Source organism: Cavia porcellus, unplaced genomic scaffold, assembly GCF_034190915.1.
Source record: "Cavia porcellus strain 051 isolate PalLab524CR breed Dunkin Hartley unplaced genomic scaffold, mCavPor4.1 scaffold_28, whole genome shotgun sequence".
NCBI lineage: Eukaryota > Metazoa > Chordata > Mammalia > Rodentia > Caviidae > Cavia > Cavia porcellus.
In genome coordinates this window covers 36,423,041-36,485,059 of record NW_026947511.1, presented here as the reverse complement: position 1 = coordinate 36,485,059, position 62,019 = coordinate 36,423,041, and the positions used below count along the sequence as shown (strand labels likewise).

General features: G+C 50.0%; 2 protein-coding genes across 3 annotated transcripts; both read right to left on the bottom strand.

Annotated features, from left to right (window-relative positions):
• Positions 1–2,089: 2,089 nt before the first annotated feature.
• LOC100726492 (tubulin alpha-1A chain-like) lies at positions 2,090–3,765 on the bottom strand. The gene has a single exon (XM_013157054.3). The coding sequence runs from the start codon at positions 3,650–3,652 to the stop codon at positions 2,324–2,326; it is 1,329 nt and encodes a 442-aa protein (XP_013012508.2). The 5' UTR covers positions 3,653–3,765; the 3' UTR covers positions 2,090–2,323.
• A 5,351-nt stretch (positions 3,766–9,116) lies between these two features.
• Anxa11 (annexin A11) lies at positions 9,117–46,782 on the bottom strand. 2 transcript variants are annotated; one of them, XM_063238765.1, is made up of 15 exons: positions 46,579–46,782; positions 22,417–22,479; positions 20,973–21,085; positions 19,293–19,667; positions 18,148–18,235; positions 17,860–17,954; positions 17,094–17,207; positions 15,936–16,026; positions 15,500–15,579; positions 15,319–15,375; positions 14,027–14,120; positions 12,723–12,818; positions 11,689–11,747; positions 11,411–11,533; positions 9,117–9,849 (listed from the first exon to the last, which is right to left on the bottom strand). In XM_063238765.1, exons 2-15 carry the CDS (start codon positions 22,469–22,471, stop codon positions 9,790–9,792), a joined length of 1,500 nt encoding a protein of 499 aa, XP_063094835.1. In that variant the 5' UTR covers positions 22,472–22,479; positions 46,579–46,782; the 3' UTR covers positions 9,117–9,789. The 2 variants fall into 2 exon arrangements, with proteins under 2 accessions (XP_063094835.1, XP_063094834.1); XM_063238764.1 differs by lacking the exon at positions 46,579–46,782 and adding an exon at positions 37,790–37,852.
• Positions 46,783–62,019: the final 15,237 nt, after the last annotated feature.

Sequence of the window (62,019 nt, the reverse complement as noted above, 5' to 3'; positions counted from 1 at the left end):
GAACCTTGGCCAATACAGCTTTTCTTCCATGCACTGAATGTGTCATCTATTGCTTTCTGATTGCCATGTTTTTTTGTGGGGAAAAATGACCATCAATCTTCATGAAAATCCCCTGGACAGAAGAAATTATTTCTCTACTTTTAAGATTCTCCTGGTCCTTGTCTTTTTTGGTTATACTGTGCCTTAATGTGGATCCATCTGATTTTATCCTATTTATTGAGTCTTGGCTCTGAATATTAATGTCTTGCATCACATTTGCAAGTTTTCATTGTTTTTTTTCAAAATATTTTTGATATCTTCTTTTTCCTCTCCTGTGATTTCCATTCTATATACACTGGTAAACTTGACAGTGACCCATCTGTCTCTTGGGCTTAGTTTTTAATTTTTTTTCCTTTCTGTTCCATAGACTGTATACTCTCAACTGATCTATCTTAAAGTTTGCTGATTCTTTGTTCTTTCTTCTAAAAACTTCTATTGAACCCCGCTAGTGAATTTTTCATTTGTTATTATGCTTGTCAGCTGTTCAGTTCTAACTTCAATCCTTTTTATAATTTGTCTTTTTATTGATAATCTCCATTTGGTTCTACTGGATTTCTTCAGGTCTTCATGGCTTCCTTCAGTTCTTCATGGCTTTCTTCAGCTGAGTTTCTTTTTACAACTGATTTGACACAAGCATGAAAAGCTAGTAATGTAACCCCATAAGATCGTAAAATTTTGTATGACATGATTTTTAGCAATAGTTTTCACGCCTGAATCGCTGGTGCCCAAGCACAGACTACATCGATGACAATGGAACGCTGTGTGGGGAAGGTCACAGTGCAGGGTCAACTCTGTAACCAAAGCCTGCCTGTGTTGGATGTTATGTGTATTTGTACAACTCAGGAAGTAAAGGCTGCAGTTACCAATAGTAGTATCTCAACTTACACGTGCGTGTGTGTGCATGTTATGGCAGGCCTCTGTTGTTGCAAACAGATATGTTTTCTTACATAATTATTAAAATAATTACTGTATTATTTTGTACAGTGGTTTAATGTTAAAATATTGAAAAAGGAAGTTAGGCATGAAGGCACAAGTCTGTAATCCTAGGTCTGGGGGACTAAGGCAGGAGGGTGACAAATTTGGGTCCATCAAGGGCAATTTGGGAAGACCATGTACGTGCGTGTGTGTGTGTGTGTGTGTGTGTGTGTGTGTGTGTGTGTGTGTAAGAATAAAGGCTAAATTATAATAAAGAATAAATTAACTATATTAGATATTTTACATGTGACCCAAGATAATTCCTTATCACTTAATATGGCCCAAGCAAGCCAAAAGGTTGGATACCCATGATTTAAAGTTTTCATCTAGTAAATCCAATATTTGAGATATCCTTGGTTTCCATTTATAGATTTATTTTTTCCTGCATATGAGCCATACTTTCTTCTCTCTCCATGCCTAAAAAAATTTTTTTGCTGAAAACCAGATTATTTATTATAATACTGGGCCTTAAGCCCTTAATGCTGAGCTTTTTCTCCAGCCCTTTTTTATGTAAATGTCTTGTTAATTTTGAGACAGGGTCTTCCTAATTTGCCCAGGCTAGACTTGAACTTGCAATCCTTCTGCAATTTTAACCTTCCACATTGCTGGGATTATAGGAATACACTACCTTAGCTGGCTAAAAGCTGGACATTTTGTACACTATTATGTGGCAACTTGGGAAATCACATTCTTGTGACTGTTTATTGTATTTGTGGTAGTTTATTTAGTGACTTTTTAAAGAAAATTTGAAGTTGATAGAAAAAGTTTTTTGACACAGGATCTTGCTATGTAGTTCAGGCTAGTCTTGAATGGACTATGCACCCCAGGGTGGTCTTGAACTTACAGATAAACCCCTGCCTCAGCCTCCTAAGTTCTAACATTACAGGCATGCACAACCCTGCCCAGTTTAAGTTTATATTCTTTGTTAAGAGTGGCCACTAAATTATCTCTTTTGTTAGCTTCATAGTAAGTGATTGAACAAATTTTCCTAACACCTAGAACAACCACCAACAACACTCTCAAGACCTTACAGATATGTTGTATGTGTGTTAGAGCACACTTTTCTGCCAGGCTCTTTCTTTTTTAATTTAAGACAGGGAATACTTTACTCAAAACCCATCAAAGAAATGGACAATTTGGGTCTGTGACAAATCATTTATGTTTTAAAGCATAGGTCAGTAATTATATGAGAGCATACACTGCTACCTATGAATTAACTGATCAGACCACAATTTTTCAATGTTTAGAACAGAATAAGCTTCCCTGTAAAAGCAGCACCTTTGTGACATTTTTAGTACTCCTCGCCTTCTTACTTGCCCTCTCCTTCACCAGAATCTACACCAACCTCCTCATAATCCTTCTCAAGGGCAGCCATGTCCTCCCGGGCCTCAGAAAACTCCCCCTCCTCCATCCCCTCACCCTCGTACCAGTGAACAAAGGCACGCTTGGCATACATCAGATCAAACTTGTGGTCCAGGGGAGCCCAGGCCTCAGCGATGGCTGTGGTGTTGCTCAGCATGCACACAGCCCGCTGCACCTTGGCCAGGTCTTCACCAGGAACCACAGTAGGAGGCTGGTAATTAATGCCAACTTTGAAGCCAGTGGGGCACCAGTCCACAAACTGGATGGTACGCTTGGTCTTGATGGTGGCAATGGCAGCACTGACATCTTTGGGGACCACATCACTATGGTACAACAGGCAACAAGCCATGTATTTACCATGGCGAGGGTCACATTTCACCATCTGGTTGGCTGGCTCAAAGCAGGCATTGGTTATCTCTGCTACAGAGAGCTGTTCATGGTAGGCTTTCTCAGCAGAGATGACAGAGGCATATGTGGCCAGAGGGAAGTGGATGCAGGGGTAGGGCACCAGGTTGGTCTGGAATTCTGTCAGATCAACATTCAGGGCTCCATCAAATCTGAGGGAAGCAGTGATGGAAGACACAATTTGACCTATCAGCCTATTCAGGTTAGTGTAGGTGGGGCGCTCAATATCAAGGTTTCTACGACAGATGTCATAGATGGCCTCGTTGTCTACCATGAAGGCACAACCAGATTGCTCCAGGGTGGTGTGGGTGGTGAGGATGGAGTTGTAGGGCTCTACAACAGCTGTGGAGACCTGGGGGGCTGGGTAAATGGAGAACTCGAGCTTGGACTTCTTGCTGTAGTCAACGGAGAGGCGCTCCACCAGCAGGGAGGTAAACCCAGAGCCAGCGCCCCCACCAAAGCTGTGGAAAACCAGGAAGCCCTGCAGACCTGTGCACTGGTCAGCCAGTTTCCAAATTCGATCCAAGACGAGATCAATGATCTCCTTGCCAATGGTGTAGTGCCCACGGGCATAGTTACTGGCAGCATCTTCCTTGCCTGTGATGAGCTGCTCAGGGTGGAACAGCTGGTGGTAGGTACCAGTATGCACTTCATCAATGACTGTGGGTTCCAGGTCTACAAACACTGCCCTGGGCACATGTTTGCCAGCACCAGTCTCACTGAAGAAGGTGTTAAAGGAGTCATCTCCTCCCCCAATGGTCTTGTCACTTGGCATCTGGCCATCGGGCTGTTCCAGGCAGTAGAGCCCCCAGCAGGTGGTGCCAATCTGGACACCAGCCTGGCCAGCGTGGATGGAGATGCACTCACGCATGGTTGTTGCTTCGCAGATGCCAATCGGATAGAGACAAGAGGAGAGGTTGCTGCTTCTTACAGCACTACTCTTAGGCGGTCGATGTAAGAGAACCTGCCTCTGCCAGGCTCTTTCAAACTCTGCCTTAGCCTTCACTTCCTGCTTATGCAGAAAGTAAAGCTCAGCCACAGGTGACAGGTTAGGACCCTCTCAGTATTCCCAGAAACATATGGGAGCTCTTCAAAGCCTTCATTCCCTAAAGTACCCCATTCCCCAGTCTTTCCTATCCACACTTTTCAATTTGTTTTGTATGCCCAGATGATGTTATTTTCCGCCAGGCAGAAGCAGTTAACAGTGGACTTGAAATATCCCCTCCCCAACTTACCAACTTCAGCCTGGGAGACTTCCAAATTTGACCAAACAAAAGTACATCATCTGAGATGAGTATAACCAACAGATAAAAAGTAACATAAAATAGTTCTCAAGGACAATGTCCACTATGTTCCTCCAGCACAAGAAGTTACAGGGAAATCAGGATTTTGTTTTTGCTGCTGCTGCCAAACCAGAGACAGAGAGATACCCCTGGGATAAGCAAGAGTTCAGCAAAATTCTCTCCCAGGATTTAGCTCTTAGGCATTTGGTTACTCTAAACTTTCAATTATTTTCTGGGTGTCAATAAAGCTGACCCTGACCATTTTTGCTGGCTTATATGCTCCTGCTGTAGAGGAGCAGATTTTGGGAGTTCTCTGGCACCACATTTTGACCCCATTAAAATTTATGAAGCTCTAAAAAAAATTATGAAGCTCTGAGTGTTCTGCTCATTTTACAAAAGCCCAAGAACGGACATTACTTCTCCAGGATCACAAGACAAATCTTTGGCTGAGCTGACAACAGAATAGAGACCCTTGATGCCCAGTGGAGTCCTTTCTGCTTTAGGACAGCAGCTATGGAAGAAGGAACCAGGCTCAGAGTGAACACTGTAGTATGCCAAGGGGCAGGTTCTTAATGAGCAGGAGCTATAGGTAAGAGTCCATAGTACAGCTGGGGGGCTTGACTCTTATACATAGAGGACCCTGCATGGATTACTGCCGTTTTACCTGGTGGGGAACTGAGTAATGATACCCATGTCTCTTAGAGAAGCACAAGGTCCCAGGTTTGATGATGGGATGAGAATGTAAGCCTAGCTGCTGGGGATAATGTATTTAATTTGATGTCTGATTCCAGGTTAGACACCATGCACTATCAGCGGAGGTGGAAAGAGCCAATTGAAGAAATAAAGTCTCATGTCTGAAAGCTAGGACGCTGGATTACAAGTGACAGTCTCCCATTCTCCACACCTCTTAGAATCTGTGAGGCCAGAACCCAGGACTTGCTCCTTAACAAGCTCCTGACAATCCTGATGCACACTAGGGCTTACCAACCACCTCAGGACTGCCTACTCACCCAAAGATGAGTGTGCCAGGGTGCCTCTTTTACATTCTGCACCTAAGACAAATGCTCCACTTCTCACCCTCTTCTGAGCAGTGCTCTTTTCAGTGAACACAGCTGCTGAAAATGCACTCTGGGATGAATGCATCCAATACCCCAATCTCTGCTATTTCAAATGTGAGACATGTGTACCACAGACATGGCTTAGACATCTTCACAAGACAGAAAGATGATGTGTAGGGTTGCATGTCTTCCTCTCCATCTTTTTGTCCTACCACAGTCAACAATGTTGATGCTAATCTCCCAGGAATCTTGGAAGGCAGTAGCTGCCTTTTTGCCCACAGAAAAAGCACCATTAATTTACAGTCTTCTCGCCCATTGTTATGAAGGGCCATGTTATGGCTTGTACCTAAAATGACCCCCGAAGCCTTGTGTTTGGAAGGTGACTGGATTATGGGGGTTCATTGTTATCTATGGGGCTTCCTTGTTATCTGGGGAGAGGGTAATCTGGATAGAGGAGAAAGATTACAGGAGGCCTGGTCTAGAAGGGTGTATCTCCCTCAAAATGGCCCTCCATCATGCCATCCTGCTTTGAAGCCAGTTGACCGGACTAAAATATGAGCCAAAATAAACTTCTCCTACTTTAAGTTGCAAGTTGGTAGATATTTTGTCCCAGTAATGAGAAAGTCAGTAAGACAGATTTTGTTACCAGACAAGTGGGGTCATCACTACCACTGTACCTGATCATGTGGTTTAGAAGTTTTTAGAACTGGTTTGTGGGATGAATTTGGAAAAGTTTGAAGATGCTGGTTGGAGAAATAGCCCTTTACAGTTTAGAATATTGTAAACCAAGGTTGATGAGAAATTCTGATCAGAACTCAGAAGCCCAGAATGCTGCTAAAAAGAAAAAGGAAATAAAAAACAAGATGGAAAAGATCAGGCTTGGAAAGTCCTACTGGGAATAACTTTTTGGCAGTTGGACTCCAGACCATGTGTGTTTGCTGTCAGATTTGTCTATAGTTTGTCCTTGGGGTTCTATGGGAGAATGAGATTAAGGGTGGCAAATTAATACAGCAGAGGAAATTTCAAAGCAGCCCAATATTGAGGCTGTAGCATAGGTAGTGTTGGGGCTTTATAGCAGATTTATACTGAAAATCAAGAGTCAAAAGCACATTTTAAAAGTTTTTGGGGCCTGGCATGGTGGCACATGCCTGTAATCTCAGCACTCAGGAGGCTGAGGCAGAAGGATCACTGATTCTGAGGTCAGCCTGGGTAGCAGAGTGAGTTCAAGGCCAGCCTGAACTTCATAACAAGACCTTGTCTCCCCAAAAAAACATTTTTGGTTTCACCAGAAAAGAAATGCCTATGAAGTAGGAGCAAGGAGTCCCTGATTGCTGAAAAGATTAGTATTAAAAAGTAGGTAAGTACTTTGCATCAGGACATTAGGAAGGATGACTTGAGAGGGCATCACAGGAAACAGCAAGGCTCAAAATTGCAAAAGAATAACATCCTGCTTTGAGAAGAGTCCCAGGACATCCTGCTTGAAAAGAGCTGCCCAAAAAAATTGTTTTGTGATTGGATTCACAGTGTTCATCCATCCAGGTACTCAAAAGTCTCTGCAGCAATGGCTCAAGAGGGCCCAGCTACCGCTTGAGCTGGTCACAGGCTTCGGTGTCATCCATGTGATGCTTGTTTTACAGATGTGCAGAATGCACGATCTGTGGCTTCCACCCACATTTCAGAAGGCCTGGAGAGCCTGGGAGGGTGTCCCTTAGAGGGCAGTGTCTGAAACTGAGAGTGAGGCTGCAAGTACAATGGAGATCTCAGGAAGTTGGAGACAGGAGGATTATGGAATGACTGAGGAAATCTGCAAGAAGCAAGCAAAGGCAGGTCACAGAGAAGCCATGAAGACTACAATGACTGCAATGCTGTAGCAATGAAACCCTCTAATCTATTTGCAGTTCTTATCCTGCCACAATTTTCGGACAAAGAGCTACAAGATTTAATGTTTGCCCTGTTGGGCTTTAGTGTCTTGTTTTGGTCCCACTCATTTTTATGCTATTTCTCCCTTTTGGAATGGGAATGTTTAGCCTATGCTACTGTGTGTCAGCAGTGTTTCCCTTTAACTTTTATAGGGACTCACAGCTAAGAATTTTCTTTACATCTTAAAGGAGGCTTTGGGTTTGGACTTCTCAGCAGTGCTGGCACTGTTAGGACTTTGGCAATAGTTAGAGATGGACTATTTTGCACAAAGAAAGATGCAGGAGTCTTTTGGAGGTCAGAAGTGGAATGCTATTATTTAGATCTAAGATAGCCCCCAGCGCCTCATGTGTTTGGAGTGACCAGACTATGTGGGCAGTATAACTGACTTGCATTTGGGAGGTGGGGTCAGAGAAGGCAGTTATTGGGATCATGGCCTGGGTTTCCCTCCTTTCTCCAGCCTCTCCCTTCACTCTGCTTCCTTCACCATGCTGTGAGCAGCTGTCCCCAGCAAGGTCCCTCTGCCATGCTGTCCTGCACTGGAGTCCACCAACTATGGTCTGAAACATGAAGCAACACAAACCTCTCCTTTAAGTTCTCGGTGTTGAGTGGCTAAGACAGTTTGTGTCCCTTGGGAATGGTCAAGAGGGCAATCAGAGGTGCTGGAAGGCAGGGAGAGCCAACACCGGGGACAACACAGATGGCCTGTTCTTAGACCAGAGATCTCAAACTCAAGGGTCTGCAGGGGCCACAATGATAACAAGGCCTGTTATGCAAGTGGTGGCCCCCTGGGCAGTGGTGAAACCAAGCCTAAAGGAGGACTGAAGCTGGCTCCAGCTGAGCAGAAATGCAGGCCCAATGAAAATCAATCTCTCTAGCTCGCTCTGTGTGTGTGTGTGTGTGTGTGTGTGTGTGTGTGTGTGTGTGTGTGTGTATGTGTGTGTATTGAAGACAAACAAGAATTACAGATTTTAAAACATTAAAGCTCCCAATGCTTACATGTTGGCAACAAATTCAAATTCCTGAACATTCTCTGGGGGACCAACATAAATGCATCTACAATCTCAATACTGTTGGCTGGGCACCAAGCTGAGAACTCAGATGTATAAATGACAGGAAAAGCAATGTCACAGGATAATCACAATCAGAGCACATGAGCTCAAGGCCCTATCACAGCTCAGGAGGCAGCAGGGTCAGCCTGAGATCAGGACAGGTTGTAATATGCCTGGAAGTCCACCCCACCATGCAAGTCCCAGCTGGTACTCCAGGGGCAAAGGCCTGCCCCCGCAGGGGACCAACAAGGAGGGGACCTTAGCTTGAGCTCTGGCTCCAGAGGTCCGAGGCATGGATACTGAGGAAGAGACCCATCCCAGCACCCATCCCAGTCACAGCTCAGGAAGGTAGCTCCAGTTGTTCGGGACTAATGCCCAGCACCTGAGTGCTCCATGGAGACTTCAGGCTGCCAGTCCCCTTCTCACTGCTTAGGGCTGGTGACGTGTCAGGCAATGTCCCCAAGCAGATGTCTACCCTGTACATAGGATCCTGCCTAGCTTCTTGCCAGGGCCCAGCAGGCTCAATCCAGCCAAGTCTCTCTGAATTCTCCTGTTTTCTTGACTCTTCAACACAGGTCAGGAAGGAAGAGGGTAAAGGCTTGCACTGCGCCCAGCTCTGTGCTTCTGGATAAGACACGGTGATTCCTAGGAGCCTGTCCCTTCTGGAAGCCCCTCTTTGAGGATGCAGAGGTCCTCATGGATGAAAGCCGCATGCTCTCTTTTGACTGAAGGTGCCGGCCTGTGCCTCTTTTCCAGGACCTGGTGTGGACTCTGCCCTCCCTGCCTCACTCTCAGAGGCCTGCGCCTGTACCCCACCAGGATCCAGGTTCTGTCAGGTCCTGGCCTCCCCTGTGGTTTGGAGGGAGCTCCTTCTCCTGCCAGTCTCCATGAGTGAGCTACACTCTGGGTCTCCAAACACCAACTTCCACTTTAATTTGTGTGGACGTTACTGGCTAAAAAGGCAGAACACCGCCCCCCTCCCCTGCTGTCCTGAAACGGAAGAGAACAAGCTGGGACCAGGAAGATATTTCCAGAACATTCCAGAGTTGGCCAACTTTAATTTGGAAACAGCTTTTGGCTACAGACATTCAGGTTTAAGGCACATTTCAAAGTACAAGGAGCCCTGTTACTGGCCAGGAACAGGCTTCTGCCTTGTGGTTTTGCACGGGAGATGGAAGAAATGACTGTCTGGGCTCTTCAGTTTTCCTAAAAATGTAAGTGTTTGGCAAACACAAAGCTCATGATATAGTCTCCCTAAGACGTAGATATTACACTTTCAGGCCTTGGTGAGGGTCATGGTTCACTCCCCAGAAATGTGTATTGGTACACACACTCATGTGCATCTGCTAGGCAAAGATGGTACAAGTAAGAATATAAAATTATACAACTAAAATGATGCTGAGAATCTTAGCCATAAGCAACGAAGAGGATTGCACAAGTCAGGAAATCAAATACCTACTCTAATAGCCTGAGGCAGCAGGGAGTGGGAGGAGAAGGCTCCCTGCTGGAGTACTAGCCACAACCAGGCCCTTAATCAGGGTGTGGGGCCAGGAAGGGCAGGGCAGGACAGGGCCAAGCCTCTGGGGACAGATGTGTGCGCCTCGGGGCTACTGGGCTGGATTTGTGGGAAGCAATCATCTGGCCTCATCCTGGCACTGCATTGCCAGCAGGGGGCAGGAGTGAACCGCCAGTCACAGCTCAGTCGTTGCCACCGCAGATCTTCAGCAGGATCTTCCTGTAGTCCCCAGAAGTGTCTCCCTGATCATAGGAACAAGGACATCAGTTAAGCGAGGTAGGACCACTTCCTGCCTCCTGATTTTCTGCTGGCGCCAGTGCCTCTGCAGACAGGCAGACCTGTGGTAGGCAGATGTTCCCCCCAGCTGTCCCAGAGCAGGTGGCCTGCGCCTTGGGATGTGCACCTCAGCCCCACCCAAGCCACTGATAAAGAACAGAAAGCTGCGCTTGCACCAGTGATCAAAGGTAAATACATCACCACAACAAAAAAAGTCGGTCTCAACACTACCTGAGGCTGACCAATATTCCTCTCTGCAGGCATTTGTGGGGCACCAAACTGGAGTTCTACCAAAATGCACAATGTGTCCTATTTTTTTTTTTTTTTGTCTTTTTCGTTTTTATCGGTACCAGGGATCGAACTCACGACTGCCTGCTGGCAAGGCAGGCGCTTATGCTGCTGAGCTAAATCCCCAGCCCCCAATGTGTCCTTTTTGGAGACACATTATCTCCATGGCCATGCACCGGAGGACAGTGCTGTCACCTGGGCCACCAAGTTCCTGGGAGCTCTGCCCTTCTGATGCCTCTGCACTCACTATAAGGGGGGCTAAGAGGCTCCCCCAATTCTTAATCATTTCCTCCCACCCTGGCTCTCAGGGGCAAGGCCTACAGCTGCTTCTAGACAGCACAGCCGGCTGGCACTCAGGAAGTCTCTAATTACAAATTCTCTGCTAATCACGGCAACATCTTTATAGCACACAAATGGAAAGTCACTTTTCCCAAAGAGCAGCCCAATAGTGTCACACATCAGCGAGTCTGGAATGAGAACGTGGGCCCGGTGACTTTCAATTTCAAAGTTCAGGTGTGTCCAGGATGTCACAGTCAGTCTAGTGAGACAAGAGCACAGCCTGCCTGCCCCTCCGGTGACCCAATAGCAGCCCATGTTTGCTAGTCTCTCAGTGTAGATCTCCCGTTGAGCCCTCCTAGGAAGGAACTACTATTATCCTCATCTTAAACACAACAGGTGTGGGGCCCAGGCAGAGGCAACACCACAAAGTCAGCAAGCAGAAAAGCCAGACTCCTAGGTGAGCCCACAGGCCCTGACACTGAGCTGCGGCCTTCCTATGCCTTATAGGGAATCCGTGAGCCGCACACAGGCTCTAGGAAGCCTCTAAAACAGGATTTCTGGCTGATGGATCACATATCAAAGTGGTCTGGGCTCTGAAGGCCAGGGCCAAGGTAGGAGAGGCCCCCAAATTTTGTGAAAGCTGTTGGGTGGACACCCCATGCAGTTACTGAGCACCGGGGTCCAGGAGCCAGGGATGCAGCATCAGAGCCTGCCCCGGCCTCAGGAGCTGACAGTCTGCTTGGGAGTAACTGCGTGAACCAGGGAAGTTCAAAAGAACAGATCTGGGATCCATCAGCACAGCGCCCATGTACTGCCCAGAGGCCTAGTGCATGAGGCCAAGAGCGTGAGCAGGAAGAGTGGAAAGGGGAGGGGAGAAGAAGGGAAGGGAAGGAAGCAGAAGGGAGGGGGTTGCCTGGCACAGGCAGTGTGTGAGGCCACAGGAGGCCGCGGGGCCCGTACCGTGATGTCACTGTACAGCGACTTGCCATACATCCGCTTGTACTCTGCTCTGATGTCCAGAAGGTCAATCTCGCTGCGGGACACCATGATGCGAATCAGGGTCCGGTCCTTTGTTCCTGCTCCCTAAAGGGTCCACTCAGGGTCATGAGCAACAGGACACACCCCCACCTCCCCAGCCCTGACCCTCCCACTCCAGCTTCAGCTGCAGCAGGCTGAGTGTGGCCCTCCCAAGCCCGCTACATGCACCCCCTGGCCCCAGTCACAGTGGGGCTACATACCCGCATGGCCTTATTGAGCCTCTCAGCGAAGAAGGCTGGGGTGTTCTTGAGACATTTCACTGCCGGAGAGAAACACAGCATAAATGGATCTTCAGGAAACTCTCAACCTAGAAGGCCACCGCCTCCATCCCTCACCCCACACTCCCGCCTCCAGGCTAATTATCCCATGGTTGAGTCCAGCTCTTTGGAACAGGACCGTGCAGAGCTGGACACCAATCCACTCTCTTTCCTGGCAGCCATGGTGATAAAAGGATTGAGGAGCAAAGCAGGGCCCAGAGGGAAGAAATGCTTAGTGCAGAAGAACCGTGTCGCTAAACAGATGCGGAGCCCGCTGCAGACACTGTGACCCCATGGAGACAGACCGGCGAGCAAAACCAGTGTCTCTCTGCAGTTCTCGGGCCATGAGCCCACCACAGGGGATGTGCAGAGAAATGAGGATTAATCTCTCCAAGGAAAATGCTATGAAAAGAATGGGCAAAAGGCATTCCAAGGTGGGAGAAGGGAACAGTGACAAAAGCCACAGAGCAAGGCCCCCAGTGTACACAGTGGGTCAGACCCGGAGCCTGCGCCCTGCTGCGGGAGCCCAGCTGCCAGAGATCGGCCAGCTTTCCCTGCAACGGGCTTGCTTTGCTGTCGCAAGTAAAAATCTTCCCCGTGTTTCCATCACAAACATCTGACAAGCGCCTGCAGGAGGTATTTTTAGAGGAAACTTGGCAGGATGTGAGTCACTCTCCTCTGAGAGAGCGGCTGGATGTCCTCCGACCAATGCCCACACGGCAGCGCCCCTCTCCGGAGCCTTTCTGGGAACATAAACAAGAGCCGGCCGGCCTGGACAGTTGGGCTTTCTCAGCAGGCAGGACAGCAGCATGAGGTCCCAGTGCTTGGACTGTCTGGTTTTGGCACTCTGGGGTCCTGAGGTTCTCTCAGCGTGCCACTCGGCAACCAGAGGACAGGGAGTACTCTAGCAGCCGGCAACACACCTACCCACGGCCAGCCCCGGGACACCTACCCACGGCCAGCCCCGGGACACCTACCCACGGCCAGCATGCCCCGCTCCAGGTTCCCCGACATCTCCCGGCAGATGCTGTTCTCGATGTCCCGGCCTGTCATCCTCTGATACTCATTGAAAACTAGTGGTGAGACAGAGAAACATACTGAGTTCCCCCAAATCAATGCTCAGGTCCTACCCCTGGATTCTACAGAATAAAACTGTATCTGGAGATAGTCTTTAAAGAGGAGACTTCATTAGCACGAGGCTGTTAGCGGGGCTGAGCTGGTCACACTGGTGCCCCACATAAGGGGAGGAATCAGAACAGCCGAAGATCAGGGAGCGCATTTTGGGGGTGTTTTTGAGATAGTCTCACCATGGTGCCCAGGCGGACCTCGAAATCCCAGCAATTCCCTAGCTTTAGCCTCCCAAGTGCTGGGATTACAGGCACACACCACCATGTGCTGCCACAATTTAGGATTATTTTCACAAAGTGCAAAAATACAACCATCCTGTTTTTCATTTTCAGTAGAGCTCCCACTAAACTACAGAAACATTCAACACTGTTACAAACAAGGCTCTGTGCTAGGTGAGTCTGCCCCGCTCTAGCTAAGGTAGTGCTCTGAGTATATTTAAGACAGGCTAGCTGGGCATGGTGACACGGGTTGTGTAAGCCCCAGACTCAGGGGACTGAGGCCGAAGGATCATCAGGGGTTCAAGGCCAGCCTGAACTACACAGTGACAGCCTGTCTGAAGAAAACAGAAACAAAAAGATAGGCATTGCTGCTCTCCACTCAGAGCCCAGTGATAACCGGACTTCATACCTTTTGCCTTCCTCTTCCCAGAGAACCCCTCTCGGTGCCCCGCCAGGTCCCCGCTGCAGGGCACTGCGTCATGGGTTTCTCCCTGGCTTGGTCCTACTGCACCCTGCCTGACTCCAGGGCTGCCGTCCCCTCTCCAGAGCTACCGCCTGACAGAGATGCTGCTCTGTGTGCCTCTTGGCCGTCCCTGAACAGGGCGGTGAGCCTGGTGAGGACGGGACAGTGGTGCTGCCCCAGCCCCACTCTGGGAAGAGCACGCAGAGCTCCCCGATGTGTGGACTCAAGCAAACAAGCATTTGTTACAGCTGTGTCACGCCACCGTCAAGCCCCTGGTAAAGCACTCCAAAGACACTCCCAGTTGCATGGCCCTGCATCCCAGCACACAGCCAGCCAGCAGTGGCCCAAGCCCACCCTGGCTTCCTCCAGAGCCCCTGCCGGCCTGAAGCGCTGGGTGGTACCATAAGTAACCAGCAGGGGGCAAAAGCAAGCTCAGCTCATACTCAGCCCTCGGATGCCTGGACTGCCTTACCTGCCACCAAGTGGACCCGGCTTCGGGAGCACAGAATGGCATTGAACTTGGACTCATCCGTTCCCAATCGGTTCTCCCCGGCAGCATACAGCTCCTGCATGAGGAGGAAGATGTATACACAGAGCCAGTCATGTCCCAGGCCCCGGGCCTAGGTCAGCCAGGAGAGGTATGCATGTGTGGCCCCAACCACAGAGGGGAAGGAAATGGGATCAGTGGGAGCCTCAGAGTCCTCATTTGCAAAAGAACCAGAGGTCAGCAACCTGCATCCCCTCAGTAGGGGGATCCTGCAACTGGGGAGTTCATACCAGGATAACCAAGGCTGACTTGGGGTGCTGTGGGAAGCGCGTGGGCACAGGGCTGAAGGGCCAGGGCTAACCACCCAGAGGTGAGAACTTAGCAGCAGGACTATAGAATCGACACTGCCCAACCTTGAGAAGCAGACTTCCTAGGTCTGAGAAGGAACACATGAGATAATGAACGTTCCTACACTGACAGATGATAGTTGTGGACAGAGGATTTCACATATTTATCACTCCCTAGAATAATAACTACGTTTGCCAAGGGGCATGATTTGCACTTGCCTGTTAAACTTTTGAAGGTTTAAGCTCAAAATACTTGCCAACTTGCACCCCTGTCCTAGTGGCCCCTGAAAGGCCTTCAAAGCTTCAGGCAACAGCCTTGGACTCAAGGTCCTGTACCCAATGCAGATACTCAGAGGGGCTCAGGGACTTTGCAGGTTAAAGTGAGGGCGATGTAAGTCAGGAACAGAGGTAAGACAGTATGAGACCTCTGTCCTCCATAGAGGGCAAGGGAGGTACCCCAGCTCCATTCCACCAGGAAGCAGGGCTCTCACCAGCCAGGACAGTGGGGTTGAGAAATGCACTTCTCTAGGGAGCCACTCAGCTGCCTGGACTTGCCCCCTTTTGTCTGCAAAGCGTAAAGGATAGGGGAGAAGTCTAAGGCTGCACACCAAGGTGACAGCTGGCTTCTAGGCTCCTACCCTCTGAAGCTTAGCAGGTGAAGGTCAGTTCTGCAGTATGCAAACAGAATGGTATAGCACCTGGACACAGGAGGGCACTGGTCACCTGAGACCCATGCCCGTAACTGTTACTTATCAACTGCAACAACGTTCAGTATGTTCCTCCCTTACAAAGAGGAGAAAATGAAATCCAAGAGGTCGGTGACCAGCTCGTGGTCCTGGCTGATGAGTGGCAGAGCAGCTCGCAGCAGCCGCACCTTACCCACAGTTCTTTCCCAGAGCGCCGCCTCCTTTGATCACCCCACCCACTCACCTGGACGTCTCTCTGGACGAGGGACATGTCCACATTTGTGCTTTCGTCTCGGTTACCCTGAAAGGCAGCAGGTTGCAGGGCTGAGCCCGCTCCTTGGAGGGCTGCACCATGACATCCTCCTTCCTCCCGTTCCTCTCTGCGCCACCCCCTGCACTCTGATTTCCTGTTGTGGGGAAGGCACCTGAGAGAGGGAGATGAGGAGCCTCTGGAAGTGCCCGGATGTGTCGCTGCGAATGGCCTCCTCCAGGGTCTTCTTGTGTTCTGCAAAGAAGGGACAGGAAGGTCACCTGGTGCCCACTGCAGATGTGGTCACCCTGGGCAGCAGCAAAAGAAGGGCCCAGGGTCCAGGTCTAGAGGAGACATGTGGCCCATGAGGTCCTCCAGGGACATACGAGCCTGGGACCTGGGGGCTGTCACAGCTGTAGTCAGGCTCCGCCAGGCCGGCCCTATATTAGTCACTTGTTCAGGTAAACGGCAGGCAGGGCAGGGCCTTGAGTGCGACCCAGCAGGCTGGGAGTGGCAGAAAGTGCGTGATAAGGAGGTCAGGAGGGATTTAGGGTGCAGAGAGGGTGTGGCCCAGGCCAGGGGTACAGAGGCTCTGCACGCGCAGCAGGCACCTGCTTTGTAGGCTCTGCTCAGCTCCTGGATGTGCTCATTGCTTCGAGAAGCCAGGATCTCGATCAGACAAGCTTCATCTGTGCCAGCACCCTGTGGTGGCGGAGAACACGAAAGACCACGCTCTACAACTATGTCCGGGAAGGACAGCGGGAGGCACAGGCAGCGGGGCCTCTGACACAGAGACTCAGCCAATGTACTGCCAGCACCAAATCATGACAGTGGCCAGCCCCCATGGGAAGGGATCACAGGAACCACACTCAGAGAGGGGCAGCAGCTGCCCAGGGACACAGTACATGGTCTCTGTATTCCAAGTTCAGCCCATGAATGAGATGACAAACAACTGGGAAGAGGAGCTGACAGTGAGTGATGTCCGAGTGGCCGTGTGGCAGCACCAGAGTCCCCAGTGGACTGTGGAGTGTGTGGACACCTCTAGGACAGGGCAGCAACAGCGAGGACAGAGGAGTTATCAGGCTGGGCATAGCAAGAAGGCAGAGGACAGGGTCAGCAGCCTGGCTTTCACATGGGTCTGACTCTGGGCTCCAAGGCTTACTGGCTGTGTGACCTGGGACAAAGTAATTAGCCTCTCTGTGCCTTGGATCCCTGGTCCATAAAATGAGAGGGCTCTGTGTAGGAGTCATGAAGATTAAGTGAGTTAATGTGTGGCGAGCACTTTGTTCGGGTCAGGCAGGAAGCACAGCATGTGTCAGTTATTTTTATAACCGCCAATGCCCACGGCCACCCTCGGGTTACTCAGAGTTTATAAAGGGTGTATGTGCGGCCTCCTTCTCCAGGTCACAGTTCATCCAGGGCACCACCGTCCCACATCCTCTGTCCACCTCGGGACGCTGCAGAAGGAGGTGTGGGCAGAGAATAAGCCAGCCCTGCACAGGACCCTAAGGGCCTGACAAGCCTCATTCCGACTGGATGGGGAGCCTGTGAGCAGGCCTGAGCCATGGGTGGCCCACTGGGATCTGGAGAAGGGACTGCTAGTCCCTACTGCAGCTGGCTCCCTGACAGGAGCAAATGTGGGGGAAGTACAGGAAAATCTCTTCCTGCATACTGCAGCAGCAGTATGACATCACGCAGGCTTCCTCCTGGGCTGCGCGTGCACACACACACACACACACACACACACACACACACTCACGTGTACACACCTTGATGGCCTCCTTTATCTCAGACACGTCGTACTGTATTGGGGTCTTCATCAGAGCCAAGATGGTCTTCTCAAAATTCCCTGACAGCTCGGATTTCAGGTCTTTGATCAAATCCTGATTAGACATTCAAACAAGCCAACGCTGACACTCCACAGAGCATGACCCATGAGAACAGGTTCCAGAGTTGCGCATCAGCGACATGGGCATCACTCTGGCCAGGGAAGGGGCCTGGCCTCAGGACCCTTTTCACAGCCTGCACCAGTGGGGGACGCCAGGGCACATGGCACCAAGGCTGGAGAGAGGCTGGCTACAGCACCAGCCACTCAGCGTTCACTCGGCTTTTACCCAGGAGTCAGAGCCCAGCCCCCTAGGGTTTATTCTGATCCAAAAGCCTTTTCCTCCAAAGTGCTCACATGAGCAAAACCTCCCCAGGTTTGAAGGGAGACAAGAAGGGAAACTGAGGCCAGGAGAGGGGAAATGATATGCCCACAGTTCCTTAGTTGTGGCACAGCCAGTGCTAGAATCCAGAACTTTGGGCACCTGTGTCAACCTCAGTCCCCTAGGAACCCAGGGACTGTTCCCCTGAGGTATCCTTCACCTCAGAATGGTGCTGCCAGGGAGGGCAACAGGAGGTGCCCTCGTGCAGCTCAGTGTCCATTCCGAGTTCCAGGCCCACCAGTTCCACAGAGAAGCAAGAGGGGAGGACTGCAGCCAACCCACTGCCAGAGGCCCCCCTGTGCTCCCGTCCTCCTGCACCGTGCCTCACCTTCCCGTAGGCCGTCTTGAAGGACAGGATGATCTGCTGCCGCTGCTTGTTGGAGCGACTCCCCAGGCAGTCGATGATGGCCTGTTCGTCGGTCCCTGGGGAGCAGAGTGGCAGGGAGGTCACTGGGATGCTCTGCACCTCCCAACACCCAGCTTGCACCCTCTAATTCTCCCAACCACGCTCCTATGTCACCTCCTCTCCCATCACCTCCCCCAGCCCACAGCACCCCTGTGAAACTGCCCAGGAAATCAGGTTAGGGCCAGAACATAACCACCCAGGGTCTCTCACCAAAGCCCTTCATGGCCTTCCGCAGGACCTCAGCATCGCGCAGCGGGTCAAAGCCAGCAGCGTCTGTGATGGTGCCTCGGTTTCCGAACTACACAGATAGTCACAGGTAAGAGGATCTGCATGCCACTTCCCTCAGATCTGAGGCAAGAGCTGGGGTGTCTGAAGGATCCAGAAATCAAGCGCACTCCAACAGGGTTCCAATTGAGGCTGCCCAACATGGCACTACTCATCGTCAGTCCTGGTCCTGGGCCCTGCCTGGCCCCCCAGCTAGCAGTCCCCACAGCCTAATCCTTCCTGGCCCTGAGAATGTGTCCCATACCCAGCTCCCATAGGGCTGACACTGGGCCTGAGGAAGGGCAGGCTGCAGGAGCAGAGGCTGCTGACCTCTCCCTGCCACAGGGTGATATGGCACACACTGGGGTGCTCCCGACAGGGCCTGGCTAGTCCGTGTGGCCCCAGAGGTGCAGCACCCAACCTTTCAATGGTGCACGGCCACCAGGTTAAACTGTGTGCTGGTGCCTTGAATTTCTAGTGACTGGTACAGTAACAGAGACATGCTCAAGAGAAGACAGTGTAGGGAGGGAGAATGGGCAGGTCTTGGGGTATGAAAAGAGAGGACCCTCTGTCTAAAAATAGTCTCCTATCACACATCACCAGCCCTGTGCTGGGCTGGTTTGGCCATGTAACCATGACAATGAAGTCTAGGCTCTGCAAACACAAACTGTTCTGCAATATGAGCCAAGATCAACCCTACAGGAGCTGCCAACAATTTTCCCTTCCCAAAGGGAACCATAGGAACCCTCCAAAACCGATCTGGGAAGGCGTATCACGGGGCCTGTTGGGCACAGGGGCCTGGAGGCTGGTAGCCCAGGCAGCTCTTACGAAGCATATAGCCTGGTAAGTCACAGCAGGAATGAAGGGGCTGCTGGGGTGTTCTGACCTGTAGGCACTTGGGATGTCTAACCAGACTGGGAGAAGGGGTAGGCAGCCCCTTCTCCCCCAGGACAGGCAGCCTGGAATAAAACGACACTCCAATAAACCAAGAAGTGTAAGCTGCAGGGCTGAGCCTCTCTGTCTGTCCCCTGGCCTTCCTGGCAGGGCCAAGAGTCTCCAGGCTTTGGGCTCAAGGCTGGACCAGCACTCACCTGGGTTGGGGGTACAGCAGGGGTCATGGGTCCAGATGCTGGGTATCCTGGGTAGCTTGGCATTGGCTGCTGCCCCGGGGGTGGCATTGGCTGCTGCCCCGGGGGTGGCATTGGCTGCTGCCCTGGGGGTGGCATCGGTGGCTGCCCAGGAGGGTAGGTCATCGGTGGTTGCCCAGGGGGTGGCACTGGTGCCCCTGGGAAGGGTGGATAGGAGGGCGGGTTTCCTCCAGGGGGTGGATACATTCCAAATGGAGGAGGACCAGGCTGCTGGGGTGGGGGTGGACCAAAGCCACCAGGGGGAGGAGGAGGATAACCACCCCCAGGAGCTGCCGGGTATGGGTTGGCTCCTCCAAATGTCCCAGAGATGTTGGCTGCCTGCAAGAACACAAGGTAGAGCCCGTGACTCACTGCCGGCCCAGCTGCGCTTTGCCCTCTGCCCTCCACTGCCCAGGGCCTCAGCCCAGAACTCAGTTCCTCCACTGAGCTCCAAGCAACCCGCACTGGAGCCAACCTAACTTCAAAACGAGTAGTTGGCCAGGGATCTGCCCGCTCCCGCTGCACCCTGACCAGGTACTCCCACCCTTTCCACAAGGGATACAGCCTTTCCCCTCCAAAGGATATTCCTTTTTTCCTGGGCCCATGAGTAAAGGAAGAGTTTACAGCCCCAGAAAGTACAGGGGCCTCTCATGGGCTTGATAGGACCCCACATTATCACCCACCTAACCCCACACGTCGGGCTGTGAGGCTTGGGTGGACACATGCCTCCCCAGAATGAAGGCCTGAAGCCTGAGCAGGAGACTGAGGCCCTTCTCCCCTCTCCTCCTAGTTACCCTGGCCTCAGCTGGTGCCTGGAGCGCTCCAGGTCCATGGTGCTCCAGGGTCTGGTGGCCCTGGACACCCAGATAGCACACCCCTCCCCTGCTTCAGACCTCTGTCAATGTCCCTTGCTGGCTCACCCCAACCCTCTACCTTAAAACCCTCACTCCACCCCACTCACCCGACTCTAACCCTCTCACCAGCTCTTCTTGCTCCCCCAATCTCAGCAGCACCCCCAGCAAAGCTGTTCCTGTCACTGTCCCTTTCCGATTAGCAAATGCACCAGGGCTGAGACTCCTGTTTGTTCCATTCACAAATCCCCAGTGCCTAGAACTGGGCCCCATACAGATTTGGGTGTGTACTGGTTGTACTGTTTCTGCTATGCACACACTTGTTTTCAGATTATAAAAGATATTATTTTTAACCAAAACAACCAATATAAATTGGGCAGATTTGCCCAAGCTGCTGCCATATTCCCACTCACGACCAAACCAGAACAGCCATCCCTCTGTGGACACTCACAGCACACGCACACACACACAGGCACACACATGCAGACACACCTGCACCTCCTCAGGCCTGCACTGAGCTTACAAGGTGCCAAATGACTCTCCATGAAGACTCACCCCACTGAGCACCCCAAGGCTGTAAGGACCGGGAAAGACCACGTGTGCACTGCATCTCCAACCCCTCGATTTACGGAAGGGAGAGCTGAGACCCAAGCAGGGGCATCAGGCAGCTGGAAGAACCCTGGAGAAGTCCCTCCTGCTCTTAGGGGCAGTAGGCACACTCCAAGCTCTCGGTCACCGCCAGCCTTGATTCCCCAGCTGTGTGGCTGTGCCCCAGGCGGAAGGACAGACTCACCATTCCTGAGAGGTAGTCCTGGTTGAACTGCCCTGCGTAGTTGGCTACGTTATCCAGCCCGATGGGGGGCCCGCCAGGCGGGGGATAGGCTGGATTCCCCCAGGGACCGCCACCTGAAAGTTAACACCAAGCCCTCAGCCCGTCTGCCCCTGCCCAATGGGGGAAGGTGGAAGAGTTCAGCAGAGGTGGCCATGCAGAGCCTCGGGCCAGCGCTACAGAGGACAGAAAGGCCAGGAGGAGAGTCAGGACAAAGAGGAGGCCTCTGCCTCGCTCCCCACTGAGTACTCAGTGGGGTATTCAGGAGGCATGGGGGGCCCACTGCAGCCTCTGCCCCCTCAACCCACCATCACGGAACAGACACAGGACAGTCACTCTGGGACTCTGTGCTGGGCTATGCCAAACAAGCTCCAGGGGCCCCCAGGATTCACAGAGCGGCACAGGTATGGGGCAGAGGTCCTTCCAGCTTAGCTACTCAATGTGATAACTCAGTAACAGGAAGGAGAGGCAGAACGACAAGCTGGAGGAACTCCGGCCCGCAGCACAGGAAACACGGATCCCAACCACTGTCCACAAGGGGACAGCAGCGACAAGCCTGGCTCTGGCCCGGCAAGACAGTTGTGTGCTGGGGCTCTCAGCTGCTCCAGGTTGGTGTCCTGCAGAGTGAGTGATGCCTGAGGAGCACGCCCAGTGCTCAACTAGGGGCCACAGAGGACCACTGTCACTGAGACCACAGCACGTGGCTGGCACCAGGGTGGAGCAAATGATGCCCACAGCGCAGCCTTTTCCGAGCTGCCTGCCTACACCCTTTTGCTGCTTGGAGGTGGAACAACAGTGCTGACGAAGCAGACAGGACACAGTGAGATTTCTGCCGCAGCGCGGAACAAGGTCGTTATTAACCAGTTGCGGGGGAACTGGCCCTGCTCAAGGACTGCGCCCTGTGACAGTAGCTGAGCCATCTCTCCAATGGAGCTTGTCCCCTGCGTGCAGAAGTGGAGGAGGAGCAGGTCCCATGGTCCCAGACTTTGACTCCCCAAAGTGAATGATGACCCCCTTAGGATGGGTCAAGACAAACTCTGCTGCTGGGCCAGTTTGTCACAAGACCTTCTGCTGGAGCCCTGCTGCTGAGCAACCAGCTCATAATGCTTTGGGGAACACCATGCCTGAGGCTTTACCTGTCTATCTCTGGTATCTGGGATAACTCTGCAGATAGGACCTCTAATTTCCAAAGGAGGAAATGGAGTCTCAGAGAGGTGAAGGATTTGTTCCTGGTTACCGGCTTACAAAGAAGAAACCTGGCCTGATCTGGGCCTCGAGGAACCAGCTCCAAACCAGGACCCCTGGGCGGCTCGCACTCCGTTTTTTCCTCTCATAAGGCTGTGCCAGGGGAGGATGGGGAGCAGCAGAACTCTGATCCCCCTATTTGGGACCACACAACCCTTCTTACCTGGAGGACCTGGTGGGTAGCCACCAGGGGGCGGGGGATAGCCTGGGTAGCTCATGGTCGGATCTGGAAGGGAAGAGAAGGGGCATTCAGACTGTGCCCAGGGTCCTCCCCACCCGGGCCTGCCGGCATAGGGATCTCAGGAAAACAGTGAGCACAGCCCCCACACCCCAGCAGTGGAAGCAGTTGCATAGGCCTGCTTGTTGTAACAGTTTACGCTCCCTGCTCCCCGATCCCCACTCCCAGATCCCTGGCAAGGTTTCCAGCTAGAATTTCTGGACCAGGCTCTGCACCATGGTTGCAGGGATTCTCCAGCCTCAAGCCTGAGCCTGTGGGTTCCCAACAACGCAGCTGCTCTCTGCTATAAAGAAGGATACACTGGAGACATATGTAAGAAAATGAAGGCACCGCGTGACCATAATGTTAAATGAAATAAATCAGACACACAGGCTGCAGAGAATCCCCAAGTATACATAAATTAAGACCAACTAAATGATGGATAATAGGAAACAGGACAAGAGATCTTTTTACAGAAGAGAAGGAGACCAAGAGATGGAATGGGTGGTGAAGAAGAATGAAGATCAACTCCCCAATGTGTGTAACCACTATGTACTGCCAACATGAACCAATAAAAATTAAAATCCACCCACTTCACAGCGAGCAGAGCACAGCCTGTGCCGGGCACCTGTTCTCAGACTCAGACACCAGACAGCACACGGCGTCCCAGCTCCAGGTCTGTCTGTCTTCTCTCTCTGCACCCGTATCCCCAGCACCCCCGCCTGTCTCCCTGATCCCATCTTGGGGGACCAGTCTGCCCTTTCCATTCTCCCTCCATTCCCCAGGCAAAGGGGTGCGGCCAGAAGGACCCCCAGGAACTGAAGCTCAGAGAACATGTGATTATGTGCCTATCAGTCGGGGAGGCAGAGGCCTAGAACCCAGGGCAGCAGGTGGGACAGCTGGCCTAAGTCCCTTGGTACACAGGTCTGTGGCAATTAAAGCACCCAGAGGCACCGAGCTCAGTGACTGCACCAGCCACAGGAGAGATAGTGGCAACCTGCCCACTCTTGCCACCCAGCAGCAGCCTTCCTGGGCAGCCACCTGCCCCCGAGAGCACAGCTGCTCCTTCTCGTGCAAATCAGTCACCTGATATCACATCACATAGGTCACTGGATTCCACCCCCAGGACGTCTGGGTCAGAACAGTGAGGTCCTGAGCCAGGGGCCTGCCAGACACTCTTCAGCACCACTCTAGGGGCGTTCCTGCTGCCCTGAAGAGCTGTACCTGTGGCTGGCAAGAAGGCTGAAAGACTTCCCTAAGAGGTCACCAGTGCCCACAGATTTGCTGGTTCTCGGCCCTATAGGTGTTGCCATTCTTTTTTGTCAATGAGTCCATCAGTGACCCCAGGCAAAGCTGTGGGAAGCCAGTGATACCTTAGTGCCCTTGGGGAGAGTAGACATGGTCACATGTGGCACACTGGTGTCTTTTCAGTCTTAAGCACTCGTGGCTGAGGTTCCAACAGTGCTGCCCTGGGACACAGTGACCCATCCTCCTAGGGCTGGGTGAGCTGTCGCCAAATGTTCCCTTCCATACACCAAACAGATCTCAGCCAGACCAAGGTTTAAATGGAAGAAGTGGCCTCAAACCACAGAGACATAAAATAAAGCCTCTATATGTTAAGAAAGAGATAAACAGCATAAAGACAAATGACAAACTTAGAGAAAAAGTTTTACTGCTCAGGAGGCTGAGGCAAGAGGATCACTTGCACCCAGGAGTTCAAGGCTTGTCTGGGCAACAGAGAAGTCCTGCCCCTAAAGCAAAAGAAGAAAAGATAAAAGACCCAAGAACTGCAGGAGAAACTGCTCAATGATGTGAACAGGCAATAACAGAAGAGGCACGAAAGAAGCTCACCTTCTAAAACTGCTAAGAGAATCCCCAATTAAAAGGACAGAGGTGCCAGAAGTAAAAATGACACACCGTGGACCCAGCGGCTCTGCTAGAACTTCATGCCAGACTTAGGCCTCTGGAAACGACATTAAGAACATGGGTCTTACGTGGCATTACCTGTAACAACAGAAAACCTCTCACCACTTAACACTTAAATACATCACAACCGAGCTACTTTTTGAATCAGCCAGCTCCATCTACCAGGATGTGGATGATCCCCACTGTTAACCATAGTAAGTACCATGTGTAAACTAGGCCAGTAAAGAAAGAAACACCCCGGAAACACACGACCCTCATGCTGTACACATGCACCTGCATACAGGCCATCCCTGGAATGACAAATGACATCCTGGGTAATGCAGCTGCCTCTGGAAGGGGAAAGCAGAGGCCAGAAGTGACGCTGTTGATGTGTGTGCCCTTTGCATTCCTGCCATGTGCATGTGTTACTTAATAAAACATGACTTTTAAAAGGCCCAGTTCAAGCCAGATGTGGTGGTGCATGCCTGTGATCCCATCACTCAGGAGGCTGAGGCAGGAGGACTGCCACAAATCTGAGGATGCTGGGCTACATAGTGAGTTCAGGGCCAGCCTGCAGTGCACAGTGAGACCCAGTCTCAAAAACAAACAAAAAGGCCATTTCAGCTGGGCATTTCTGACCGCGCTTGTGGCTGCCCCGTCCTGCCTTGCACAGCAAACACATAGCTCCTGCTCTTCCAAGATGAAAATAACTCACACAGGCCCCATTCAGCTCCACAGCCAGGGAACAGCAGCGCACTGCATGCATTCCTGGGAGGGCTCCAGGGAGCTTCCCGTTCTCTGGGCAGGAGCTCTGTCCTGAGGGGCCCCCAAGGTGGGGCTCTTTCCACTGCAAGGCCACAGTGTCCTGGTCAGCCCCAAACACCGTGCCCAGCCTTCCCCTCTGCTGAAAGCACAGCCATCTCTCCACTGATCTCAAAGCAACAGGATTCGTCCAGTCCATCCGCATCCCTTTTCGCCAACCCAAGGCCCAGCTGTGGACCCAGCCCACAGAGCAGGAGCACGCCCTTCCCTAGATGTAACAGGGGTGCAGGGCGCTGTGACATTCCCCTGCGATCCTGCCAGCTGCCCAGCCTGACGGCTCCCTCTGTCTCCTATCTGTGGATTTGGCACCCACAGTGCTCTTCCAAGTACTTGACCCAAGGGCCACAGCAGGACCATCCCAATTTGTCATAAGGGAACTCCCCAGCTTGACGTCAGGCACCAAGTGCCCTGGGAAATGGGTCTAAGCAGCTGTCCCCTGTTGGGAGCCGCCGACACCGGTCGCCTTACTTGGCGGACGTAGGGCCTGTGGGTGGGAGCGGAGCCTGAGCTAGATTGCCCCTCCCATCAAGTGAGTCAAGTTGGCGCCTGCTTCCTGCCCCCTGATTGCGCTGGCGACTTAAACAACCCGCTCTGTAAGATAGTCTGCCTAGCAACAGCTGATGTTAGCCAGTCAGCCCGCATCACGCGCTTTGAACTGATTGGCTACTGTTGCCCTATAAAAGTGAATGCCTCTCCCGCCACGAGAGGAAGCACAGAGAGGAAGCACAGAGAGAGATAGAGAAAAGTCCACCGGCGAGAAAGGGCTGGTGGCAGAAAGGAGGCCTCGCGGAGCCCACGCGGAGATAAATAAAGGCAAGATTGCACACCGCCAGACTTTGTCGTGTGTCTTTCCTGCCGGCCGGGAGCGACCTCGACAGTCCCCCAATTCTGCCACAACCTAGCTCTCAGGAGGGGTAACAGTTCATCTCTCTAACAAGTAGGGGGCCATGCTAGGGAGCCTGGAGTCCAGGCAGTGTTCCAGAGACCCTGGTTCTCTCTGGGACCACCCTTCTGCCGGAAGCTGTGCGCGGACTTCCCCTCCCAGCCCTGCCTAGCCCTCACCCTCAAAGAGCAGCTGGTGACTAAGAAAGCTGACCCGACCACTGTTGTGCTATGTTGTGTTACACTGCACGGTGCAGTGCTGTGCTGTGTTGTTTTTAAAGGAAATTTCCCTCAAGTGTTTGGCATTCTTGAGTATTTCAATTGCCACTCTGACCAAGGCATTTTTCCTTCTGCTTTTTATTTCTGAGACAGAGGCTTGCTCTAGAACTCACCATGCAGCTCAGGCTGGCCTTGAGCTCACCATCCGTCTTGCCTCGGCCTCCCAAGTGTTTGGACTACAGGACCAGCTCTCCTACTCTGTCCTTTCATTAAAAAGGTGCAAGGGTGGCAGGGCACGGGTGATTCACACTGCTGATGTGACATTGTCCCTTGATCTTATGCACCAGCTTCTGATCCTGGTGCCTGGACACAGGGACTCTGGCAAGGTTCCCCTGCTTACAGGCAGCTGGCTCCTGGGATGGCTCCGGCTCTTAGCACCTGCCTCTGCGGAACCTCCAGTACAAGAGGCCACCTTCTTTTCTCATTGGGACCATCTGCCTAGAGCTGCAGCGCCTCCAGCTAAACAAGAGGCTCACTAAAACCGACTGCTGGGCCCCACACCAAGCCAAGAGGTCTGGGGCTGCTGAGAAGCACCATTACCAACAAACTTCTGGGTGACGCCAAGGCTGGACCTCAGGCACCCTGGTGCGGCCCCCCAACCTGGGAGCCCAGGAATCTGAGATGCAAACAGGCATGTACCAACCCCAAGCCCCTAGGAATCCTGATGTCATTGATTGTGTGCTCCACACTTGGGGAACACGGTCTGGGTTTCTGGAAGCTTTCCCTCCCAGAGTCACTAAAGGGCCTGTTCTCTAAAGCTGTGTATGTGGTATCCTGGTAAATCTCAAAGCCCCCAAGAGGACACCAGCTGGAATCCCCAAACACAGGAATCTAGAAACAATGTGTGGGGACAGGGAGTGACAGCTACCCCAGCACAGTAGGGAGTCTGGCACCTCCCACCCCAACAATGGGAGGGGAGACCTGGGCCTCCAGCCAGCAACAGGACTTCCCAGTGCACATCTGAGGTCCTGCCTGACTTCCAAGGACTGAACGTGGGGTGGGCAGTGCCACGCCTGGCAATCAGGTACAGGTGGCCAGCAGGGAGGGACAGAAGGGGCTCACACTGGGACAGAGCCTGCAAGAAGCCAATGCTAAGAGGCAGAGGCCCAAGCCCCCCAGTGCTCAGCAGCAACCTGGCAGTCTTGGCTGAGAGAGGAGACGCCGTCAGTCATGGGATGACCCTTCCTGCTGGCTGGAACATTCATTTGTTCATTAGTTTTAAAATTAAAAGTTTTTAACATTAAGTCTTTAATCTGATGCGACCACAAAATTTCAGGATACTGTTTAAACTACACAGCTCTGACCATGCTTATATTTTTTTAAATGAAAGGAAAAAATCGCGTGCAGTGAGGCGTACATGTAAATCCTGCTACTTAGGGGGCTGAGGCAAGAGGGTCCCTTGAATTCCAGGGGGACAAGGGCAAGCATCCTGGCAAAATAGTAAGGAGAAGACAGGCCACAAAATAAAGCAAAGATAAGGGTAGAAAATATGTGCAAGGGACACATCAGATAAAGGAAGTTCGCCAAAACAGACAAACAACTCTTGTACCTCCACAAGAAAACAAAGCACACAATGTTTTTTTAAATGAGCAAAAGGCCTACACAGAAAGTTCACCCAAGAGGGCACTCATGACAAGCACAGGCGAAGCCACAACATGTCACTAAGAACTGCCAGTTAAAACAACTGCACACCACTCCATACCCGTTTCTGTGGCCCAGATCCAAATACCCACGCCATGAGCTGCTGCAGGATACAGAGTAAGAGGAGTACTTGTCTGTTTCTTCATTCATTCACTCCTGGGAGGGGGTACAAAGCGACACAGCCTTTCTGAAAGAGTTTAGCAAACACTCACATAACAACCCAGAAAGTGAGTTCAAAACCAATGTTCACACACAAACACCTGCAGCCAGATATTTGTACAAGTTGGCTTTCTGTCACTGTGACAAAAATGCCTGAGATAAACCACTTATAAGAAGGAAAGGTTTGTTTTGGTTGTTTCAGAGATGTGAGCCCACAGTCAGTTGCTTCTGGGCCGAGAAGGAGGCAGCAGTGGTGGGAGCAGACCTGGGTCCCAGGGTCTACCTTTCTCCAGGCAGGCTCTGCTGAAAAGCTCTACCGGGTCCCAGTCGTGTGGAGGGCTGGTAACGAACCCCTTAACATGGCCTTTGGGAGACACTTCGGATCCAACTAGAGCATCAGGAAGAGTGCTCTGATACATAATTGCTGAACTTAGAACAGAGATGTCCTCCAGTAAGCGAATGGCTACCTAGATGACAATTCATTCAGACAGCAGAATATATTCTGCATTAAAAAGAAATGAGCTTTCAAGCCATGAAAGGGAACGGCAGATGTGCATCAAATGCAAGTTACTACGGGAAAGAAGCCAGTCTGCAAGGGATGTAGATCAGTGATGGCAAACCTTTTAGTGCTTTCCATGACACAAATGGCCCACTGTGGGCCACTGGTCTGCCGCCCCTGAGTACAGGTTGTCAGATTCCAGCTACAGCACAGCTTTCTGGTGATGGCAAATGCTGGTGAGGAAAGGTGAATGGTTGCCAGAAGTGGGAACACACCAAGGTCTGTGGCTGGCAACGACACACTGGTGTCAGTTCACAGATATGACCAATCCAACATGGGGGGGGGGGGATAAGAGTGAGTTTTGGATGTTTAGGTAGAAAGGGCGCATGGGAGCTAAGCAGTTTCCACTCAAGTTTGTTGTGTACATCCCTAAATACATTTTATTTAAAAGAACAAAAGGAGTACATGTACACTGTAGGGAAACCCAAAGGGAACACAAAGACAGAAGGTTCCTCTACCCTCTTCTCTGTCTCCTTCAGTAAAGGTAGACACGAACTTTCTTTCTTTTTTTTTTTTTCTTTTTTGAGACAGGGTCTGAGTTCAGGCTGGCCTTGACCTCATTCTGTAGTCTAGGCTAACCTCAAACTCACGGCAATTCTCCTGCCTCCGCCTCCTGAGAGCTGGGCTTACAGGTGTGCACCAGCATGCCTGGCTCAGGTGAGCAGTGTCTAATGTATAGTTCAAGACAGCCAAACATAAATGAACATGTATATGCTTGTGTAAATGTGTACATAGATGTGTGTTTAGTTTACAGATGTTCCTATATATGAGTGACTTCTACTTACACGTGTGCAAACTCTTGACCCAGTTCCACCCTAAAGGTGCGTGTGTTACTGTGACACAATAAGCAGCACGGGTAAGGCAGGCTCTCGGGACTGGGCTGTCACCATGAGGTCTGCGCTCCATGAGGCAGGTAAGAATGGAGCTAACTGCAGAGCACAGCTGGTGCTGAGGAACAGGTCAGTATGCAAAAGCCGACACCAGGTCACAGAAGTGCTGTATGGGAAGCAGCGTGGACGCAGAGGAAACCGGTTTTGTTCAGTTTCCTTTAAGTCCATGTTTGAGCTGGTGCAATCCTGGTGCTGTCTGGGAAATGGAGAGTCAGACCGAGGTGCCCCACATACCAGCAGGAGCAGCTGGTGATCACTGTCCCCAGGTCACCGGCAGGAGAGCACAGGCAGTTACATGGAGCCATGCAGGGGTCAAAGCAAGATGAGACACTTGTTTCTACTTAAGGAAGTCCAGTTCCAAGGCTCTCACCAGCAAGGATCAACCAGAGGCCTGGAGCTGGGCCGTTCCCCCACAGACCTTGCCTGTCCCATGGGTGAGACAAGGGTGTCCCTTCCAGGGCTTCTCTCTCCCCTTAGGTCTGAGGAATCCTGCAGAGAAACCCTTTCAACTTTCAGCCCAAACGCTAGACTTCCAGATTCACAATGTCCATGCTGGAAGGATCTTGAGACTGTCCAGTTCCACATCACTTGCGTTTGCAGCTAAAGTGTTCCAGGGCCAGCCTTGGGCAGCTCACAAGACCGCTAGGGACAGGGCCTGTGGTAGAACGTAGGCTGCAGGCAGCTGACAGCACCACCTTCCTCCTGGGACAGTGCTGCATCACAGTGACCGCCTCACCCTGAGCTGGGCCAGCATGTCTGTTGGGCCAGGCTGGTTCTGTCACTGTGACCTGCTTTAAGTCCCCTCCTTCAAGGGGAAGAGGCAGTGCCAGCAATGTGCTTTTTTCTTTTCTTAGTGCATGTTTGCAGTACGTAATGACTACATTCATCATGGGGACTTGGTGCATGTATATAACACACCCTAACTCCTTTTACATCCCCTTCTTCTCCCTTCCCTCCTAGCGAATGAACCAGGGCTGCCAGAGCCTCTGCTCCTAGCCTTCTCCCCGGTAAATGCAGTGCTTCTATCCAAGGCTCCTGACCATGGCGGGAGGGAAGCCACATACAGCCAGATCCCAGGCACTCTAGTTAACATTTTCTTCTATGCCAGTCTAGGACTCAGGCACTGGTTCACCAGCAAAGAAGTAGGAGCTTAGAATGCTTGCAGGAAAACCAAGATATCTCCAACCCCTGGACCAGCAAGCTCCTACCAACTGCCAATGCTTCCAACTATCTATGATCGTCATTTTCTAGTGGTCAAACACAGGCCAAGAGCCTTGTTTACCATGATTACCCCAGCATCTGGCTTAATGGACATCCCATAAATACAGTTTGAGTGAGGAGTGCATATCTGGAGGTGTGAAGCCAGGCCTCTGCTGCTTGGTAGCTGAGCAAGTGTGGTTCAGCCTCAATTTTCTCCTTTAGAACCTCTGGCTTCACTCACTGCCAAGAGGACATAAGGGCTGAGTGGGAAGTGTGTGGTCTGCAGAAGCAGAACCATGCACACATTCAGGGCTCCTACAAGGCCAAGCAGCAGCCAACAGGCACGTTTGCATACAGATCATCTGTGGAGAAGGACCCACCTCAGGGTGTGACACAGCTGAGTCTGGCCACAGTTACACAGCCCCAGGGACTTATAGCAGACACCCTAACCTTCCCCTCCAGACTCCAAGTCTGTTCACTTCACTGCTGAGCTTCCCAAAGTACCATAGCCCAAAGTCTAACCTGGACCCCCAGTCCCTCAGCAGACAGCAAACTTGATGGCACCGTGACCTTGGACTTCAGCCTCTGGAACTGTGAGCAGCACTTTCTGTTTAATCCACCCAGATCATGGGATCGGTCAGAGCAGCCTCAGTGGACTAAGACAGAGCCTGAAGACACACATACACCCCAAAGGGAGAAACTGGGCTGTGTTTGTGAGTATAGCTCAGTCACAGGGAGAGACAGGTATATGCTTCATGACACCACTTCTGCACGAGAACAGCTGCTCTCAGGTATAGCGGGGACACTGTCTCCCAGGAACGCAGTCAATGACACAGCAGACAATGGCTGTGGCTTGTGGAGACCGAACGCAAGTCCCAGGGAGATCACCCAGTCTCTCCCAGGCCCTCCCCACCTCCCCCCGGAAGAGTACAGCACCTACTCCAGCCCTGCAGTAGTAATAACCATCTGCACATCGGGGCCCTTCACATGGCTCCCCAACAGAAAGGACCTGGGGGCTCCTCCAAGCCTCTCTCATTGCACTGGTGACATGGAGGCCAGGGGCCTGGTCCTAGGCCACACAGCCTAAGCAGCAGCAACACTGGATCCGAATGCCTGAGCCCAGATCCTTGGCAGGTTCTCCTCCCATCCCTGATTACCCTCTTTCCACACTCTCTACACAGCCCAGGATCCCCCATCAAGAGCCACAAAGGTCCAGCAGAGTCACAAGAGACTCCTCAGTTCTGCTGCATGAATTCTGCCTGCAACCCAGAGCTCTGATACTGTCCTCTAACAGTGCTGCTGAGCCACCCAAGGATTCACAGGATGTGGAGTCCAGGAACAATGACACCAGTTCCAGCTCTCCCACTCATTAGCTATGTGACCTTGGGCCTATCACCGAACCTCTCTGACCCTTCTCCTACCTATAAAATGGGGGAGGAGGAAAGCGTTACATGCACCTTACCCTGTGGTTGTCAGGATTTAGGCACTAATATTCATATGTAAAGCTACCATCATGCTGCATATAGTAGAAGATATATACCAATTTTTTTTTAAGGATGTAGGACTTGCTAAATTGCCCAAGCTGGCCTCCACTTGTAATCCTTCTGCCTGAGCCTCCCAAGTAACTGAGATTACAGGTGTGAGCTGCTGAGCTCAGCTCCTCTATCCTAATAGTTTTAACTCACTTCCTAAGCAGCCTGGGGGCCAATGTCTGGGCCCTATTTGCCACTCACTGCGTGACCCTCTCTGAACTTCCACACACTCTGCATAGCTGTGACTCTAAAGTATGGTGAGGATTGAATGTAGTAAGGCTAAGAACATGCTTTGTAAAGTTGGGGAAACTTTACCTGCCCAATGCAGCCTTTGGGAGGACAGATTTGGAGGGGAAAAAAAGGTCCAAGACCCCAAGTACAAAGCAAACCTGCATGTGTGCCCACCTCTTAGGTGAGCACGGACCAGGTGAGGTGTGTGACTCACCAGCACTGAACAACACAGAGCCTGGGGCAGGGAGGGCTTTGCAAAGCCTGAGGCTCAGGTTCCTTCAGAAATATCCTCAACAGTCCGCACCCTGATCCTCCCAGGCCTGTGAGAATGCCACCTTACATGGCAGAAGGGGCTGTCCAGATGAGGCAGGCAACCACCTACGAGAGGGAGACCCAGCCTAGACTATCTGGATGAACACCAGCAAATCCCAAGGGTTCTCACAAGTGAGATCCCTGCCTGTGTGTAGGCTGAGGCTGAAACTAAGCAATGCAGACCAGTCTGAGCTCCAAAGGGTGCCTGCCGCCTATGGAGGAAGGGACCACAGCCCAGGGACGTGACGGCCACCGGAAGCTGGAAAAGATGAGGACAAGGACTTCCCTGAGAGCCTCCCAAAAAGATGTGACCCTGCCAACAGTGTGACACCCATGAGACCAGATTTCCAGATAAAACTGTAAGATAACAGTCATGTGGCCCAACGGACAGCAGCAACTGTGGGAACAGCAGGGTGGTTCCCCAAAATATTCAATACAAAACTACCCTGTGACCCAGCAAGCCCACTCCAAGCTCACTGCGTAGGAACAAGAGCAGGGCCTGGGACAGGTGAGGCACACCCTCGCTGCCAGCAGCATCACTCACAGGAGTCCAAGTCCATCGATACAACTCCAGGTCCCGAGAAGGATGAACAGATAAAAGAAATGTGTACTCATACGGTGGGGTTGACTCATCTCAAAGAGGAAGGAAAGCCTGACACACATGGAACAGCACTACGGGAAACAAGCAGCCGCAAAACCATGGCTATTGCATGATTTCACTCAGCCGAGAGTCAGAACGGTATCCGAGACTTACCCAGAGTCACAAAGGTATCTAGAGACCTTTCTGTCTGGAGAAGAGCAGGAGACTGAGTTGCCAGAAGTAGAGGGTTTGTGGGAAATGGGTACTGTGCGTGAGTCTGGGAGGAAGACAAGATGCTCTTCCTCCTGGTTAAATGGTTAAAATGGCTAAATGGTTAAAATGGTTAACTTCTATGTTATATATATTTTACCACAAAAGAAGCTGCAGGGCTTTAAACCATGAGTTTATAAATATCTGTTATGGCAGGAACAAAACACAAGCACAGAGCGTGTACTTCTCCTCTCCTCCCCAGCTCCTTCCCGGGTTCTCTCAGGAAGCCTCTGCCCCCTGGCACAGGACCTGAGAACATGTCTGCCCCAGGCGTAGGCTTTGACAAGGGAAGCGTTTAACTGCCATGACCACAAAACAGCCCTTCCAACAGTGCAAGAGGGGCCAGGTGCTCACCTCCTCCCCCCTGCTGGGAATCAGAGCTCAGTGCAGGTGAGTGCTTGTATCACAGGTCAATAGCGTCACCATGGTCACCGTGAGTCACTGCATGAGACTCGAGGCCCCTGGTGGGTTCTATGTGACCGGGCAAGACACACCCAGCCAGCAATGCAAATGCTCCGCTGCAGGAAAGAGACAGGCAGCCGGCTCTGCACTGGCAGGGCAGAGCCACTGCTGGGCCATCCATGAAACCAGGATGCCGGAGTGGCCCTCAGAAGTGACTCAGTTCATCCCCACCCACCTCCTCTCTCCCTCTGCAAATGGGGACACTGACACACAGGGAGGGGGAGTGACAAGCCCTGGGGACATGGCATGATCCAAGAGGCTGGCACAGACCCTCCCGCCCCCACATCAAAAGCGCCTCATCCAAGGGGCAGGTCACGGGCCTCAGGTCACCTTCCCTGGGATGTTTCTTCTGGCTCCTCCTATGGGGCTGTCTGAAGCCCAGGGGATGAGAGCTGCTAGGGGCAGCACTTTGGAGAGCAGAGTGGCTCTAAAACCCTGACCCCCACTTACCCACACACGCCAGTACCCTCACGCTGCCCGTCAGCTCTGTGGCCTCCCTCCCTGTGTAAACTGCCAGGACAGCACAGGAGCCCGCATCTGGGCAGTGTCCATCCAGCTGGGGAGGGATGAAACCAGAAGAGGAGGAGAGGAGAGAAGGAACAGGCTGATGAGAAGCCGAGGACAAATGTAAGTAATACCCTCAAGGAGCAAGAGAAAAAACTGTATCCATAAGGCAAAATGAAGATGCTATAAAAAGGGAATGATTAGAGAACAGAAGAGGGTATTCGGAAATTGAAAACAGGAGGACTAAAATTATAAATTCAACAAAAAGGCATAGATGATCAAGTCAGGGGAAAAAGAATAACAAAACAAAACAACAAAGATTAAAGAAAAAAACCAAAACAATTGAGAGATGTAAGTTTCAATATCTGACTTAAAGGAGTCCCAGGAAACTACAGACAAAAAAGCAAAACAAAACAAAAACAGACCAGAAAATTACAGGTTACTGTACGAGAACACTGCCTAACACAATAAATCTCTCTACCACATCGTGATAGCCCAGTGACGACCAGCAGAGCCCACTGCAGTGCGATTCTAGATCACGAGCAGCAAAGAAAAGATGCTGACGCTTTCCAGAAAAAATGGGAACTAAGGTCCTCTTCAGGGAACTGAAATGACACTGGACTCCTCAGTAGTCACACTGAAACCTAGAAGACAGTGGATCCATGTCCTCAAAATTGTGAACAGAGCCGGCTAAGGACAATAAATAACCCGCCTCCCACACACTCAAGAACTTCTCAAGGATTCCAGCACGGTGATGAAGTAAATGGAGAAAAGATGAAATACATGGAACCCAGAGGTGGAAAAACAACACAGAAACGTTAAAAGGAAGCTCCCAAATGACAGATGGCCAGTAGTCCTGGGGAGCTGTTTGTCCAGTCTGGAGCAACGAACACACAAAACGCCAAACCAGAAGGGGGAGGGATTGTTGTACCCCAAATGCGTAATCCTGGTTAATTACTGAACAGCAATTACTGAACAGCAAGTACTGAACAATGTAATTTATGGCTCTAATAATGCAAGCATTAAATACTAGTATATGTATTGATTCCTTATCTATCTAAGCAGGGAGCCCACATGCAATGTCTAAACTAATAAATTAAGAAACAGTAACACAAGCTATTATTTAAACACACAAAGCTTGTTTAAAATGAGTTAGAAAAAGGGGAGGAGCATGTCAGGGAACAGCTGGTCTCATTATAACCTTTCAGATCCATGTATTTGTCTTTTCTCATTTTTAAATTCTGAAGTAGCTTATAATGTAGCAATATGTAAATAACAACATACATGGGAGTTAAAGGCACAATAATAGATCAGTACTGTTTGTCATCTCATTTAAATAACAGGATATTAATCAGTACAGTTGAACTACGGCACTCAACTACAATATGAAAAACTAAAATTTTTTTAGACAAATGTTAAAACACCTTTTGCTTCAGGGTTGTTTTTCTTCCAGCTGGTAATGTGTCTGAATTTTTTTTTTAAATCAGCATCCATAAGGTCCAAGTTTTATGGCACATGAAGGTTATGGTATTCAGGGGCTCTAAGGTAATGCCTATAACAATGCCCACTTTTTGCAAATGCCATAAACCACATGACCATGGACTCACTGCTGGGGCCCTCCTTGAGCTTGGGTAGGGTCTGCACAAGGAGGGGCTGGAGCTCAAGTGCCTTTAACTTCACAGCGATTCTATCTGGGCTCAGAGAGGCTCCAAAGCAGGACCAGAGGTCCCAGGAGAGCAGGGGAAAACACGACAGCCAGAGCACAGAGCCATTCCAGAGGAGCCAGTTCAAGCCTGAGACTGCAGGAAATGTAGTCACTGGGACTGTGCCAGGGGTAAGTGGGAAACCAGCTTCGCTCAATGGGCCTGGGCAGACCTGGGTGCTCCTAGGCCCTCTAGCTCACCTACCTGGAGCTGTCTCATAGCCCACAGAGGAAGGATTTGTAGCTTGCCCGCTTCTTCAGAAGGAAGGGAGAGCCTGCTAGAGGCTCTTGGATTATGCTGGGCCCTGTGGTGCAGGCTTGCAATCTCAGCACTCTAGGAGGCTGAGGCACAAGGACTGCAAGTTGAGCCCACCTTGGGCGATGTAGCAAGATCTTTTCTGAAAACGGAAAAGGACCAGGGAGTAGCTTGGTGCAAAGCCCTGGATTCAATCCTCAGTGCCACAAAAGAGAGAAGGAGGGGGCACTAACCCAGATCAGAGGAATGGGCTCACTGATTAGGAGGTGACAAGCCTCACCTGCACAAGAAGGCACTCAGAGCCCTTGTCACAAAGACAGGGGGCAGTGGGTGAACAGCATCAGAAGCAGCCGCCAAGCCCTGGTCCCATCACCACCACCACCCTGTCCTCTGGGACAGGTCACCACCCTGGAAGCTTGACCCTCAGATCTGTACGACTTGAGAGTATTCACCGCTTCCAGGGCCACCTTGCTGAGGCCTCCTGCTCAGCCTAGCAGCCTCGGGAATCCTCTCCTTAAAACGTACCCAACAAGGACAAAGGCAGCCACCCACAGAAGAAAAGGAAAGAAATCTCTGGAGAAGCCACAGGTCAAATGGCCAAGGTGGACTCTTGCAGGTCCTGGGGATGGCTGGCCTCTGTGACACTGGGCCACTGAGGAAGAGCAGGAAGACAGAGGCCCTAGGTCCGTGAGTGAAAAGAAATATGGGAGCACACACCTTCACTTGGCCAAACCCCGCCATCTCCACCTTTAGACTTGTGCTCAGAGGCCCTGTGTCTGGTCCATCCTCGGTCCCCAGGTTTCCCTGAAGCCACATGGTGTCCCCTTCCCTCAGGAAGCCCACCTTGACCTCCTCCCCCACCACTTGGCCTAACGCGCTCTCTATCTCCTCTAATGTGCTAATAACGCCACACATCACCCCTTAGCCTTCAGAGCAACCCTACGACACATATTTTCACTTTATTTTATAAACAAGGGAACTGAGGCTCAGAGATCACATCCTACAAGTGTCAGAGCCAGGATGGCAGACCCCTAGACTTCCCAGAAGAAGTAAAGTCAGTGCTGCCCCCCAACACCTGTCATAGGGCTGGCCCCCACTGAGACTCCCAGGAACACCAGAGCACCCTGACTCACCTCTCCACGCCCTGGATGGCACCTGCTCCGGAAGCTCCTGGCTGTACAAAGGCTCCAGGAATTCTGGGGGCAGGAAGGACACAGCTAGGATAGTCCCCTCTCTCCACCCGGAGGCGGGTCCTCACCACGTGAGGGCATGTATGACATCCCTAACTCTGCAAAGTAGGGTAAAGAGCCCTGTGCCCTGCCCTCACAGGGCACTGCCTCACCTCTGAAGCATGGCTCACATTTAGTCACTGACGCAGGCCCCAGAGCAGGGCAGCAGTTCACCAACCACACCTGGGTTTTTCCGAGGTACTACACAAGAGCCCACAGAAGTGCTGTGAAGCAGTCAACTCCCCACCCACTCACTGAGAATTAAAAATAGTAGCACTCACATCAATCATTAGCCAGGCTGTGTCTCAAGGGGACCCTGTGGAGTTCCAGGCAAAGCTGACACTCCTTTCAGGAGAAGAGCCACAGCAGCGTCCATGGCCTCGCCCCCTGGTACACAAGGATCCTAAAACATCAGGCTGAAATGGGCCTTCATATGAACATCTGGATCCTCTGGCTTATTTTACTGCAGGGTAGTTAGGGACAAGACAAGGCCCACGGCAGTGTCTTGACTCTGATGCGTTATGGCCCAACCTGGCCCCCAATTGGGTTCCCCCAGGCTGGAGGGTAGCTGGGGGACATAGAGGTGAACCTGGTGAGTGAGGGCAGGACTGCTGCCTCCCAAACAGATCCAGCTTCCGAGAACAGCCTGATGCCTCTCACAGCCGGCAAGGGAATGGAGGCCCTGCCAGCTCGCTCACCAGCCCGGGGCCAGAGCTTCCTGCAACAACGCCACCCTTCCCAACATGAGCAGATGGGCCTGGCCAACAGTGAGACTCCAAGTCAGGAGAGCAGTGGGTGGCGTTCCAGAAACATCTGGCCGTCGCCCATCAACCATCTGCCCTCTCTTGCTTTAGCAGCAGAACACTCTGTCACCTGGCACATAGCAGCCCCATGCAAGGACCATGTCCCCACCTCGCTAGCAGCTCTACAGGGTCCTGTCAGACTGAAATTTCACTGTCCTGGACCATGTAGGCAGCAAGGGTGGCCCCAAGACTAGTGGCATCCACACAGCCTGGGCACCGGCTAGCAATGAAGATGCCCAGGCCCCACAGACCTTCCAAATCAGGACCTTTAGGGGTGCAGTCCAGCAAGCTGGTGAATGGGCCTCCAGGCTGAGTCTTATCCACACTCTTGTCTGCAAACCACAGCGCTAGAGACTGTCAGGGACATGGTGACACCAGAAGCCTGGGATCTGGACAATCTCCCTCGAATTTCTAAAGATTGGCGGGGAGGGGGGCCCCTAATTCAGGAGCAAACCTGAATCCTAACACAGGTGCCGCAGGGAAGAACAATGATGAGAAAATCACTCAAGACAGAAAATCACTCGAGGAAAGCAGCACCCTCAGAGTGCTGTTAGTGATAAGACGCAGGGAATCGAACCAAATCAAGGACAGAACCCACCAAAATTAGCTTTGTTGCTGTTATCCCTGCCCTGCCACTCTCTCTCCTGCCCCGCCTTGCTACATGCTGATGATGGAGAACAATTTAAATGTTTAAGTGAGAATGATTTAAAATGAAAGGTTAGGTAAGGCCTCACCAAGCAAATGAAAAGAAATACCAGAGGTGCAACTATTAATAGTAAAAGCCTCGGAGGACTCTTTGATAACCCTTCCTCGGCAGCCCTGAGTATTTTTAAGCTTAGGCATTTACCTTCATCTCAAAGTAGAGGATCTGGAAGTGGACTCATTAAGGTATCAAGGTCCACCAGAGGCTTGGGACAGTTTATGTAACTAAAAATGTAAGCATGGACCATGCCTTCGGTGACTCACATCTGTAATCCCAGCACTTGAGAGGCTGAGGCAGGAGGAGTGCCAAGTTCAATGCCAGCCAGGAATGCATAGTTCAGTTCATACCAGCCTCCCTGGACCACATCCCAAGACCCTGTGTCAAAGGCAAAAATGAAAGCCCACATGCATAGAAAGAGGGTGAGAATGGGGGAAGCCTGCACAGCTGATACCTGGCCCTTGAACATGTCTGTACTTCTGCTCATTTCCCTCCAAGAACAAAGAAAACCCTCTCACTGCCTCAAATGCAGAAGGAAATACTGACCACGAGGAAAGAACAGGGTACAACCTCCCCGGCCCCTGGACCCAGGGAAGGAGCCAGAACTGCAAAGGAAGAGGAGATTCTGCTCCAGTGTGAGGCTGCTTTGTCCTCCAGGGGCTCGCATGCTGGAAGCTTGGTCCTCATTGTGAGGGCACCAATGTAGTGGGCCCAAGCAGGAGGCAAACAGGTCATGGGTTTAGGTTAGTTCCTATGAAATCTGGGTGTTACCAAGCAGTTCAGCCTTCTCTGCCCATGTCTTCTGTATCCGTGCCTGTTCTGCACACACCTCCCTCCTCGCCTTTCCTCCACTGTCCTGTGACACAACAGGAGATCCTCACCAGAAGCCAAGCCTATGCAGTGCTCCTGGAGCACACAGAACTGATTTCTTTACAAATCATCTAGCCTTGGGACTGGGGATTTAGCTCAGCGGCATAAGTGCCTGGCTTGCGGTCGTGAGTTCGATCCCTGGAACCGATAAAAAAAAAATCATCTAGCCTCAGGTTGTTTGTTACAGCAACAGAAAACAGACTAAAAGATGGGTTTGCAGGCCACAGCCCTGGAATTTGCAGGTCATTCTTCCTAAAAGCCTGGCTATCATGAGGACCCTGGGGATAGGCAAGGAGGGGTGTCGTGGTTACCAGCAGAGAGGCAGGACCTGCTTACCATGGGAGCCTGAACAGACACTGCAGGGGCCTGATGGCATCATGCCCTCTGACTGACGCCTGCCTCTAAGTCCCAAGCCTTGCTGTCTTATAAGGTATATCTATTTATTAATTTTAGGACTATAAAGAAAAGGGATTGTCCTTGATCCTTATCTATGCATCTATATATTCTCCCCAAACATAGACAACATGAATTTAACACATTCTCACTGGCTTGAACCAGCAGTGATACAGGCATGACTGCCCCATCAGGTGGCCACTGGTCATACAAATGGATCTAAGTCACTTTTATTGGCCTTTATTTACTAATAAAATTAATAAAAAGTCACCTGATAGAAGAGTCATACATATACCACTGGTGCTCCAAGCTGCCCAGGAGAGAGACAGTCTTACAGCCTGTTATGAATTAAGAACTGGTGGTCAACTTAACACCAGCTGGATTACATCAGCATGACACTGAGCAAAGATGCCCCACCTGAGGAAAGTTGCCAGCATAAATAGGTGGAGAAGGAGAAGGAGGTTGTTAAGGCATTGAGGCATTAATGGATTGTTGTGTTGAGGCATTGCGGGTTCTCCTACGTGGTGCTATTTGAGCCATTGGTTCTCTTGGAAAAGCTTTGGTCCTCACATCAAGCACTGCTTCCTGGCTCCAGAAGTGCCACTTGGTCTCCAGGATGAACTCGCTGCACTGGCTTCCTGGCAGGTACCCGATTGTGTTTGTCGTCGGAGCTCGGGGCCTCCATGTCGCTGAGGATGGCTGTGGTGCCCTTCAGGACAGCCTGGTCTTTGTTGTGAGTGTGACTTCTCGGCTCCAGCGTAGAACCCTCATCCCACCAGCACAGCTCCTTCACCCCGCTAGCGTGGACTTTCTAGCCTCCACCACTGACCTTTGGGCCTTCCCAGCATGGATCCATAAAAGAGACTGGCGTGAGTCCTTCTTGTGGGCTCTGGACCTCCAGTTGGACTTATGAGAGGCACTGTCATGAGCTCTGGGTTTTCATCTAGACTCATGTGGGACATTGCTGTGGGATTTAGGCCCTTGACTAAATAATCTATGTCTTTGGTGTTGCGGATAGATTTCCTGCATTTTCTTGTGTTAACTCTTGGTGTCCATTATAAAAATAATATTACAAACTCCATGTCCTGATTCTAATTGTTCTCTGCACAACCCCTGACTACAACACAACCCCATTGAAACTTGTTAAACTCAAAGACTAACAGCATGAAACATGACACAAATGACCTGATACAGGACCCACAAAGTGAGCCCGATAAATCTGTAAACACCAAACAGGAAAATCAAGAAGCCCTAAAAATACAAGTCTTGATTTAGAAAAAAAAAATTATAGCAAGAACTTTTGAGAGAACTTTTAGAATGTGATGGATGGATGATAAAGATATCATGGGTCAGTTAGAGTTAAAATATGTACCTGAAGTCTGCCCCCCATAGAATACCACATATTTTCTTCTTTCAAGTCCATGAAACATTTTTAATAGTAATCATGTAGTTGGTCAAAAAGAAGATGTAATTCTCTGATAAAAAGATTTTTGCAGACCACATTCATTACTTATAACCCATAACACTAAAACTCAACAAGCAAATATAATTATGTTCTCCACAGTATTATGTACTTGGAAATTCAAGATCCCATCTACTTAATAATCCTTGGATGGAAATTGATTTACAGCCAGGTGCGGTGGTGTACACCCATCATCCAGCTCCACACAGGAGGATCACGAGTTCAAGGCCAGCCTGAGCAACAGGATCTCAAAAATCCAAAACAAACAAAAACTGATTCACAGCAGAATTGCTAGAGAGCAAAGGAGAAGGAGGACATCGTACAAAGGGCTGCCAGCTAGACCTGTACTCAAAGCAAAGGGGGAAGTAATATGTACTTGTTAAATTAAAGGACTAAAATTCAATCAACCAATATAGATATTAAAAGAACAGCAATAAAATAAACCAAAAGTAAGAAGGAATAGAGACTGAGATTAATGACTAATGAACAGGAAAAGAAAAAAGGGCAAAAATAAAAATAAATATGAACTGAAAATTCTGGTATATCCAGTTAGAAACTCATTCTAATGTTCAATGATTCTATGAACTTGGAAAACTTCATAGCATAATAACATAAACCCTTCGTAAATACTCAGTAAACAGTTCGATTGGGATCCTTTCAGGTTGCTTATCCCAAATCAATAAAAATGGTAAATGTCCACAAGCCCCAGCAGTTCGAAAAAGGTTGAGTAAGTGATTTGGCACTAAGAACATTCCACAGCTGGCCACCAGGAGTGGCAGTAACCAGAATAGTCACAAATGGGCTGCAACACCAGGTCCACAGTGTGAATCTGCAAAAGGATTCTGACCTCAAAGCTTCATAGGTGCATAAATCTCCAGAGGGGAGAGAAGGGAGGGAGCCCAGCTGCCTGCAGTTCATAGGCCGGCCCCCAGGACAAAAGGGATCAGGTGCTGAGAAAACACAAGCACTCCCTGAGGACATTCTCCTGTCAAAGCCTCAAAACCTTGGGCTCCCGCTGTGAGCCACCCACCCACCAAAATAGTTACTGCATGTCCTTCTGGTCACTGACCTCGGCAGCAATGTCACCACTGTCCACCCCATTCTACTGAAGTGGGTTGACCCTGGCTCCTGCAGTTGGTCCTCTTGGGTGGCTGACTGGGTCATCTTTCTTTACATCACGGTGCCCTTGACTCCAAATATAAATACAGCCTCAACAAAGCCTCTGTCCAACCCAGATTTCTACTGACCCCCAGATCCACGGGTCTACTTGGTGTCTCAAAGGAATCACATTGCGAACTGAATTTGTGACCTTTTCCACTCCAAACTGGGCCTCATTCAGCCTCCTGTCCTAGGTCTCAGGACACCTATAGGTAGAGCCTAGGGTGGAGGGTGTGGCCTCTCCTTGTGGGCACCCAGCCCACAGCTAGGCCAACAGTGGACACTAATGAAGCGTCCAACAGAAACATCCCTTTGTCACCTACTTCCTAAAAATATCTGTGACCTTTCTGGCAGACACACGAAGCTCACATCTACTACCAACCTCCCCCGACACTGGTCACCCGGTTCCCCAGACTACGCTGCAGGCTTAGTATGCCACAGTCTCACCCCAACAATACATTCTTCCTCACCAAGTCTTACCCAGAGGCCCTCACCTCTCCTCAATGTCTCCCAAGTCAGTCTCCCTGCTGTCTGGGTACTGGGGAGGCAGGTGACCTGTGACTTCCCTCTCAATCATCTGCCAGCTTCTCTTCTCTTGAGGAATGGGGCCTTCACAAGCACAGATCCCTGGGATAAGAGATCAGGCAGAGCCAGGCTTCCATACCAGCTGAAACAACCCTAACACAGCGGTTCCTCAGTTAACACACCCACAATATACTATTTTCCATTTTTTCTCTTTTGCAGCACTGGGAGCTGGGGCCCAGAGCCTCACACTTGCTAGGCAAGCACTCACCCACTGAGCTCCACTCCCAGCCCTGCTACACCCACAATACCATCACTATCACCTCCTCCCCACCACACACAATATCATAGCTAGCACCTTCTCCTCTCCTCGGATCTCAAACCCCTCCTACAAACATCCTGAAGCAGCAGTTTGTCATCAGAACACTGGGGTCAGGTGACTAAAAGGCAAATATGAGAACTCTGTACCCGATGATTCCTCAGTGTTCCCACCCATCACTGCCGGCCGTCAGCCCAGGAAGGGCCTGCTGCAGCCAGGTGTGTCATTAGGATCCTCGAATGACTACCGTGTGACCTTCATTTCAGGGGTCCCCGGGGTGAGGGTCAGCAGGGCCTAATGTAGAATGGTTTCGATGGTTACTGGAGAGTTCCATTCTAAACAGAGCTTCACTACAACTCCATCTACAAATACCAACTCCCACCAAGGAAACTCGGTCTCTTCATTACCCTAGGAGCTTTCCTATCTCAGAGTCACTCAAATCCCCAATGTTCTGGAAATGATGAGATCCAAGGACAGTGGAAAGAAAAAGCCAGAGAAACTGGAGCCTGCTGCCTCAAGATGGTCCACAGCCAGCCCCTCCCAAAGGGCTCCTGTGGGATGCACTGCCAGGAATCTTTGCAGCCTTAAGAGGAAGAAGGCAGCTTAGGAAGAGAGGAAAGCAAGGTCTTGTGCCCCAATTCCAGCCGACTTGAGGTTTTTTTCTTGGATTCTACACTGAGTTCCTGTTCCACTCTTCACATCACAGGACCACAGCAACACAAGGCCACCCTGGCCATACGGACAGGGAAATCAGGGTGGGTCCTTCCTGTTATTCTGCCTCAAGAAGAGGATCAAACCGTAGAACCTGACCTTTCAGCTCCTCTCTCAACTTGCAGTCTGGATGCACTTCCAGCTCACCCTCCCAGTTCTTGTCTGCCTACTCAATCAGTCCAGTAACTACTGAGAAACTACTACAATTCCTCTATCGGCCTCTTACCTAACATGTCCTGAGCACCTAAGGCAAGGCGCACCCTGGGTGCTGTGCAAGATCAAGTAAGTGGGAAGTAGCCCTGCACTGCAGAGATCAAGGACAGGGCAGGGATGAGACACAGGGCCACACAAGTACTACTCAAGGCTGCCAGGCGGGTCCTGAAAATGGTCAGTGGAGGGGGAGGGCTGTGTGAGCCAGCACAAGGTGTGGCCTGTCCCTCTGCTGGGCAGCAGGCACCAAGATGGCTGGCACATGATGGGCACAATGAGGAAAAGAAAGCAGGGCACTGCAGGACAGAGCTGCCAGAGCGATGTCAGAGCCAGCTCAGAAAGGCAGTTCCCCCTGGCTGCACCTTCCACTGTAAAGGAAGAGATGGTTATTACTGTTATATTATTCACTGGTGCATGCATCTGATTACTTGCACACCACTGTTTGCTCACTTCATGCCCAACCTGAGTGACATCCACCTGGGACACACAGATAAGACATACCGGATGCCACCCATCCTGCCTGGCAGTACTTGAGCACTGGAAGGTGATTTCGATACGAATTCATAGAATCCACACAAAAAGCCTTGGAGGTGTGTGTTATAATGGTGCCAGGTTTACAGAGGCAGAAACAAAGCACAGAGAGGTGTGAGATCAGGGAGCCCAAGGCAGGGAGCAGCCAAGGCCAGCGTGGCCCTTCACCTGGACTCTGATGCCCGTGAACACTTTGCTGCAAGACAGAGCCCGAAGCGAAGGGTCACCACTATTCCCCCTGCGAATCCCCAATAACTAACTGTAACATGGATGGAACGAGGGACGCAATGTGAGCCAGGTATATGGGTCAGCAAAATCACCAGTCGCCCAAGAAAGCTGGTGGTGCCTACCATGTGGGCAGGGCAGACAAGAAAAAAGGATGGAGGAGAGGAGGCGACCTTTTAAGATACCTTGGGTCTGTCCCTAGACATCCAAACTCCACAGAGAGGTCACTGGTTAGGGGGCGGGGTCAGAAGTGTCCTGTGCGCAACATCCCTGGTTCAGGCTAGCACTGGCTAGCTTAGCTTTTCCTCTCCAGCCTCAGGATAAGGAACTTCACCTCTGTGCTTTTGCCCCACAGACCGGTTTCTCCTTTCCCCACCTCAGGAGCCCGCTCCGAGCCCATGGTGTCTGCCTAATCTTAGAATCCTGCAAAAACTGGAGTCCTGGCTGGAAAAGGGTTGGGTTGCATTCTCTCGATTCCTTGGGTCGCAGCCTTACAAATAAGCCCGCAGTGGTGGCCGCTCCCAGGAATCTGCGTCCTCCAGCCCGCAGCAAAGTTCCCTAAGCACCTTCGTCCCACCCTCCCCAGCATGGCCGGGCTCTTCCCGGGTACAGCAGGCGAGGACTGACCAGCCGGCCGGAGGGACTGAGGTCACCGTCCCGCGCGCTCTTCCCAGGCCCGGCCCGCACCCCCGGCCCACCCCGCCGCGCGCCGCGCCGGCGACCAGGAAGCGCAGGGCCGAGCCGAGAGGGGCGCGGAGCTCCAACGCCGCGGCGCGGGACCTCACTCACCTGGCCGGAGACGCTGAGACACGAGCAGAGACGCGGCGGCAACGACCTCTCGGCGGGCGCTGCGCTTCTCTGCTGGACCTTGGCCCAGCTCTCGCGCACTCAGGCCCGCGGGCGCCTCGGGGAGAGGGCGCGGAGGGGGAGGAGCCCCAGAGAGGAAAACTCCCGGGGCGCCGCGCCCCACACGCCCCGGGGCGGGGCCGAGATTAGGGGCGGTCCCAACTTCAGGGGCGGGGCCGAACTGCGGGGGCGTGGCGGGACCCCATCGAGGGGCGGAGTGGGGTGGGGCTACCAGTTGGGCGTGGTCTAAATCTGGTCCAGCCCCCAAGTGGAGGCCAGGGCTGACTTGAGGAAGGAAGCCACTGTCTTTCCCGAGATCAGGGCGGAGGATGAGCCCAGGTTGGATAATTCTAGGCTGCCCATCATTGTCCCAAGGCGGCTCGCAGCCTTTCGGCCCAGGGAGGGCCGCTCGACAGGGGCGTGGCCCAACCCCATGGCAGGGGCGGACCCTAGGTGGGGGTGTAGCCTGAGCTGGCCCAGCCCCAAGTAAGGCTTCAGAGCAGAGCTGCCGGAGGAAACCGCTCTTTCTTCTCGCTACTGGACTAGAAGAGGCCACCTGGGGCTTGTTCCCAGACCTCTTCGCACTCTGCGCTGCGCTGAGCTCCAGGAACCTGGCCATCACCAATCCTTCTGCAGCCCTATATAAGTTGTTAGTAACTCTTTAGGGTGACGGAAACTTTCTAAATTAAAAAGATCACAACGTACACAGGGAGAAGTGGCGCGTGGCTTCGTAGTGCAAAACCCCAAGGCTCACTTCCGCCGGTGATAACAGCCAGCACCCTCAGTGAGAACGCTACCCACTAGACTGGACATTCCGTGGTGGCCTCCTCCCCAGAACACAGAGCCCCATTGCCATCGTGCACCACACAAACCCCAGGGGGAGACATTGTGAGGAACACACTGCACTCAAACCCAAGGTCATCAAAAAGCAAGGGAAGGCCTGAGGACACAGGAAAACTAAATGGGAGGCGGGATCTTGGATGGGATCCTGGAAAAAGACATTAGCTCAAAGCCAAGGACCTCTCAAGTGTTTAGCGAGAATGCATCAATACTGCTTCACTAACTGGCAAAAGCTCCACGCTAAAGTTCAGAGAAACCTGACCTTACGGCAACTTCCTGTGTTACTTTCACAACTCTTCTGCAAGTCTGCCACTGTTCTAAAAATAGTTCCTTTTCTAAATGATGGTGCAGGTAATACACGGGTATATGAAAGTTATAAAATATCCAAAAAATTAAAGCTAAAACTCACTCGCATTCCTCTTAACCCTCTTTCAAGCACACACCGTGTGTGTGTGTGTGTGTGTGTGTGTGTGTGTGTGTGTGTGTTACACAAATATATGGCTGCAAAACAGCATCGCAGCAATTTTGCTCTTCCCTCTGGAGTTGTGCGTGCAGGGACACGTGGATCATCCCGGTTCTCCTCAAATCCAGCACGGCTCACATAATCATCCAAGGCAGCACTTACGTAGGTGTGTTACTGGAGACTGAACCCAGGGCTTCACACTGAGCAACATCCCCCTTTTTAAAAAACACAACGTCCTGCTAAATCACTAACTTGCCCAGGCTGGATCCAGTTTTCGATCCTCTTGCCTCAGCCCCTCGCTCCCCGAAACTGCTAGGGCTACCACCTAACCGAAGGACTCCTAAATTATTGCTTCTTTTTGACTGAGTGCTGGGCCTATTTGTATTTCAAGGGTATCTGATCCTGATTTGATGGAGCATGCCTCTAATTCCAGCACTCAGGAGAGGCTGGAGTTGTTCAAGGTCAGCCTGGACTAAGTCGCGAGTTCGAGTTCAAAGCCAGCCTGAACTACTTAGCGAGACCCTGTCAGAAAAACAAAACAACAGCAAAAAGAGAGAAGGCCGCAGTGCGCGGTGGGGGCTGGAGCTCAGGCTCCCAGCAGGGACGCGAGGCTGGGCGGCACCTCACTCGGGCAGCCCTGAGCTGGGCCCAGGGACCAGAATTCTGTGGCTGCTTTACGCTTGCAGGCGCGCCTCTCTTTCGGGACCGGCAGCGTTTTGGGGGCGCGAGTGCAATCGGGAGCACCTCACAGAAACGCTTCTAGGAACCGTGGACGAGCCGAGGGTCCAAGGGAACTGGAAAGACCCTTGCGGTTGTTGGTTATTACCGTTAGGGGGCGCGCGGTCGCCCGCTGCTAGGCGGGAGGACCCGGTTCTGGGTCTGAAGCCCCCGGGAGAACCGCGCGCTGCTTGGTTTCCTGGAGCCGCTGTCTCCGCTGGGCGGCGAAGGTCGCCGGGCGCGCAGCCAACTCTGCCCGCTCCCAGGTGCCCGCGCTGGCTGCCTCCCAGCGACAGCAGGGCGAGCTTCCCACGACCCAGTTTTCTTCGCGCCTAAGCGAATGACTGCACGAATGATATGTTAAAAAATAAACAGTCCGGTTAAGAGTACAGCATGCTTGCAATCCCAGCACTCTGGGGAATCGCAAATTCTTCTGGTGATTTTAATAAGATCCTGTCTAAAAAAAAAAAAAAAAAAGTACTGGAGTTAAGGCTCAGTGCAGAAGCCCTGGGCTCACTCAGTACGGCAAAACAAGCAAACAAATAAATGCAATCCTTTAGGCTGAAAGTTAATCTGTTTGTAGCAGTAACACCCTATGAGCAAAAAGGGACAAAACTTGGTGTTCCGACTGTGGGGTTCTGGTTCCAACTCTGACATTTGCAAGTGGTGCCTCTTCCTATCCTCTGCTGGTTCACCTATAAAATCCTCAAAGTGATCTATAAAATCCGTACAATAACCCTGGCTTTCTTGCTGTTCGGGGTGGATACAAACACCAAAGGAAGTCAGAGAAGGTAGAAAAGCCTTATAAAAGCAAGGTCACCTGCTATAGGGCAATGCTGATCGCACTGATTCTTTCAACAGGGAGTGAGGGGTTGAGCCAGCCATAGGAAGCCCCTGCTTGGTGCCACACACAGAGGAATAAAGGAATATCCCTGCATTCTCTGTCTCTGTCTCTCTCTCTCTCTGTGTGTGTGTGTGCGTGTGTGTGTGTGTGTGTGTGTGTGTGTGTGTGTGTGTCTCACTATGCAGTTAAGACTGGTCTTGAACTCACTTTGTAGCCCAGGCTGGCCTTGAACTGACAGTGAACCTCCTGTCTTAGCCTTCTGAGTGCTGAAATTTATCCCTGTATTCTTAACATGGCCCCTAATCACGTGGGAAAATAAATCATAAATGCCACAAGAGGCAGAGGTTTGCTGGGAGGATCCAGTGGGGTGGATGAAAGGTCAGTGGGAGATGGGAGGCTTGAATCCTTCTGATCCTTCCCATTAGGCTTGACAAGAATCTGCTTTTAAGTTCTTTTTAAATCATGCTTTGTTTTTTGTTTTTGTTTTGTTTTGTTTTTGTCTTTTTGAGACAGGGTATCTCTATGCACTTCAGGCTGGCCTTGAGTTCACTGTGGCCCAGGCTGGTAACGAACTTGTAATGATCCTCCTGCCTCAGCCTCCCAAGTGCTGGGATTACAGGTGTGCACCACCACGCCTGGTTTAAATCATGCTAATTGTTTTTGAAGTTATTACTTTAAGTTAAACATTTACCTTTGGTATTATAGTTGCCTTCTGCTTTCTTTGGAGCTGTGTGTGTGTGTGTGTGTGTGTGTGTGTGTGTGTGTGTGAGAGAGAGAGAGACAGAGAGACAGAGAGACAGAGAGAGAAAGAGGGGGAGGGGAAGGGGAGAGAGAGACAGAGACAGAGATTATGTGTGTGTGTTTTCCTTGTTTCTAAACTGAATGCTATGATCATATATCTTTGTTGGTGCTTTCTAGTAAATAGATGTAATCATAAATCTCCCTCTACATCCTGCTTTAGCTTCATTTCACAGGTTTTCATATACCAGGCTTTTGTTGTTTTTAATTTTTAAATAAATTGAGCCAGGCATGGTGTCACATGCCTGTAATCTCAGCACTTAAGAGGCTGACACAGGAGTATCCCCAAGAGTTCAAGCCCTGCCTGAACTACATACTAAGACCCTGTCTCAACAACAACAACAACAAAGTTATAAATACTTTGGGTTTTATTAAATTTTACTGGAATTCATGGGTTATTTAGAAATAGGTTTTCTGGGGGTTTGTGTTCTGTTTTCAAATTTATATTTTTATAAAGTAATCATATTGTCATTTATTTCTGACTTTAATACTCAGAGATGAAGTGTTCTTTTTAGAATTTGTTGAGAATTCCTTTGTGGCTTCATATACAGACTTGTTTTTGTGAATCCATTCTTTATAGTACAAAGTTCCGTCTCCATCCAAGCTGCTAATCAGATTATTTCAATTGTTTATCTCCTTTTATTTAGTTTCTCCAACTCAATCTATTTCTGTGAGATTAACTGTACACTTCCCACTTCTATTATAGATTGTCAATTCTGCTCTATAATCTGGTCTGATTTGGCCTTTTAATTTTGAGAGCAAACTATTAGTTTCTTAGAGTGTCTCAGTTACTCTTCTCTGACTGCTGGGACAAAATACCCAACAACCAATTTTAAAAGAGGAGAGGTTTTTTACCTCACAGTCTCCAGAGGTTTCAGTCTATAATTAGCTGGCTCCAAGACAGGGTGGCTTGGCAGAGGGACAACAGTTTATGATGGAAGACAATACCAAAAGCAGGAGCAACAAGGAAGAACAAGCCTCTTTTCCGTCCTTTTACTGTATGTAGGCTCCCTGCCCTAGAGCGAGTTATAACTCATACCCCCAGTTCCAGCAGCAGACAATGAACCAATCACAAACTCTCTGCAGCCCCTCAGAAAAGCCCACCCCCCATGACCACATGAGGCTTTGGGGGGACATCCAGACACAAACTGTAACAGATCAGGAATCATGATTATTTTACACTTGTTTCTTTAAAGGCCACATTGTGGCTGGGTGATGAGTCCATAGTGGATGATTAAATTTCCACCTTGTAAGCTACACGTGGAAACCACACACATCACTAGATAATATGACCGCTCATCCTGTGTTTAAGAATACCATTTCCCCCCAGACAATACAATATCAAAAGTCCCTTTTAAGAATAAGCATATATTTTACTCTGCCTCTTCCCTAGACCACTAACCTTAGTTAATCTACACATATTTATTCATTAATTTTACTCAGGACTGTTTCTACCAATGCCAAGGGCACAGGACCCTATTGAGCACAAGCATATAACCCTATCAATTGTTATAGATTGGAATTGTTCCACCCTGCTTGGCAAATAGCCACTACCCTGAGATTCCCAGTGCCCCTGCCTCCATCTTTCCCCGGTCTGGCAACACAGTAGTAACCCTGTTACACGGAGACCCTCTAGGATCTCCTTCAAGACCCTAGCTGGTCAGATGCTAAAGTGATGGATTCACATTTTGAGTATATATTTTTCAAATATTTGCCTTCTTGATGTTCCTTTTTTCTTGATGTTTCTTTTTTCTATTTCCTACTTCCCTTTATGTTATTTGAATGTTTAACAGGAGGATGATACTAGAATTATAGTGGAATATTCTCCCCAAAACACAAATGCGTCGTGTCAAAAATGAGCTCACCATCTTTCACTCTAAACCTGCTTTTCTCCTGGGTTCTACATCTCAGTTGGGTACCACTTCCTGCCAAGTCATTCGGGCCAGGGATTTGATAGGGACTGGAGTCCCCTCTGCCAGAGTCATTTTCCAAGTCTCGTTAATAAAGATTCACTAGCGAGCTGCAGATTCCTCACAAGGTCACAGTGGGAGAAGCTCGGTGAGGGTTTCCCTTTTCGGATGTTTTTGCAGAATTCACAGATGTAAAGTGTTTTCTGTGCAAATGGTTTCCACACCATTTTCCTGTCCATCTTATTCTTCCTCACAGTCCTTGTGTTGGAGTGGCCACGGGCACTCCCAGCACCTGGTCAAGGACAGGACACGTGTGACAACAGTGTCACCCAAATACAGAATGAATGTTTAAGCTTTTAAAATTGTACTGCAGTGAAAGACACACTGTCATGAATCCCCCTCAAAATACTCCCCTTAGCTTCCAACACACTTACCCCTTTGTTCTGACTGCCTCCTGCAACGGATCTCAAAATCCTTTTGTACCAGGTGTGATAAAAAAATTTAATCTGCTACCAAGTGCCTTCCAACAGAAAAGCTGGCTCATAAACATCTACAGAGTGTCCTCATCCACCTTATTCACTAGGTCAATAGACCCGGCACCGTGAAACTTCAGACTCTTCCCAAAGTTGCAATGACCCCTTTTAGTTTGTGGTCCCTTCTGTGAACACTGTGATTGTTACTGGTCTTCCTGAAGCAGGAATCACATCCAGGAATACTATTCTGATGTAGCCAGGAGGGCTAGAGGTGACAACTTGATAATAACACGTCCTAATTACGATGTCCGAAAGCATCTGTTTTCAGAAATATGTCAGCAGTAGAAAAGAAACAAGATTTGACATGTATGAGATCAGAAACTGGACTATGGAAAACCCTTTCAACCACCACATATATAAAGTTTTAAACATGTAAAGATATTCTCATCCATGCCTATTTAAAATAGAAGTTGTCGCTAGGTGTGATGGCCTGTAATCCCAGCATTTGGGAGGCTGAAGCAGGAGGATCATTGTGAGTTCAAGGCCATCCTGAACTACATGGGAAGATCCTGTCTCAAAAACAAAACCAAACAACAAGAGAAGTCTCCTGTAGGGAATATTTTCAGTAAGACAGCATAGACATTCATAATGCAAAAATACGAATGCATCTTTTTTGAACCATTTCACGAAATAATCTTTTTAGAATTTCTGAAAATTGAGAATCACTGTGTAAGAAATAAAGTGTGTTATGCATCTCACCATATCTGGTTATCTCCTAGCTTATCTGACATATTTTATCCTGATGAAGCCTGAAAGCTTTAGGTGCAAGTGCTGAGAAAGGATTAAATTTTACGATAGCTTGATCTGAAATACTTATATCTTCAAGGAGAGCATAAACCTCGGTCTTCTACTAAAATAAGAGCACTCATGACAAACCAGATAGCACTGATACCAATTCGAGAAGGATTGAGGTGACACATGCCCTGTAATCTTATATCTCGTATATAAAACTTGATAGAGATGTCCCCAACTTTGACAATATTCATAAAAATCTCGGGGGAGACCCCACAATAACCATTTGCAATTGAAGTAGCTAACTACCCCAATTTTTCTAAAAACAGACTGTCATCCTGGAAGAAATCTGAAGTCTTTTTCTATTAGAGAAACAGAAACCAACATTTTAAAACTCTACCATACATTTTATTGCCAATATGCAATTTGAATCCATGCCCTGTTCTCCGTCCTCAAATACCTGCCATCCTGGTCCTCAGGCTCTTAAGACCCATGTCCAGCCTGGGCCTCTGTGGGCTCTTCCAACGCTAGTGTCACACCCTCCAGGGTGGACAAGATGCATAATGACTTTGTCATTTTCTTAAAGCTACCCAGGGCACCCCAGGATAAAGCCCTTTGCATGGCACATATCCTGCCTTTCTCTTTGCAGCCATGTAACCTTTGCCTCTCTCAAAATGTGCATGTTTGCACGTGTGCATGTGTCTTACTGGAGCCTTTGCACTGATTTATATTCCCAGCCTTTTTTGCTATTTAACTTTGAGAGAGGATCCTGCTAAATTGCTTAGTTGCCTCTGCCATTCTGTTGGTGTCCCATCTCTGTGTCTTCCTCATGCTGTCTCGTCACCTGTGATAACTTTTCCCCTCTTTCCACACTGGCTGCTGTAATTCACAGTCCAAAGTTCTACTGGATTCTCATCTCAACCCTAACCCTAAAAACTCTGACATTCTTTTTCATAATAATGGGCTAAATATGTGCTGCTGACTCTTTTCCCAAACCCCAAACTCCAGAAATGATCAGGGAGGAAATTAAAGTGTTTTTAAACAGATAACTGGATATCTCCCCCAAAACTCGAAATACTGAGGCATTCCTGGGGGGCTGAAAGCAGACAGGATCAGAGTTAATGGCCTACTCATCCTCTGCATGTGTAGAACCTGTGCCAGCACTGTGGGAGCCTGAAGGGAGCCAGGGGGGCCTGCTCAGCACACTAGTTAGTGTCAGCCCCGAGGTTGTAGGGGACAAGTTGGCCAGCTCCTCTTCAATGCTGAACAGTGGCTTCAGCTTTAGTTAAATCAAATCTTGTCTCCACGCGCTGATATACACAGAGCTGGCTATGGTATTTCCGTCTCCCTTCATTTGGCTATAAGCAACACAAATAAGGTTGGTGGAGGTACTGATAAGTGATCTTTCAGGCCAACCGACAATTTCCTGTTTCCTCACATTGTGTTGCCTGTAGAAAGGTTGAAGGCAGCGGGATAGCAGAGCCAGCCAGCTCCAGGAATGTCAGCTGGGAATGAGCCTTAAAATAAGAGGCTATGAGGCCCCAGGGCACAAAAGTTTACATATCAGAAACTAAAGCAACAGCCTCCTAAAACAATTCAAATGCTACCCTACTTGAATTATGTAGACTGATCCTTCTGCATATCATTCTCCATGTATATTGCAAAGATGCTTGTCTCCCCACCTGACTAGCCAGTTCAAGTTGCTCACGTGATACCCTCCATTCTCCCTGTCACTCATCTTCAAGCCACGCCCTTCATCACAAGACAAAAATGCTGGGAGAGGCCTTGGATCAGGGCCTTTGTCCGGATATCCTCACACGGATTGGATTTAGGACCACTTGGCTGCCCATAATCATGACTATGTCTTAGTGTCTTTACCTGCGCACCATGGGTTGCATTGGAGAGGGCAGATTGAAATTGCTGGAATTCCAATTATGTTTCAATGGGATTACAAATATAACTTTCCAGATTGTGAGGAGGATTTGAAAAGGGATTACAATATTACAATATACAGGGATTATAATATAAAGGGATTATAATATACAGTACTTGGACTACAATATTATAGGGAATTACTATTGGGGTTATAATAGTTCAACATCAGTAAAGGTCATGCCTGTGTCATGAGATGCCACCTGCCCTGCACTGTAGACAGCAAGTGGCACAGTCCCCTGAATGCAAATCACCTGGCTTTGATGTCACAGATGAGTAGTGGCCCTAAGAGATGATACTACTACGTATGGCCTCCGGAATTAGGGACTATTACTTCTCCATCTGAAATCATCTCTTTTTTCCTTGGTGTCAGGGATTGAATTCACAGCCCCACAAATGCTAAACATATGCTCTACCCCTGAGCTATACCTTTACCCCTGAAAGAATGTTTCAATGGATGCCCTCCAACTTTAGAGAGATTTATAGGAAATAAAATATATAGACAATAATTATGAACATTAAATAAATTGCCTTCTTGAGTTATTTTGCATATACCAGCACAACCAGATTAACAAGGATTTTTTTTTGTTTTGTTTTGGGTTCTTTTTTATTTTTTTTTTCCTTTGAGACAATGTCTCACTCTGTAGTTCAGGCTGGCCATTGTATAGCCAAGGCTGCCTTTGAACTCACAACCACCCTCCTGCCTCAGCCTCCCAGTGCTGGAATTATAGGTTTGTGCCAGCATACTAGGCTAATGAGTTGTTTTGTTGCTCAAAATTAGACATGCTCTATGTACCTATAGTCAATAGATTTATGTGGTCACACACCTGCTTTATAATTCTAATTTTCACTGGCGTTGTACCTTATGGAACTGTGGGTCCTCAGTTACCCCACAATTGCTTTGCTGGCACTCAGATTCCTCCTGAAAAGTACCTACTCTCAGACTGCAGAGATGCTCTTGCAGCACTTAGGGGTTGGTTTTCGCTTCAGGAACACTTTCTTGAAAACAATCTCGTTTAATCAGAGCCTTGGTTCAGTTTATTATTAAAGTATATGGCTCCTCTCTTCTTAGGCAAAGGAAAGTACTACCGTTTCTGAAAACGTGGCTAAAACAAACGCTCTTTATGCATCAGTGACCACAGAGGACACATTCTACTCAAGTTTAGCCAGGGTAACGGGGCTGGGTGCCTTACTGCCTCTCGTTAAGAATTACTATCTGACTGCTTTGGGCTTTGGTTGGTGGCCCTCAACCTACAGGAAGGAGCGTTGTTCAGAACGTGGTTTTGAACATGTCTCCCCGAGATGTGCTCAGGGTGTGGGGATGTTGTGGAGAGAGACCTGGAGACCGTGCACTTTGCTCTCAATATCTGGAGTAGCTGTGCCTTATCTTCGCTATCTCCAAATACCCAGGTGTTTATAACAGGTCCTAGTTCCCTCTCTGCCTCAGCTTTGAGAGTATTAGCGCTAACTTGGCAAATAACTATGAGACCAATAAAGGCAGGAGATTAGGGCGGGGGGGTAAACTGGACAAGTATACCAGCCAAATGGGTCAAAGGTCATAAAAAGCCGTGGCTAACAGTCTGAATGAGACATTTCTTAAAAAGAGAAGACACAAACACGACACTGGACCCAAAACTGACTCCAGGCTTGGAGCCCCTGAGCACTGTACACAGAACCATCAAAAAACAATGTTCTTAGTCCTTCATTTATTTGAATCTGGTCTGTTTGCAGAACCAATCAGAAAACACCATTCTCCATCTTTCATTTACAAATGACCAATCAAAAGGCACTGTTTCTAAGCATTCATTTACATCCGGAAAAAAAAAAAGGGGAGCAGATTTTTTCCTTAAGTCAGTTTATATCTAGTGTGGGGCCAAGAGAGTTTTTGCTAGGAGAGTTGTCCCAAACCTTATGTACATGAGATGGAGGTCAACCCAAGTGTTGTGGTAAGAAAGACGCCTTTCTCTTTATCCTGGGATGAAGCCCTTTTTCTGGTGGTCTCACCCTGGAGAGCAAACTCCTCGTCCCCCTTCAGGAAGTACACACGCCCTCTGCCCTTTCTGTGAGTCTTGTACAAGTCCTTGTTCCGTACATTGAGAACCTGCACACCAGCCCCTCAGGACCCCTGTCTCAGCACCGTCTCAGCCTGGCATTGCGGGTGAGCCTGAAATCTGAGTGTGGTTTGGTGAACTCAGGTGGGCTTGTCGGGATGGGAGTGTCACAGAATCTCTTCCTCCTGGGGAGGGCTGGAGACCAACAGTTCCTCTGCACTAGACCTGGGCAGGGGCCTGCAGACCATCCCTCCTCCCTGTGTTGGGCTGTGGGGAGCTGAGGAGCCCAGAGCAACGTCCTTGAGATGCTCTCCTGGGAAAGAAGTGACGCTGTTTTCATAAGACACCAACAAGCTCCTGAGAGTGAATCTTTTTAAAAGAGTGAGCCGGGCCTTCCCTGTTCTGTGGCTTCCTGTGTTACCGTGTGTCCATTCCCAGCCACCGTACAAGAGATGAGCCCTCACCAGAACCGCAGCCATGCTGTTTGCATTTTTAGCCTCCCAAACAGTGAGCTAGGGAACTGTCTCTTCCCAGTGAAGTGGCCAGCCTTGGGTACTTCATTATGGTAACAGAAAACAGACCCACACAGGAATCAACAGGTGATGGAAAGGCCCAGCTGCCCTCCCTCCCATGCTTCCTGTCCCTTCTTAACACCCATGCACAACACCACTAGGAACAGCAGCAACTGCAGGCGAGTCAAATGCATCCCTCGCTGTACCTTTCACAGTCCCCAGGTCGGGGTACAGTCTGTATTCCCAGCGCTCTGGGAGGCTGAGGCAGGAGGATGGCAAGTGTGAGCCCAGCCTCAGCAACTTGGTAACTTAGCGAGACCCTGTGTCACAATAAAAAAAAAAAATGGGAAAGGGGCCGGGGAAATAGCTCTGGTGAAGGTCATGGGTTCAATCCCCAGTACCACATAAACAGAGAAATAAATAAATGTAAACTCTAGAGTCAGAGAGCCAATTTAGTCTCTCCCTCTGTAAACAAACAAAAACATTGTTTACTGAACCCAGTTGTTATGGGAACCACATTACATCACTTATGTGAGTCATTCAACAACACAGCAGTAGGTGCTTGCTGTGAAGAATGCTATCATGGTGGCTAGGAGTTTGGCCTTCAGGCTTTGGCAAGGGAATGGGTAGAAAGCTTTGGCTGGGGACATGGTGCACTTTGTAGACCACTTAAAAACCATTGTGAGGCCCTGGGAGAGGGAGAAGGAGATTGGTCTTTGGGATCAGATACACCTGGGTTCAAATTCTAAATCCTCCAGGTCATCTGGAAAAGTTGGACAAATTCTCCCTTTTTTAGTCTTCAGCTGATTTCCTCTGCAAAATAGGGTCAGCAGTGCACATAACACTGGTGCCCATCGGTGAGTCTGAAGCGTGAGCTTCATAAACGATAGCACTGGCTGCTCACTGCAGCAGGACAGGAGAGCTCAAGTCAAACAGGAGAGAGCAATACATGTCTGAGGATGAGGAATGCAGTTGTCAACCTTGGTGTCCCAGGAAAACTGAACTCTTCCCCAACACGTAATTGTGCTTAGATTTGTCATCTTCTGTGTCTCAGGCAACTGGTCCCCGTTTCTCTGTTTTTGCCTTGTCTGGGACTGGGTGTGGTGGATCTTAGTACTAGGGGTGACAGAGTTTCTATCAGTCTGGGTCCAAGCAGGAGACCAACAGCACAGAGTGGGACACAACACAACGTAAGTGTGGTGAGTGATTAAGCTCTGCGAAAAGATGTAACGAGAACCTTTTAGGGCTGTTCTTTTTTAATTTTATATTTATTATTATATATTTACAGAACATAACAATTACATTCACCTCAGGGAGTCGATACTTGTACACAACATAGCTTCATTCTCTTTCCTATCCCTTTCTCTTTCCCTTGCTCCTCATCCTCCCATCTCTTGGTCTCCTTCGCATTTATAAAAGGTCTATTTCTATTTCCTATTACCTATTTTTGTTTATTTTTGTCTTTGTTTTTTCAGACAGAGTCTCATATAGTTCAGGCTGGTCTTGAACTCAACTCAAGACAATCCTCCTGCTTCAGTCTCTCGAGTGCTGAGATTATGGGCATGTGCCACCACACCCAGCGCTATGATGTGTCTTTTATTTTGCTGTTTAATTTATTATGGTTTGAGTTTCTCATATAAGAGGACCTATGTGATATTTAAGGCTATGTGTCTGGTTTATTAGAAAATATGGTATTTGCATACAGTGGAGTACTATTCTGATATGAAGAAGGATAATTTGAGTTATTTGCAAGAAACTAGATAAAGCTTGTGAGCTGCTGTTTCTACAACATAGGAAGAGTATCTCAGGAAGGATGACCTTGCAAGGGGTCCCTCCCAAGACTGGGGATCAGGTTTTGGAGATAGCATCATTCCAGCCCCTTAGGTGGCAGAGACATTTGCTTGATGCCTGGGCTAGAGCTGGTTTACAATCACTGACCAAGCAGGATGTAACCTCCACCCAATCAGAGGGTGGGGGTGTGGTGTGAGGAAGGGCTGGCTGTGTTGTGAGGATCGAAGGAGGTGAGTACCAGGCAGGCTGGAATCTCCTGAGACCTTCGGGGATATGTCTGGGGCAGAACTACTACCAAATGTCTTCACTCCCACCAAAACCAGCAATAGAAGCCCCTTCCTTCTCTACCAAGCAAGGCCTCTGTGTGCTCACTGTCAAGGACAGGTGCTCAGGCCCATCCTCTACACACAACACCTCCAGGACCTGCTCCGTGTTACACTCACAGAGCACAATCACAGGCCGTGCACTGACCCGTGTTACGTGTACAGGAGCACCCTCCAAACACTGGGCATTACCATGAGGACATGGAACCTTAAGAGAAATGGCCTCATGCGAGGCCCCCAGGTCACTGGGAGGAGGCCCCTCAGAGAGGATTGTGGGACCCCGTTTCTTCCTGCTGTCCCCTTTGTTCCAGTTCACGAGGTGAGCTCCTGCCAAGATTGCTCCTCTCCACAGGCCCAAAGCTGTGGCCTGGGCACTTGATCCTGGGTTGGAATCCCCAAAAGCAGAAGCCAAATAAACCTCTTATATACTGATTGCTTTGGGTATTTCATTATAGTGATAGCAAGCTGACTACAGAGAATCTGTAACAGGCACAGGTGACTTGGGGGCATTTGAAGAAAGCTGTGAACACATATGCATAGGCCAGTACCTGCATACATGTGTGCACGTGTAATTATCTGTCTGCTCACGGTGTGCTCTGGTCCTAGGTGATCCTAGACCGTAAGTGGAGAGCAGCTAGAGAGAGAGCGACCCGGGACACATCTGCTCCTGCTCCAGGGCAGCCACAGAGCTCCACAAAGCTCTGGAACTCTTTGGGGAGGTGGAGTCAGATGACGCAAAGGACCTGGCCGTCAGCCCTCTGCATCCTGTCCCTATCAGGGAGGGCGACCTTTCTTCCTCCATTTCCATTCCCGGATACATTGTTTTTGTACCTAAAAGGAGACCTGGAGACCTGCCCCCAGGGACCAGGCCATCTTCCTTTGCATTTTTATTGCCCCCAAAGCCTAGCCCATCTATCAGGGGGATACACAGCAGGCGCCATGCTATGAACAGTGTTCCTGGGTTAGTTCCCAAACTCCTGACCATTGCTCTGGTCCTCCAGTGAAACCAGGAGCTCCTCACTGGCAGTGGCAAACACCCGTCTCCACGTCACCTGCTGTCTGAGGCCCAGGGAGCAGCTGTTCCCTGCCCTGCTGCAGTAAAGACCTGGATGCTGGACACTCGAATCCCACCTCATCCCAGCCTGAAGGTGGACTGGCTGCTGGCAGTGACCCTAGGAGTGAAGACGGGTCCCTGGATCTTTGAGTTAACTTCCAGGTCTCCCTGCCGCACACACAGACTGGAACTGTCTTCAGAGTAGGCTTTTCCTTGGAGAACCAGCACGCTGGATTGAGATCAGAAAAATCTGACCTCGATTTGTGAATTTAAGCTCATCTCCCTGCCCCTGAACCTCAGTTTCCCCAGGAAAAAGGAGAGTGTTAAGGTGGAGTCTTTCTTCACTGTGTTACAGGGCTGCTATGAGAATCTGTGTTTTGTAGGGGCTTCTCAGTGGGTAAAACCTGTCACTTCATTGGATTTTGGTACACCCCCTCCCCATATCTAAAACCAGAGTCCCTGCAGATTCCCCACTAATGATTTTTCAGGAAAGGATAGGATGATGTGGTTTATACTGGGAGCAATGAGAATCCAGGAGCAATAGATTGCAAGCAGTTTATAGAATGGAAAAGAAAAATCAACTTGTCTCTAAATCTGTGATAGAGAGTTGGGACCCTGGGAAGTTAAATGCTGCCCCCTGCTGGTCACATTTTGTGTAGCAACATCAATAGTTTTTGCAGTTTCGTCATTTTAAAATTAAGTTTATTGGTACATTTTAGCAACACATAATGATCACAGTCATCATAGGGAATTTGTACTTGAATATAATATATTTTATTCCTCTCTTTCCCCAATCTCTCTTCCCTTCCACCCCTTTCCCTCCCTATTTACAAAGTTTGTTTCCATTATATCCTTTTTAAAAATTATCTTTTTGTTTTCCTTTT

Excerpts from the sequence above, each read along its gene's own strand:
- LOC100726492 (XM_013157054.3), bottom strand. The coding sequence starts at position 3,652 with ATGCGTGAGTGCATCTCCATCCACGCTGGCCAGGCTGGTGTCCAGATT.
- Anxa11 (XM_063238765.1), bottom strand. The coding sequence starts at position 22,471 with ATGAGCTACCCAGGCTATCCCCCGCCCCCTGGTGGCTACCCACCAGGT. Across the intron at positions 21,086-22,416 it reads CTACCCACCAGGTCCTCCAG|GTGGCGGTCCCTGGGGGAAT; the intron begins GTAAGAAGGGTT and ends GTTAACTTTCAG. Across the intron at positions 17,955-18,147 it reads GAAGGCCATGAAGGGCTTTG|GGACCGACGAACAGGCCATC; the intron begins GTGAGAGACCCT and ends TCTGCTCCCCAG.